Source organism: Mustelus asterias, chromosome 14, assembly GCF_964213995.1.
Source record: "Mustelus asterias chromosome 14, sMusAst1.hap1.1, whole genome shotgun sequence".
Lineage (NCBI taxonomy): Eukaryota > Metazoa > Chordata > Chondrichthyes > Carcharhiniformes > Triakidae > Mustelus > Mustelus asterias.
Genome location: NC_135814.1, coordinates 107522277 through 107594365, shown reverse-complemented (window position 1 = coordinate 107594365; position 72089 = coordinate 107522277). Strand labels below are relative to the sequence as shown.

At 48.4% G+C, this 72089-nt stretch overlaps 1 protein-coding gene across 1 annotated transcript; it reads right to left on the bottom strand.

The window, feature by feature from the left end:
* Positions 1-37003: 37003 nt before the first annotated feature.
* On the bottom strand, positions 37004-69998 carry LOC144504107 (uncharacterized). Its single transcript, XM_078229284.1, has 6 exons — positions 69900-69998; positions 69646-69770; positions 62034-62156; positions 47925-48731; positions 42851-43075; positions 37004-37274 (listed from the first exon to the last, which is right to left on the bottom strand). The coding sequence occupies exons 1-5, from the start codon at positions 69949-69951 to the stop codon at positions 42887-42889; spliced, it is 1296 nt and encodes a 431-aa protein (XP_078085410.1). The 5' UTR covers positions 69952-69998; the 3' UTR covers positions 37004-37274; positions 42851-42886.
* Between the last annotated feature and the right edge of the window lie 2091 nt (positions 69999-72089).

Below are 72089 nucleotides of genomic sequence, written 5' to 3'. Positions count from 1 at the left end.
TGTCTCGGAGGGGAGTGTTGAACCGTTGGAGAAAATCTCCATTACAAAGGAGGAAGTGTTAGGTTTATTAGAGAATTTAAAGACTGACAAATCCCCAGGGCCTGATGGAATCTATCCAAGTCTGCTCAGGGAGACGAGAGATGAAATTGCTGGGCCTCTGACGCAAATCTTTGTCTCGTCACTGGACGCAGGTGAGGTCCCAGAGGATTGGAGGATAGCTAATCTGGTCCCGTTATTTAAGAAGGGTAGGAAGGATAACCCGGGTAATTATAGGCCGGTGAGCTTGACGTCCGTGGTGGGGAAGTTGTTGGAGAAGATTCTTAGAGATAGGATGTATGCGCATTTAGAAAGGAATCAACAAATTAACGATAGTCAGCATGGTTTTGTGAGAGGGAGGTCATGCCTCACTAACCTGGTGGAGTTTTTTGAAGAAGTGACCAGAATGGTTGACGAGGGAAGGGCCGTGGATGTCGTCTATATGGACTTTAGTAAAGCGTTTTACAAAGTCCCTCATGGTAGGCTAGTGAAAAAGGTTGGATCTCATGGGATAAAGGGGGAGGTGGCTAGATGGGTGGAGAACTGGCTTGGTCACAGAAGACAGAGGGTGGTAGTGGAAGGGTCTTTTTCCGGCTGGAGGCCTGTGACTAGTGGTGTTCTGCAGGGCTCTGTATTGGGACCTCTGCTGTTTGTGATTTATATAAATGATCTGGAAGAAGGTGTAACTGGGGTGATCAGTAAGTTTGCGGACGACACAAAATTGGCAGGACTTGCAGATAGTGAGGAGCATTGTCAGAAGCTACAGAAGGATATAGATAGGCTGGAAATTTGGGCAAAGAAATGGCAGATGGAGTTCAATGCTGATAAATGCGAAGTGATGCATTTTGGTAGAAATAATGTCGGGAGGAGCTATATGATAAATGGCAGAACCATAAAGGGTGTAGATACGCAGAGGGACCTGGGTGTGCAAGTCCACAGATCCTTGAAAGTGACGTCACAGGTGGAGAAGGTGGTGAAGAAGGCATATGGCATGCTTGCCTTTATAGGACGGGGCATAGAGTATAAAAGTTGGGGTCTGATGTTGCAGATGTATAGAACGTTGGTTCGGCTGCATCTGGAATACTGCGTCCAGTTCTGGTCGCCACACTACCAGAAGGACGTGGAGGCTTTGGAGAGAGTACAGAGGAGGTTTACCAGGATGTTACCTGGTATGGAGGGGCTTAGTTATGAGGAGAGATTGGGTAAACTGGGGTTGTTCTCCCTGGAAAGACGGAGGATGAGGGGAGACTTAATAGAGGTGTATAAAATTATGAAAGGCATAGATAGGGTGAACGGTGGGAAGCTTTTCCCCAAGTCGGTGGTGACGTTCACGAGGGGTCATAGGTTCAAGGTGAAGGGGGGGAGGTTTAACACAGATATCAGAAGGACATATTTTACACAGAGGGTGGTGGGGGCCTGGAATGCGCTGCCAGGCAAGGTGGTGGAGGCGGACACACTGGGAACGTTTAAGACTTATCTAGACAGCCATATGAACGGAGTGGGAATGGAGGGATACAAAAGAATGGTCTAGTTTGGACCAGGGAGCGGCACGGGCTTGGAGGGCCGAAGGGCCTGTTCCTGTGCTGTATTGTTCTTTGTTCTTGTTCTTCAGACAGGAATTGCAGATCACCTTTGTGCATTTTGAATGTTTGCCACCGTTATTCCTTTAAGTAGTCTTTCCAAATCCAGCATAGTTTCCTTTATTAAGATTGAGGGCCCTCGTCTCTGAAACAACGACATCATTCTCCATCTTGCTGATGAATTCTATCATAATATGGTCACTCATCCCCATTGTGTCTTGTGCATGTGCTGGAAAGTAGGATTTCAACCAGGTAAGTTTTATTTAGCAGAAGGTTCAATAGGCTTTTGTTTACCAAAGAAAATGACCCTTGGGGTGATTTTTTGAGTTAGTTATACAGGGTCATATAGTCATGTGATATTAGGTTGATGGGAGGAGTTCGGCTTGTAACCGAAAAAAAGTTTTTTTTAGAGCAGTTGCTGGAGGGAGTGTTAAAAGAAAAGGTCTGCCCTCTTTCTCTGACAAGTCTCTCTCTGCAGAACCTCCCAGGAGGCTTCAAGTATACCTTGAGTTGCTGACTAGTGCTGGTTAAAGGCAGGAGCCTGGAGACTGCTCTGAAAAATCAAATTCTCTGAAAGCTCAGAGGCTGTTACCCAAGTCAGAGCAAGTCTATCCGTGCTTTTTTTAACTATATTTAAAGTGGGGTTTAAGTCTAAAGAGAAATATTGCTTAATTGGGACTGAAATAGTGATAAGTTAGAAGAGAAGAGTTGTTTCTTTTCATCTTCAAAAATTGGTCAACCGTTAAGAGTTCAACTGTTCTATTTTGTTAGAGTTCTACTTAAACTGTTATGAATAAAGCTTGTTCTGATTAAAAAGATCCCTAATTTGTCAGTGGAATTGCTTCTGAGGCAAAGCATCTTTTCCTCACATTTATGCCAAAATACAAAACAATGTTGGGGTCTAGTCTGGCTTCATAATATACCTTGGAGTTCTGGTCCGGCACCCGAACAGAAACCAGCTTTAACACACCAGTGTAAATAGGTCGTACTAATTCTTGTTTGACTTCGGGATGGATTGCATATAACAATGCTCTTGTTTTGAGCATTTTTCGTTGACTATTAGGCTTTATGTTGAGTTTTACTTGAAATCTCTTCATTGAGCCCAGTGTCTCTTCAGGTATATGCTTGTATTTATCCAGAAGGTGCAAAAGGTCTGTTTTAGCATTGACCAATCTGTTAACAGCACTCCAGTTGAGCTTTATCTTCTCCAACCATAATTTCCCAAATAGAGCTGGAACATTTCCACGGACCACATGAAGAGGCAACTCTGCTGTTTTTCCACTCAACTCAATGTAGACTATGATGTAACCTTTTAATTGACATGATTTCTTCCATGTATGTCCTTACAATCACATCAACTGGTTTTAAAGGAAGATGCTTCAGTTTTTGTTGGTATGTAGTCTCAGGAATTAAAGATACAGCAGCACCAGAATCAATCTCTATTCTAATATATTGCCCACTCAACTTCAGAATCAGCCAGAATCTATATAATTCACCCTGTATGGATCAGTTGGATCACTCCATCACATTCCTTTTCACAGTCATAATTCTTTTCTTTCATCTTGTAAATTCATTTTGTAGAATGCAGCCTGTATTTCTTCTTGAAGGTACCCAGATTCTTCTGAATATTCTTCTCGGGGGAAGCTGGTCTACCCCAACAAGCATTTGCTGTGTGACCCATTTTGCCACAATTCTTGCATTGATTGTCCTTGCTCCAGTATTCATTCATTGGCCCTTTTGGCAGATCTGTGACCTGCTTGTTGCTGCCTTGACTTCTAATGGGCAGTTCCCAACTTGTGGATCTTCTTCCCTGTAGCAAATTAGAAAGCTTTCTTAGCAGCCAATTCCATCAACACTGGAGTTTCTATCGCTGTATTTGAAGTTAAAGTATGCTCAGTAAGCATTTTTGATTGGGTAGCCACAGACCACAAACTAGATGATCTCAAACAGCATCTTCTAAGGACTCACCAAACTCGCAATATTGGGGTCATCTTATGTGATCTGCAGCTGCCGTGATCCATCTTCAGTGCTTTCCATGTCAGGTACTATATCAGCAGTGCTGTATTGCATCATTACACATATCACATGTCACAAACTAACCGATCCCACAGTATGTCATTTAGGGTTGCTCCAAATCACAGTGCTATATTAATTGCTTTTGTTTTGCAATTTAAATGGTGATCAAATTGCCTGGGGCTTTCATCCTCAAATTAAATATGAAACTCTGGCACATGACTAATTGTTTAGGTTGAAGATAGCCCTTCACTAAATCCACAAGCTCACTGAATGGTTTGGAGTTGGGCACCACTGGGACTGTGAAACTGTAAAGAAGGCTGCAGCTCTGAATTCCACAGATTAATTGCTTTACACTTTGCCTCCTCCCCAATTTTGTGTGCCTGGAAACAAAATGCAAGGCGATCAATGTATTGAATCCAGTCCTCTGTGGAGTCAAATGTGTCCATGTACTGGGACCTCTGCTATTTGTGATATATATAAATGATTTGGAAGAAGGTGTAACTGGTGTAATCAGCAAGTTTGCGGATGACACGAAGATGGCTGGACTTGCGGATAGCGAAGAGCATTGTCGGGCAATACAGCAGGATATAGATAGGCTGGAAAATTGGGCGGAGAGGTGGCAGATGGAGTTTAATCCGGATAAATGCGAAGTGATGCATTTTGGAAGAAATAATGTAGGGAGGAGTTATACAATAAATGGCAGAGTCATCAGGAGTATAGAAACACAGAGGGACCTAGGTGTGCAAGTCCACAAATCCTTGAAGGTGGCAACACAGTTGGAGAAGGTGGTGAAGAAGGCATATGGTATGCTTGCCTTTATAGGACGGGGTATAGTGTATAAAAGCTGGAGTCTGATGATGCAGCTGTATAGAACGCTGGTTAGGCCACATTTGGAGTACTGCGTCCAGTTCTGGTCGCCGCACTACCAGAAGGATGTGGAGGCGTTAGAGAGAGTGCAGAGAAGGTTTACCAGGATGTTGCCTGGTATGGAGGGTCTTAGCTATGAGGAGAGATTGGGTAGACTGGGGTTGTTCTCCTTGGAAAGACGGAGAATGAGGGGAGATCTAATAGAGGTGTACAAGATTATGAAGGGTATAGATAGGGTGAACGGTGGGAAGCTTTTTCCCAGGTCGGAGGTGACGATCACGAGAGGTCACGGGCTCAAGGTGAGAGGGGCGAAGTATAACTCAGATATCAGAGGGACGTTTTTTACACAGAGGGTGGTGGGGGCCTGGAATGCACTGCCAAGTAGGGTGGTGGAGGCAGGCACGCTGACATCGTTTAAGACTTACCTGGATAGTCACATGAGCAGCCTGGGAATGGAGGGATACAAACGATTGGTCTAGTTGGACCAAGGAGCGGCACAGGCTTGGAGGGCTGAAGGGCCTGTTTCCTGTGCTGTACTGTTCTTTGTTCTTTATTTGCCAAAAGAAGGGCAAGCTGGTGAGTTTTTTTTCTCCTCAGTCTTTGTTTAAAATGTGATACTGACATTGTAGGACTAGAGACAAAACTGGGATCATATATCCTCATCACCAGATGTGAAAATGTACTCTTGGAGCCTTCTTAAGTTCAGCGAACAAACTTTATTGACAAGGTTCCTTCATGAGCTGCATTAGCTTTGGGTCCATCCATAATCTCTCAAAGTAGGAAAACTCCTTCCATGTGCTTGGTGTTGAAATGGTTGTTTAGACTGTCAGAGACCCTTGGGTATCAGCAACCTCAGGCTCTCTAAGTCGACTCTTAATACAAACAGCGGTAGACACCATGCATCCAATGCAAGGCCTTTAATTACTTGTGCTCAAGGAGAACTCCCCTCTTCCTTCGAAATGACCGGAGTGGTTCTGAGGTTACAGAGAAACAGCTCAGCAGTTATAGTCAGTTACAGCAAATCAGGAACAAGAGATTTTTCACATCTTTCATTGACACATATTTGCCAATTAAATCCTGGCTTTTTGCCCTTTCTCATTCGATGAAAAATTGACTTCTGCTAATCCTTCATTTGCATGGCATATCCCCATATCTCACCTTTGGTATCTGTTATGGAAAAATCTGGCCTTGCTCACCCTCTGGTGAGGTTAAAAAGCAGAATGTTATGGGGCCTACGCAAGTGAAGTTTAGCCTGAAAGCGGACAGACTCCCTTGAAGATCTGCAACTGATACCTTCTCTCTAACAGCTTGTGAGAATGTTATGACATTTTTAATCTGAGCATTTTAACTACCACACTTCCCTCCTTTTTTGCCCTCTCAGGACAAACTTATGGGTCCTCCATGACTCCTACGTCTATGCGCATCAGCTTTCTAAATTCTTCCTTGGTCGATTCGTTAACTAGGAGGACTGGAAGGAGATAGCCGCTGGGCTGTGGACAAAAGATCGAGGGTGGCAGATAGAATGAATACAGCAAGAGACAAGATGAATAACAGGTACAGGACAATGAGCAAGGCCAGGCCTATAATAAGGTATTTGAGAAGGGTCTAAAAATAATCTCCAAACCAAGGTTAGGGAGCCAGCCCCACCAGTCAAAGGGTTTGTCCTGAGCAAGCGAGTGCAAAAGTCACACCTGCTCCTGAATAGTATGTACATCTGTCTCGACCCTACAATCCTCATTGACATAGAAGCAGCATGACTCATTGACTGCCGCGCACACTCCCCCCTGCGCTGCTAATAGGAGATCGAGAGCCATGCGGTTCTGAAGCACCACCTTAGAAAGGGACTGAATCTCCGACTGCAGGGCCCTGAATGGCGTACACGGTGCTGTTTTCAATTATTTCCATAGTAGGGGAAATATTAATAATGGCCTTTTCTAATTCTGAGACCCCAAGACCTGGGAGGAGGGCCCGGACAAACTGGTGGAAGCCGGTGCTACGGGTGGTTCGAACTGACCGTTCCTGACGCCTCATGAATCCTAGGTGGTTGTAGAGGGAGTGGATGGATAGGTGCTTGACTCCAAAGGCCTCGGGGATCATGTGACCTATGGTACAGGTGCCGGCCCAATTGACAGGGAAGGTCTTGTAGGCTCCGTCCCCACAAAGCCAGAACGAGCCATTGCGAACAAGGGTCGGGTCCCAGAATGTGGAGTTTTGGCAAAAGGTGAACCAATACTGTGTATGGGGAGATTTCTCCTTGGCATACCAACGGATATGACAAGTCTGCCTGAGACGTAGAGCCCTCAGGGCTACTTGGTCTGCACGCCTGGACCGATCCCTTAGGATAGATGCCGTCAGAAGGCCAGATGGTAGCTAGACTATTGAGGGTGAGGTTGTGTGACCGCTGACAATCACACTCACCCTTGCTGTAGTGGAGTTTGACCTCGGAAGGGGGAGCCTGAGCGATGCATAAGGGGTTGTTAGTCGTGCAATCCCAAAAGGATGTCATGGGACCAGACAGAGTGTGGAAGCGAAACCAGGCTTCCCGATAGTTATCAGCAAGGTAAGTACAGGAGGTCAATGGAAGGTCACCCACCCGACTGTTCCCACGGGTATAATTCCTCCGACCACACAGCCATGCCGGTGTCTTAATGGCCACGGGTAGGCTGTTGCCACCAGGTTGGCGCCCGTTGGATGAGGATCACCGTGGCTTCCGCAGACCACTCAAGGTTTGAAGGAGGAGCACAAAAATGCATTTCTGATGAGGCAGGGATGGCAGGGAGGTGAGTACAGGTCCAACATTGGGTCTGGTCGCCCTGTGAAGCGACAGCCTGCATTCTTCGAATCGCGGAATTGCTAATCCACGCCTCTGCAAAGGGCAGTACAATCAATGACAATAAAAAATTCACATTTCAAGCAGTATCAAGTCCTTGTTTAAGTTTCTTCTTCTGAGGATGTCTGCTTGACGTGGGTCATGTGTACCCACAAAGGTTTCCCTTCCACCTCCATGGCTGTGTGAGTTGTCAGCAGGACGTGGTAAGGTCCCTCCCACCGAGGTTCCAGGCAATGCTTTCTCCGGGAGGTCTTAACGAAGACCTGGTAGACTTAGTAGGCAGCCCCCAATGGTGATTTGCTTCTGAGCCTTGATGACCTGGGAATGCAAACCTTTAAGAGAGTTGGCTGGAGCGATGCAATAGTCCATCACTCCTTCGTCCATGGAGTGGATATTCATTTGGTTAATAGTGAGGGGTGGTGAGATAGGTAAGCACATGGGACATCACATTACAATCTCATAAGGTGTCAAAGAGGTGGTACAATTGGGATGGGAGCACATGACCATGAGGGCCAGGGGCAGGGCTTCAGGACATTGTCACTAGATAGTGTCTCGGGAATCTCGATCGAGGAACATATTCACGTAACAGCAACTTAGCTACAGTAACAGCGTCATTCTTTCTAGTTGGGCATGCTTCTACCCATCGTGAAAATAAACATACAATAATAAGTACATAGCTATACCCCATACATTTGGGCATTTGTATAAAGTCCATTTGTAGCTGCACAAAAGGGCCTCATGGTTGTGGGCCTACTGCTGCTGCAGCCACCGGCGGTGTCTTTCCAGGGTTATTGCGATGGCAGAGTAGGCATCGAGCAGCAACTTTTCCTGCCAAGGTGGAAAATCCTGGTGCGAACCACAACTGCTGCACTATCCTGATCATCCCCCCCTTTGCCCGCATGGGTAAACTCATGTAACATGTGGACAAGCCAGGGCAGGAGTGCTATAGCAGGATCCCACCCTGTGAGATTGGGTGGGTACGGCCGGGGAGAACCCATTTTACTCATGGACAGAAAAGGTTAAAGGGCTTATTGTAGTTTCATCGCACTAATACAGGTACAGAGGCTACAGCAGCCTCTCTATCAGAGTCTCAGAGGACATTGCCAGGGGCTATTGGGATTAGCTTAGGGGTTTAAAACAAAAGGGCGGCATGGTCAAGTTGGGCTGAAGGGCCTGTTTCCATGCTGTAAACCTCTATGATTCTATGACTCTATGGCCGAGGGGAGGGCGAGGTCCTGGAGGGGACGGCTGCTTTCAGCAGATACCCACATCTGTATTTGAAAGAATCTGTGTAGCAGTGGGAAGCCCATCTGAACTTTTGACACAACCACTGTGCCTGGCCGCACTCACTGCCCCCGCACTCCCCTGACTGGCCACATTCACTGCACCCACACTCCCCTGACTGGCCGGACTCACTGCCCCGCACTCCCCTGACTGGCCGCACTCACTGCACCCGCACTCTCCTGACTGGCCACATTCACTGCACCCGCACTCCCCTGACTGGCCACACGCACTGCACTCGCACTCCCCTGACTGGCCGCACTCACTGCACCCGCACTCCCCTGACTGGCCGCACTCACTGCACCCGCACAGTCATCCTCGTCATCCTCCTCCTCCTCCTCCCCCTCCCCCTCCCCCTCCCGCAGCTGGTCTCCCCGCTGCTGGCTGATGTTGTGCAGAACGCAGCAAATGATGATGATACGTGAAGCCCGCACAGGGTCACACTGGAGGGCCGCCCCAGAGCGGTCCAAGCAGCGGAACCGCATCCTCAGCAGGCCGATGCACCACTCTACGACGGACTGCATGGGCCTCGATGTAGCGGGTATCCACCTCGGTCTGGGGCCTCCGCACAGGCTTCATCAGCCATGACCTTAGCGGGTAACCGTTGTCACCCAGTAGCCATCCCAGGAGCCTGGGCTGGTCTTCAAAGAGCCCAGGGATATCCGACTGCCGGATCACAAAGCTGTCATGGACACTCCCTGGGTGGCGTGCTTCGACCTGCATGATCTTGAGCCGATGGTCGCAGACGATTTAGATGTTCAGGGAGTGGAACCCCTTCCGGTTCACAAATCACTGCGACCCTGCATGGGAGGTCCGCAAGGTGATGTGCGTCCCATCCACTGCTCCCTGCACATTCGGGATCCTGGCGATGGATGTGAAGCCGGCAGCCCGGGCCTCCTGCTGTACACGGCTCACATCGAAATTAATGAACTGCCCTGCCCAGGCACACAGAGCTTCTGTGACCTGTCGCACACATCTGTGCACGGAGGCCTGGGAGATCCCGGCTAGGTCGCCACTGGGAGCCTGGAATGACCCGGAGGCATAGAAATTCAGGGCAGCGTCACCTTCACATCCACAGGGAGCGGGTGGCCTCCCCTCCCCTGAGGTGCCGGGTGTGAGAGCACCTCACAAAGGTGTCGCACAGTGGTCTTGGAGAGCTGCAGCCGGCGACAGCACATCTCCGAGAGGGCCTGGAAGGAATTGTGGGGCCTGTACTTCCTTGGCCTCAGCACCCTCCGCCTTCTGTGCACCCTCTCGGGAGGCTGCTCACCCACCTACTGACCCTCAGTGGAGGCCCCCTGCCCTTCTTCCTGAGGGTCTGGTGGTGGCTGCTCCTGCGGTGGTCTCTCCATGCCCGCCACCTCCTGAGCTGCCTCCCTCCTCCTCCTCCTTCTCCGGCCCTGCTGCCACCAACATGGCCAGCTCCAGATCGAGCAAACCCAGATCCATCTGCACAGTGAGGTTTGGAAAGGGCGTAGAATGATGGATTATTATCATTGACTGCATAGACCCAGCACCACCCCAATCCCTCACTTGGGCCACTAGCTGGCAACACCACACAATCCACGGTGCCATGCATGACCTGATTAGGGTTGTGTGAGATTCCCATCTTGACAAATGCTGGCACAGATTATGCAGGTTGGTGTGCAGTTGTGGGCAGTGCGCACCCTTGAGCCATTGCTGTGTGTGTAACTGCAGCATCCGTTACAGACATGTGTTGCTGGTCCGTGTCACAGGGCAGGGACAGACTGCAAAGCAGCACCAGATGTGTGCCCAGTGACAGCAGATTCCATGCAGTCCATGTCTGCACCCCGGCCTGGAGCAGCAGCTGCTTCATCTGGTTCGGCCTCAGTCAGCACATGGTACGCTCCTCCCCCACCCCGGAACACCAGCACTCAGTCCAGTCCCTGACCACACCCCGCGGCAAGACAATGCCACTGCACAGTGCCCTGGAGGATGAGCGGGAGCCCTCGAGGCGGCCTCTCACAGTGCGCTTCAGCGCTGCTTGGAGGAGGGGTCGGGGGTGGGGGGTGTGGGGGGCGGTGGTGAGTGGGACTTGCTGACGGAACCTCACCCAGGGAGCTGTGCGGAAATGGAAGCCCCCCTCCACCCCCCGCACCAAGATGTTACTCGTCAATGGGCCAGCACCTGAAGGCAGCAGGAGGAAGGCAGCAGGAAGAAAGCCACCAGGCATCTCCAGGGCCTGCCTGCACCATCCCCCGCGCTCCGCTGGCAGCACTTACCTCCTCACGCCAGCTCAAGGCTGCCATGCCAAGTTGAGACTTTTACAAACCTACTCTGATTCGCGCCAAAGTTACATCACGCCAAAGAGGTGGGAGACGCAGACTTGGGCGGAGATTGCCGTGTGGATTCCGATAATGCCGTGTAAAGGTATGTAAATTCATACTAATCAGCGGCCCGCTGGTTTCTGTGGGTTCCCGGCAGCGCCATTTTTCTCCGGCTGGGAGATGTGCGCGGGTTGTAAAAGCTGTCGGGGAACCCGCAAAATGGCCGACATGCGCATCTCCTGGCCGGACCCATCAGAAAAGTGACGGGTCGCGATGGGAGAATCGCGGCCAAAGAGTAGGAATAAACTGGTCTTTTTCTGAATAGGAGGCAGTGACGAATGGGGTTCTGCAGGGATTGGTGCTGGCATTTCATTGTATATTAATGATTTAGCTGAGCGAGCTAAATGTATTATCTCCAGATTTGCAGATGATACAAAGTTGGGCGGGAGGGTGGGCTGTGAGGAGGATGCAGAGATGCAGCAGTGTGATTTGGATAGGCTGAGTGTGTGGGCAGCTGCATGGCAGGTGCAGCATAATGTGGATCAATGTGAGGTTATCCACTTTGGTAACAGTAATAGGAAGGCAGATTACTATCTGAATAGCTATAAATTAGGAGAGGGGAATGTGCAATGAGACCTGGGTGTACTCATGCACCAGCCATTGAAAGGAAGCATGCAGGTGCAGCAGGTGGTAAAAAAGGCAAATCGTATGCTGGCCTTCATAGTGAGAGGATTAGAGTACAGGAACAGCGATTCTTTCTTCTATTATACAGGAACTTGGTGAGGCCACATTGTGGAGCACCTAGATAACAAAGACACCCATCTCAGACTCCTATTTATTGACTACACGATGCACCATCAATCGAGCAAAGACTAGAACATAGAACATAGAACAGTACAGCACAGAACAGGCCCTTCGGCCCACGATGTTGTGCCGAGCTTTATCTGAAACCAAGATCAAGCTGTCCCACTCCCTATCATCCTGGTGTGCTCCATGTGCCTATCCAATAACCGCTTAAATGTTCCTAAAGTGTCTGACTCCACTATCACTGCAGGCAGTCCATTCCACACCCCAACCACTCTCTGCGTAAAGAACCTACTTCTGATATCCTTCCTGTATCTCCCACCACGAACCCTATAGTTATGCCCCCTTGTAATCGCTCCATCCACCCGAGGAAATAGTCTTTGAACGTTCACTCTATCTATCCCCTTCATCATTTTATAAACCTCTATTAAGTCTCCCCTCAGCCTCTTCCGCTCCAGAGAGAACAGCCCTAGCTCCCTCAACCTTTCCTCATAAGACCTACCCTCCAAACCAGGCAGCATCCTGGTAAATCTCCTCTGCACTCTTTCCAGCGCTTCCACATCCTTCTTATAGTGAGGTGACCAGAACTGCACACAATATTCCAAATGTGGTCTCACCAAGGTCCTGTACAGTTGCAGCATAACCCCACAGCTCTTAAACTCCAACCCCCTGCTAATAAAAGCTAACACACTATAGGCCTTCTTCACAGCTCTATCCACTTGAGTGGCAACCTTTAGAGATCTGTGGATATGAACCCCAAGATCTCTCTGTTCCTCCACAGTCTTCAGAACCCTACCTTTGATCCTGTAATCCACATTTAAATTAGTCCTACCAAAATGAATCACCTCACATTTATCAGGGTTAAACTCCATTTGCCATTTTTCAGCTGAGCTTTGCATCCTATCTATGTCTCTTTGCAGCCTACAACAGCCCTCCACCTCATCCACTACTCTACCAATCTTGGTGTCATCAGCAAATTTACTGATCGACCCTTCAGCCCCGTCCTCTAAGTCATTAATAAAAATCACAAAGAGCAGAGGACCAAGCACTAGTTTGGACTAGTTTGTATGCAAGAACAAATAGGCTTTTATTAGCAAAAGACTTGGAGCACACCCATGCCGATGAACTGGTCCAGACTGAGGCAAGGGGGTGAGGAGCAGTCACCTTTATACCTGGACCAGGGGGGGGAGGAGTCTCGGGTAGGGCCGGCAGGGATGTGTCCAGGCATGTCACATATACAGGTAATAAGCTAACAGTAGTTCACCACATTCACCCCCTGTTTAAAAAAGAGTCCGGCGGGGATGGGGTGGGTGGAACAATATTTACAGAATTACAAATTTAGTCTCTCTGGGGGCTTGATCTGCCGCTGCGACCGCCATAGTGCCGGTTGTGGTGTCAGTTCAGGTGGCCGCGGTGTTGGTTCAGGCGCCAGGTCGTAGTCGCTCGAGTCGTCTGTAGTCCCTTCAGATTGTCAGGTGCATGGTGGCGGCTCCTGGGGCTCAGGCGTTCTGTATACGGGGGCTAGGGGAGCGTGCTGTGGCCCTGGTGCGGTATGGACAACGTTGGGGGTTGGTGGTGTGGGGTTGTGGGTCGTAGTGGTCCCTGGGGTACCTGCGGGTGCCAGATCTCGAATAGAGACAATGTCCTCCCGCCCGTCGGGGTACGCCACATAGGCATATTGGGGGTTGGCGTGGAGGAGCTGGACCCTTTCGACCAGGGGGTCCGACTTAAGGGTCCTCACGTGCTTCCGGAGCAGGACAGGGCCTGGGAACGTCAGCCATGACGGTAGTGAGGTCCCCGTGGAGGACTTTCTGGGGAAAACAAACATTCTTTCATGAGGGGTAGCATTGGTAGCTGTGCAAAGGAGTAATCTAATCGAGTGTAGTGCATCAGGGAGGACCTCTTGCCAGCGGGTGACTGGAAGACCTTTAGATCTCAGAGCTAGTAAAACGGCCTTCTAGACTGTCGCGTTCTCCCTCTCTACCTGTCTGTCCCCCCTGGGGTTGTAGCTGGTGGTCCTACTCGAGGCTATGCCTTTGGAGAGCAGGTACTATCACAGCTCATCACTCATAAAGGAGGATCTCCAGTCGCTATGAATATAGCTAGGGAAACCGAACAGGGTGAAGAGGCTGTGCAGGGCCCTGACGCCCTTGATACCGGAGATGAGGGGTTTGGATTATGAGGAGAGGCTGAGGAGATTGGGTTTGTACTCGTTGGAGTTTAGAAGGATGAGGGGGGATCTTATGGAGACTTATAAGATAATGTTGGACCCTTGGAGGACGAGAGGGGGGAGTTAATAGTGGGAAATGAGGATATGGCTGAGTCTTTAAATAAGTTTTTTGTGTTGGTCTTCACGGTGGAGGACACAAATAGTTTGCCAAATATTAACGATAGAGGGTTGGCAGCAGGAGAAATACTTAATACAATTAATGTTACCAGAGAGGCAGTGCTGGGTAGACTAATGGGACTGAAGGTGGACAAGTCCCCGGGTCCGGATGGAATGCATCCCAGGGTATTGAAAGAAATGTCAGAGGTAATAGTGGATGCGTTAGTGATTATTTATCAAAACTCGTTGCATTCTGGGGTTGTGCCGGTTGATTGGAAAACGGCTAATGTTACGCCGCTGTTTAAAAAAGGAAGGAGACAAAAGGCGGGTAACTATAGGCCGGTCAGCTTAACGTCTGTAGTAGGGAAAATGCTGGAATCCATTATTAAAGAGGAGATAGCAGGGCATCTGGATAGAAATGGTTCGATCAATCAGACGCAGCATGGATTCATGAGGGGAAAGTCGTGCTTGACGAACATGTTGGATTTTTATGAAGATGTGACTAGGGCGGTTGATGGAGGAGAACCGGTGGATGCGGTGTTTTTGGATTTCCAAAAGGCGTTTGATAAGGTGCCCCATAAAAGGCTGCTGAAGAAGATTAGGGCACACGGAGTTGGGGGTAGTGTGTTAAAGTGGATTGGGGACTGGCTATCCGACAGGAAGCAAAGAGTCGGAATAAATGGGTGTTTTTCCGGTTGGAGGAAGGTAACTAGTGGCGTGCCGCAGGGATCGGTACTCGGGCCGCAACTATTTACCATTTATATAGATGATCTGGAGGAGGGGACGGAGTGTAGGGTAACGAAGTTTGCAGACGACACAAAGATAAGTGGAAAAGTGAATCGTGTGGAGGACGGAGAAGATCTGCAGAGAGATTTGGACAGGCTGAGTGAGTGGGCGAGGATATGGCAAATGGAGTATAACGTTGATAAATGCGAGGTTATACACTTTGGAGGAAATAATAACAAATGGGATTACTATCTCAATGGTCATAGAAGACAGAGGGTGGTAGTGGAAGGGTCTTTTTCCGGCTGGAGGCCTGTGACTAGTGGTGTACCGCAGGGCTCTGTATTGGGACCTCTGCTGTTTGTGATTTATATAAATGATCTGGAAGAAGGAGTAACTGGGGTGATCAGTAAGTTTGCAGACGACACAAAACTGGCAGGACTTGCAGACAGTGAGGAACATAGTCAGAGGCTACAGAAGGATATAGATAGGCTGGAAATTTGGGCAAGGAAATGGCAGATGGAGTTCAATCCTGATAAATGCGAAGTGATGCATTTTGGTGGGAATAATGTAGGGAGGAGCTACACGATAAATGGAAGAACCATAAAGGGTGTAGAGACGCAGAGGGACCTGGGTGTGCAAGTCCACAGATCTTTGAAGGTGACGTCACAGGTGGAGAAGGTGGTGAAGAAGGCATATGGCATGCTTGCCTTTATAGGACGGGGCATAGAGTATAAAAGTTGGGGTCTGATGTTGCAGATGTATAGAATGTTGGTTCGGCCGCATTTGGAATACTGCGTCCAGTTCTGGTCGCCACACTACCAGAAGGACGTGGAGGCTTTGGAGAGAGTACAGAGGAGGTTTACCAGGATGTTGCCTGGTATGGAGGGGCTTGGTTATGAGGAGAGATTGGGTCAAGGAGCAGCTACTGCGAGTCTGTGATAGGTATGTCCCTGTCAGGCAAGGAGGAATTGGTAGGGCTAGGGAACCGTGGTGCACCAAAAAAGTTTCTTTGTTGGTTAAAAAGAAAAAGGAGGCTTATGTTCGGATGAGACGTGAGCACTCGGGTAGTGCACTAGAAAGCTTTAGATTGGCTAAGAGGGAGTTGAAGAGCGAGCTTAGAAGGGCTAAAAGGGGACATGAGAAGACTTTGGCGGATAGGGTTAAAGAGAATCCTAAGGCGTTCTATAGGTATGTCAAGAACAGAAGGTTGGTTAGGGCAAGTTTAGGGCCAGTTATAGATGGCAGAGGGAAGTTATGTGTGGAACCGGAGGAGATTGGTGAAGCATTGAACCAATATTTCTCTTCGGTGTTCACGCAAGGGGACATGAATATAGCTGAGGAGGACACTGGGTTGCAGGGGAGTAGAATAGACAGTATTACAGTTGATAAGGAGGATGTGCAGGATATTCTGGAGGGTCTGAAAATAGATAAATCCCCTGGTCCGGATGGGATTTATCCAAGGATTCTCTGGGAGGCAAGAGAAGTGATTGCAGAGCCTCTGGCTCTGATCTTCAGGTCGTCGTTGGCCTCTGGTATAGTACCAGAAGATTGGAGGTTAGCGAATGTTGTCCCATTGTTTAAGAAGGGGAACAGAGACTTCCCCGGGAATTATAGACCGGTGAGTCTCACTTCTGTTGTCGGCAAGATGTTGGAAAAAATTATAAGGGATAGGATTTATAGTTATTTGGAGAGTAATGAATTGATAGGTGATAGTCAGCATGGTTTTGTGGCAGGTAGGTCGTGCCTTACTAACCTTATTGAGTTTTTTGAGAAAGTGACCAAGGAGGTGGATGGGGGCAAGGCAGTGGACGTGGTATATATGGATTTTAGTAAGGCGTTTGATAAGGTTCACCATGGTAGGCTTCTGCAGAAAATGCAGATGTATGGGATTGGGGGTGATCTAGGAAATTGGATCAGGAATTGGCTAGCGGATAGGAAACAGAGGGTGGTGGTTGATAGTAAATATTCATCATGGAGTGCGGTTACAAGTGGTGTACCTCAGGGATCTGTTTTGGGGCCACTGCTGTTTGTAATATTTATTAATGATCTGGATGAGGGTATAGTTGGGTGGATTAGCAAATTTGCTGATGACACCAAAGTCGGTGGTGTGGTAGACAGTGAGGAAGGGTGTCGTAGTTTGCAGGAAGACTTAGACAGGTTGCAAAGTTGGGCCGAGAGGTGGCGGATGGAGTTTAATGCGGAGAAGTGTGAGGTAATTCACTTTGGTAGGAATAACAGATGTGTTGAGTATAGGGCTAACGGGAGGACTTTGAATAGTGTGGAGGAGCAGAGGGATCTAGGTGTATGTGTGCATAGATCCCTGAAAGTTGGGAATCAAGTAGATAAGGTTGTTAAGAAGGCATATGGTGTCTTGGCGTTTATTGGTAGGGGGATTGAATTTAGGAGTCGTAGCGTTATGTTGCAACTGTACACAACTCTGGTGCGGCCGCACTTGGAGTACTGTGTGCAGTTCTGGTCCCCACATTACAGGAAGGATGTGGAGGCTTTGGAGAGGGTGCAGAGGAGGTTTACCAGGATGTTGCCTGGTATGGAGGGGAGATCCTATGAGGAGAGGCTGAGGGATTTGGGATTGTTTTCGCTGGAAAGGCGGCGGCTAAGAGGGGATCTTATTGAAACATATAAGATGATTAGAGGTTTAGATAGGGTGGATAGTGATAGCCTTTTTCCTCTGATGGAGAAATCCAGCACGAGGGGGCATGGCTTTAAATTGAGGGGGGGTAGTTATAGAACCGATGTCAGGGGTAGGTTCTTTACCCAGAGGGTGGTGAGGGATTGGAATGCCCTGCCAGCATCAGTAGTAAATGCGCCTAGTTTGGGGGCGTTTAAGAGATCCGTAGATAGGTTCATGGACGAAAAGAAATTGGTTTAGGTTGGAGGGTCACAGTTTTTTTTTTAAACTGGTCGGTGCAACATCGTGGGCCGAAGGGCCTGTTCTGCGCTGTAATGTTCTATGTTCTATGTTCTATGAAACTGGGGTTGTTCTCCTTGGAAAGACGGAGGATGAGGGGAGACTTAATAGAGGTGTATAAAATTATGAAAGGCATGGATAGGGTGAACGGTGGGAAGCTTTTCCCCGGGTCGGTGGTGACGTTCACGAGGGGTCATAGGTTCAAGGTGAAGGGGGGGAGGTTTAACACAGATATCAGAAGGACATAGGGGGCCTGGAATGTGTTGTCGGGCAAGGTGGTGGAGGCGGACACACTGGGAACGTTTAAGACTTATCTAGACAGCTATATGAACGGAGTGGGAATGGAGGGATACAAAAGAGTGGTCTAGTTTGGACCAGGGAGCGGCGCGGGCTAATTGTTCCTTGTTTCTCGTTTCAAGGCTTCATTCTATGATCATCTTGCTGGTGCCAGTACAGAGCGAGACTGCGGATAGTTGGGAACCTGTCTCGGGGGCAGGGAATTCATATGGTGTTCGTGGAAGTGGAAATGACTAGGGTTGGGAAGCATTTTCCGATCAGGGCCATTGTGATCTCCTGGACTCGTTTCGATCGCCTCAGGGGGTCGGAGAGGAATTTCCCAGATTTTTTTTTTCCCCATATTGGCCCTGGGGTTTTTCACTCTGGGTTTTCGCCTCTCCCTGGAGATCACATGGTCTGGAATGGGGGGGTGGGGGTGAGTTAATAGGTTGTAATGAACAAAGCATCGTAGCTGTGAGGGACAGCTCGGTGGATAGGATATTGGTATGTAGATAGGCTGGAAAATTGGGCGGGGATCCTGGATTCAGGATTCAATCCTTGACCGGGGAGCGGCGCGGGCTTGGAGGGCCGAAGGGCCTGTTCCTGTGCTGTATTGTTCTTTGTTCTTTGTTCTTTGTTTGAAACAAATTAAAACATGCTACCGTGCAAAGGGACCTGGGGGTCCTTGTGCATGAGACGCAAAAGCCCAGTCTGCAGGTACAACAGGTGCTCAAGAAGGCAAATGGGATGTTGGCCTATATCGCGAGGGGGATAGAATATAAAAGCAGGGATGTCTTGATGCACCTGTACAGGGCATTGGTGAGGCCGCAGCTGGAATACTGTGTGCAGTATTGGTCCCCTTATATGAGGAAGGATATATTGGCATTGGAGGGAGTGCAGAGAAGGTTCACCAGGTTGATACCGGAGATGAGGGGTTTGGATTATGAGGAGAGGCTGAGGAGATTGGGTTTGTACTCGTTGGAGTTTAGAAGGATGAGGGGGGGTCTTATGGAGACTTGTAAGATAATGCGGGGGCTGGATAGGGTGGAGGCGGAGAGATTCTTTCCACTTAGTAAGGAAGTTAAAACTAGAGGACACAGCCTCAAAATAAAGGGGGGTCGGTTTAAGACAGAGTTGAGGAGGAACTTCTTCTCCCAGAGGGTGGTGAATCTCTGGAATTCTCTGCCCACTGAGGTTGTGGAGGCTACCTCGCTGAATATGTTTAAAGCGCGGATGGATGGATTCCTGATCGGTAAGGGAATTAAGGGTTATGGGGATCAGGCGGGTAAGTGGTACTGATCCACGTCAGATCAGCCATGATCTTATTGAATGGCGGGGCAGGCTCGAGGGGCTAGATGGCCTACTCCTGCTCCTATTTCTTATGTTCTTATGACCGTGGCCGAGGTCATATCCGGGCAGGGAATAGCGAAGGGGAAACGTGAATATTCGTCAATGACATTGAGGAAGTATATGTTGCGGTCAGAAGAGGGGAGGGAGCCTTTGAAGTCAACGCTTAGGCGTTCGAAAGGGCGGGTGGCTTTTATGAGGTGTGCTCTGTCTGGCCGATAGAAGTACGGCTTACACTCTGCGCAGACCTGGCAGTATCTGGTTATCGACCTGACTTCCTCAATGGAGTAGGGCAGGTTACGGGCTTTAATGAAGTGAAAATGTGTTCAACTGCAGCATCCGTTACAGACATGTGCTGCTGGTCCGTGTCACAGGGCAGGGACAGACTGCAAAGCAGCACCAGGTGTGTGCCCAGTGACAGCAGATTCCATGCAGTCCATGTCTGCACCCCGGCCTGGAGCAGCAGCTGCTTCATCTGGTTCGGCCTCAGTCAGCACATGGTACGCTCCTCCCCCACCCCGGAACACCAGCACTCAGTCCAGTCCCTGACCACACCCCGCGGCAAGACAATGCCACTGCACAGTGCCCTGGAGGGTGAGCGGGAGCCCTCGAGGCGGCCTCTCACAGTGCGCTTCAGCACTGCTTGGAGGAGGGGTCGGGGGTCGTTGTGGAGAGTCTGCAATTGGTCTATTTGTGCGCTGGCGCATATTCCCCGGGACAGGGCGTCTGGGGGCTCACTGAGCTTCCCGGGCCGGTATAAGATGTCATAATTGTAGGTGGAGAGCTCGATTCTCCACCTCAATATTTTATTGTTTTTGATCTTGCCCCGCTGCATGTTATTAAACATGAATGCAACTTTAAAGTGAAAACTGGAAGTGGGCTGCTAAGGAGTCTGGGAAGGGTTTGTTAAGCGCGTGAAGTATAAAAGGTAGGCTGCAGGATACAGCGGGCAGCGTCGGGAGGGGGCAGTGGAGTGAGTGGGAAGCAGAGTGTGAGCTATCAGGCTTTGGCTCACAGGGCTTAGGCAGAAAGGGCGAGCAGGGGTGAGTTTAATTCATTTTTGCTGTTTCTACCTGGTACTGGCAAGGTATCTAGAGGGGATGGGTGTGCAGGCAGTGCTATGTTCCTCTTGCACTATGTTTGAGGTGAGGGACGACGACAGTGTCCCTGCTGATTACACCTGTGGGAAGTGCACCCATCTGCAGCTCCTCCAAAACCGTGTTAGGGAACTGGAGCTGGAGTTGGATGAACTTAGGATCATTAGGGACGCAGAGGTGGCCATAGACACAAGCTTTAGGAATACAGTTACTCCGAGGAATGAAAACAGATGGGTGACGGTGAGAGGGGCTGGGGGGAAGCAGTCCGTGCAGGGATCCCCGGTGGTCGTTCCCCTCAGCAACAAGTATTCCGCTTTGGATACGGTTGAGGGGGATGACATACCAGTGGGGAGCCGCAGTGAGAGGATCTCCAGCACTGTATCCGTCTCAGTGGCTCGGGAGGGTACGGGGCAGAGCGGGAGGGCAATTGTTATTGGGGACTCGTTAGTTAGAGGGATAGATAGGAGGTTCTGTGGCAGCAAAAGAGACTCACGGATGGTATGTTGCCTACCGGATGCCAAGGTCCGTGACGTCTCAGACCGTGTTTTCCGGATTCTGAAGGGGGAGGGGAAACAGTCACAAGTCGTGGTACACATTGGTACCAATGACATAGGTAAGAGAAGGGACGGGGATTTAAAGCAGGAATTTCTGGAGCTGGGCTGGAAGCTGAGAGCCAAGACAAAACATGTGGTCATCTCTGGTACGTTGCCGGTGCCACAAGATAGCGAGTTGAGGAACAGGGAGAGAGTGCAGTTAAACATGTGGTTGCAGGGATGGTGTAGGAGGGAGGGTTTCAGATACGTGGAACACATTCTGGGGAAGGTGGGACCTGTACAAACAGGACAGGGTGCACCTGAACCAGAGGGGCACCAATATCCTAGGAGGGAAATTTGTTAGGGCTCTTCAGGGGGGTTTAAACTAATTTGTCAGAGGAGTGGGAAAAGGAGTTGTAGTCCAGAAGTCAGTGTTGAGGGTGGTGAGGTATTGGGGAAGGTATCAGGGTCAAGGGTGGGTACCGGTAGACAGGAAGGTGGGTTGAAGTGTGTCTACTTCATTGCAAGGAGCAGCCGGAACAAGGTAGATGAACTTGGGGCGTGGATTGGTACTTGGGACTACGATGTTATGGCCATTACGGAGACGTGGGAAGAACAAGGACAGGAATGGTTGTTGGACGTTCCGGGGTATAGATGTTTCACTAAGTGTAGGGAAGCTGGTAAAAGAGGTGGAGGAGTGGCATTGTTAATCAAGGATAGTTTAACGGCTGCGGAAAGGCACTTCGAAGGGGATCTGCACACTGAGGTAATATGGGCTGAGGTTAGAAATAGGAAAGGAGCGGTCACGTTGTTAGGAGTTTACTATAGGCCCCCAAATAGTAATAGAGATGTGGAGGAAGAAATTGCTAAGCAGATTATGGATATGTGTGGGGGTCACAGGGTAGTTGTCATGGGGGACTTTAACTTTCCAAATATTGATTGGAACCTTTGTAGGTCAAATAGTTCGGATGGGGCAGTTTTTGTGCAGTGTGTGCAGGAGGGTTTCCTGACACAATATGTGGATAGGCCGACAAGAGGTGAGGCCACATTGGATTTGGTACTGGAAAATGAACCGGGCCAAGTGTTAGATTTGGTTGTGGGAGAGCACTTTGGAGATAGTGACCACAATTCAGTGTCTTTTGTTATTGCAATGGAGAGGGATAGGGCCGTACGGCAGGGCAAGGTTTACAATTGGGGGAGAGGTAATTATGATGCGATTAGGCAAGAATTAAGGGGCATAAGTTAGGAACAGAAACTGTCAGAGAAAGGAACTAATGAAAAGTGGAACTTTTTCAAGGAACAAATACTGGATGTCCTTGATAGGTATGTCCCTGTCAGGCAGGGAGGAAATGGCTGAGTGAGGGAACCATGGTTCACGAAAGAGGTGGAATGTCTTGTGAAAAGGAAAAGGGAAGCTGATGTAGGGATGAGGAAACAAGGTTCAGATGGCTCGATTGAGGGTTACAAGTTAGCAAGGAATGAGCTGAAAAAGGGGCTTAGGAGAGCTAGGAGGGGACACGAGAAGTCCTTGGCGGGTCGGATCAAGGAAAACCCCAAGGCTTTTTACTTTTATGTGAAGAAAAAAGAATGACCAGGGTGAGGTTTGGGCCGGTCAAGGACAGTAGTGGGAACTTGTGTATGGAGTCAGTAGAGATAGGCGAGGTGATGAATGAATACTTTTCTTCAGTGTTCACCAAGGAGAGGGGCCATGTTTTTGAGGAAGAGAAGGTGTTACAGGCTAATAGGCTGGAGGAAATAGATGTTCGGAGGGAGGATGTATTGGCAGTTTTGAATAAACTGAAGGTCGATAAGTCCCCTGGGCCTGATGAAATGTATCCTAGGATTCTTTGGGAGGCAAGGGATGAGATTGCAGAGCCTTTGGCTTTGAGCTTTGGGTCCTCGCTGTCCACGGGGATGGTGCCAGAGGACTGGAGAATGGCGAATGTTGTTCCTCTGTTTAAGAAAGGGAATAGAAATGACTCTGGTAATTATAGACTGGTTAGTCTTACTTTGGTGGTTGGTAATTGTTGGAAAAGGTCCTTAGAGATGGGATTTACGACCATTTAGAAAGATGCGGATTAATCTGGGATAGTCAGCACGGATTCGTGAAGGGCAAGTCGTGCCTCACAAATTTGATAGAATTTTTTGAGGAGGTAACTAAGTGTGTTGATGAAGGTAGGGCAGTTGATGTCATATACATGGATTTTAGTAAGGCGTTTGATAAGGTCCCCCATGGTCGGCTTATGATGAAAGTGAGGAGGTGTGGGATAGAGGGAAAGTTGGCCGATTGGATAGGTAACTGGCTGACTGATCGAAGACAGAGGGTGGTGGTGGATGGAAAATTTTCGGATTGGAGGCAGGTTGCTAGCGGAGTGCCGCAGGGATCAGTGCTTGGTCCTCTGCTCTTGTGATGTTTATTAATGGCTTAGAGGAGGGGGCTGAAGGGTGGATCAGTAAATTTGCTGATGACACCAAGATTGGTGGAGTAGTGGATGAGGTGGAGGGCTGTTGTAGGCTGCAAAGAGACATAGATAGGATGCAAAGCTCGGCTGAAAAATGGCAAATGGAGTTTAACCCTGATAAATGTGAGGTGATTCATTTTGGTAGGACTAATTTAAATGTGGATTACAGGGTCAAAGGTAGGGTTCTGAAGACTGTGGAGGAACAGAGAGATCTTGGGGTTCATATCCACAGATCTCTAAAGGTTGCCACTCAAGTGGATAGAGCTGTGAAGAAGGCCTATAGTGTGTTAGCTTTTATTAACAGGGGGTTGGAGTTTAAGAGCCGTGGGGTTATGCTGCAACTGTACAGGACCTTGGTGAGACCACATTTGGAATATTGTGTGCAGTTCTGGTCACCTCACTATAAGAAGGATGTGGAAGCGCTGGAAAGAGTGCAGAGGAGATTTACCAGGATGCTGCCTGGTTTGGAGGGTAGGTCTTATGAGGAAAGGTTGAGGGAGCTAGGGCTGTTCTCTCTGGAGCGGAGGAGGCTGAGGGGAGACTTAATAGAGGTTTATAAAATGATGAAGGGGATAGATAGAGTGAACGTTCAAAGACTATTTCCTCGGGTGGATGGAGCTATTACAAGGGGGCATAACTATAGGGTTCGTGGTGGGGGATACAGGAAGAGTATCAGAGGTAGGTTCTTTACGCAGAGAGTGGTTGGGGTGTGGAATGGACTGCCTGCAGTGATAGTGGAGTCAGACACTTTAGGAACATTTAAGCGGTTATTGGATAGGCACATGGAGCACACCAGGATGATAGGGAGTGGGATAGCTTGATCTTGGTTTCAGATAAAGCTCGGCACAACATCGTGGACTGAAGGGCCTGTTCTGTGCTGCACTGTTCTATGTTCTATGTTCTATGACCGTTGGTCCGTGAGTAGGGTGAATCGTTTACCAGCTAAGTAGTGGTGCCAGTGCTGTACAGCTTCTACTATGGCTTGGGCCTCCTTTTCGACAGCTGAGTGTTGAATTTCAGGGCCTTGGAGGGTTCGTGAGAAGAAGGCCACGGGTCTGCCCGCCTGGTTAAGGGTGGTGGCCAGGGCGAAGTCAGACGCATCGCTCTCCACCTGGAACGGGATGGATTCGTCTACAGCGTGCATCGTAGTCTTCGCGATGTCTGCTTTGATGCGGTCGAAGGCCAGGTGGGCCTCTGCCGTCAGGGGAAAAGAGGTGGATTTTATGAGCGGACGGGCTTTATTCGCATAATTGGGGACCCACTGGGCGTAATATGAGAAGAAGCCAAGCATCTCCTCAGTGCTTTGAGGCTGGTGGGGAGGGGAAGTTCCAGGAGGGGACGCATGCGGTCGGGATTGGGACCGATGACCCCGTTTTCCACAACACAACCAAGGATGGCGAGGTGGTGTGTGCGGAATATGCACATCTCCTTATTATAGGTCAGATTTAGGAGTGTGGCGGTGTGGAGGAATTTGTGGAGATTGGCGTCGTGGTCCTGCTGATCGTGGCCGCAGATGGTGACGTTATCCAGGTACGGGAAGGTGACCTGCAGCCCGTTCTGGTCTCCCATTCGGTCCATCTCACGCTGGAAAACCGAGACCCCATTGGTGACGCCGAAGGGGACCCTAAGGAAGTGATAGAGGCGGCCATCCGCCTCGAAGGCAGTATATTGGCGGTCCTCCGGGCGGATAGGGAGCTGGTGGTATGCAGATTTTAAGTCGATGGTGGAGAACATCCGATATTGCGCAATCTGATTAACCATGTCAGATATGCGGGGAAGGGGCTACGCATCCAGCTGCGTGTATCGGTTAATGGTCTGACTGTAGTCAATGACCATGCGATGTTTCTCCCCAGTTTTAACAACTACTACTTGGGCTCTCCAGGGGTTGGTACTGGCCTCAATGATCCCCTCCCCTAGGAGCCGTTGCACTTCGGACCTGATAAAAGCTCTGTCTCCAGCACTGTACCATCTGCTCTTGGTGGCGATGGGCTTGCAGTCGGGGGTGAGATTTTCAAACAGTGAGGGAGGGGCGACTTGAAGGGTCGAGAGGCTGCAGGTGGTGCGCGGTGGACGATCTAAGAACTGGTGATTGCAAACAGAGAGCAGGGGAAAAGGCCCATTATACTCCATGGTGACGCTCTTAAGGTGACTCAGGAAATCTAGCCCCAGGAGTATGGCAGCGCAGAGTTGCGGCAGCACGAGGAGCCTGAAGTTTTTGTACACTGTGCCCCGTACAGTCAGGGTCGCCACGCAGTACCCGAGGACATCCACCGAGTGGGACTTTGAAGCCATGGAGATCGTTTGCTTCACTGGCAGTACTGAAAGGGCGTAGTGACTCACTGTGTTCGGGTGAATAAAGCTCTCCATACTCCCACAGTCAAACAAACAGCTTGTAATGCGACCGTTTACCTCGATGTCCATCATGGACCTGGCGAGTTGGTGAGGCCTGGATTAGTCCAGCGTAATCGAAGCCACCGTTGGATTTTGCGAGTAGTCGCACGCGGCTGACGGCGTCCAAGATGGTGGCCCGCATGGCCCACACGCAGCTACCGGCACCCAAGATGGCGGCCCCTGTGGGTCGCAAGCGGCGCTACTGGGCTTGGAGGTCAATTTCGCCCTGCATACCTTCGCGTAATGGCCCTTCTTTCCACACCCGGAGCAGATCGCATCCTTCGCCAGGCAGTGTTGTCGGGGGTGCTTCCCCAGGCCGCAGAAGTAGCACTTCGGGCCTCCAGAGACTGCCGCAGCAGTCGGGTCATTGGTGGGACGTGGCGTGGCGTAGGCCTGTGGCCCTCTCGAGTACAGAGGTGGCGGCGGCCGCGGTGTCCACGATGCACCCCTGTGGTCGGGGGTGTAGGCCTCGAGATTACGGAAGGCCACCTCGAATGAGTTGGCAAGCCCCACAGTCTTTTGTAGGTCCAGCCCACTCTGTTCCAGCAGTCGTTGTCGGATATAGTTTGACCTGATACCCGTGACATAGGCATCTCTGATTCAGTCCTCAGTGTTTTGGGTGGCTGTTACGGCCTTGCAGTTGCAGGCCCTGCCAGGTGCTCGCAACGCACACAGGAATTGATCACCCGATTCTCCTGGCTGTTGTCTGCGAGTAGCCAGAAGATGTCTGGTGTAGATTTCATTAGACTGTTTGTTGTACTGGCCTTTTAAAAGTTCGATCGCATCCTTGTAAGTTTCAGCATCTCTAATCATCGAGAATACTTGATCGCTTACCCGGGCGTGGAGCACGTGTAGCTTGTCGGTTTCGGTCCGGACGACGGAGGAGGAGGTGAGGAAAGTTTTGAAACAGCGCAGCCAGTGATCGAAGCTGTTAGAGGCTCCTACAGCTTGAGGGTCCAGTTTGAGTTTGTCGGGTTTCAGTATCTGCTCCATCCCAAAACTTTTGCGAATAAAATTGATGCACCACCAATCGAGCAAAGGCTAGTTTGTGTGCAAGAACAAATAGGCTTTTATTCGCAGAAGACTTGGAGCACACCCATGCCGATGAACTGGTCCAGAGACTGAGGCAGGGGGGTGGGGAGCAGTCACCTTTATACCTGGACCGGGGAGGGGAGGAGTCTCGGGTAGGGCCGGCAGGGATGTGTCCAGGTATGTCACATATGCAGGCAATAAGCTAACAATGGTTTACCACACTACAGCTCAGCCTTCAACACCATTATTCTCACGGAACTCGTGTCCAAACACCATGGCCGAGTGCTCGGGCTCCTTCCTCTGTGACTGGAGCGGGTTTAGGGAATGGGACAATATGGAGTGGGTATAGGAGATGGAAAGTATGGAGTGGGTATAGGGAATAGACAGTCTGGAGTGGGAATAGGGAATGCGACAGTATGGAGTGGGTATAGGGAATGGGACAGTATGGAATGGATATAGGGGATGGGACAGTTTGGAGTGGGTATAGGGAATGGGACAGTTGGAGTGGGTATAGGGAATGGACAGGATGGAGTGGGTATAGGGAATGGGACAGTATGGAGTGGGTCTAGGGAATGGGACAGTATGGAGTGGGTATAGGGATTGGGACAGTATGGAGAGGGTATAGGGATTGGGAAAGTATAGAGTGGGTATAGGGATTGGGACAGTCTGGAGTGGGTATAGGGATTGGGACAGTATGGAGTGGGTATAGGGAATGGGACAGTATGGAATGGGTATAGGGAATGGGTCGGTATGGAGTGGGTATAAGGAATGAGACGGTATGGAATGGGTATAGGGAATGGGACAGAATGGAGTGGGTATAGGGAATGGACAATATGGAATGGGTATAGGGAATGGGACAGAATGGAGTGGGTATAGGGAATGGGACAGAATGGAGTGGGTATAGGGAATGGACAGTATGGAATGGGTATAGGGAATGGGACAGAATGGAGTGGGTATAGGGAATGGGACAGTATGGAGTGGGTACAGGGAATGGGACAGTATGGAGTGGGTAGAGGGAATGGACAGTATGGAATGGGTATAGGGAATGGGACAGTACGGAGTGGGTATAGGTGTTATGACAGTATGGAGTGGGTATAGGAATGGGACAGTATGGAGTGGGTATAGGAAATGGGACAGTATGGAGTGAGTATAGAGGATGGGACAGTATGGAGTGGGTATAGGGAATGGGATAGTATGGAATGGGTATGGGGAATGGGACAGTATGGAATGGGTATAGGGAATGGGACAGTATGGAATGGGTGTGGGGATTGGGACAGTATGGAGTGTGTAAAGGGAATGGACATTGTGGAGTGGGTCTCGGGGATGGGACAGTATGGAGTGGGTATAGGGAATGGGACAGTATGGAGTGGGTAGAGGGAATGGACAGTATGGAATGGGTATAGGGAATGGGACAGTATGGAGTGGGTATAGGGATTGGGACAGTCTGGAGTGGGTATAGGGATTGGGACAGTATGGAGTGGGTATAGGGAATGGGACAGTATGGAATGGGTATAGGGAATGGGTCGGTATGGAGTGGGTATAAGGAATGAGACGGTATGGAATGGGTATAGGGGATGGGACAGAATGGAGTGGGTATAGGGAATGGGACAGTATGGAGTGGGTAGAGGGAATGGACAGTATGGAATGGGTATAGGGAATGGGACAGAATCAAGTGGGTATAGGGAATGGGACAGTATGGAGTGGGTATAGGGGATGGGACAGTATGGAGTGTGTAAAGGGAATGGACATTGTGGAGTGGGTATAGGGGATGGGACAGTATGGAGTGGGTATAGGGAATGGGACTATAGAGTGGGTATAGAGGATGGGACAGTATGGAATGGGTATAGGGAATGGGACAGTATGGAATGGGTATAGGGAATGGGTCGGTATGGAGTGGGTATAAGGAATGAGACGGTATGGAATGGGTATAGGGAATGGGACAGAATGGAGTGGGTATAGGGAATGGACAATATGGAATGGGTATAGGGAATGGGACAGAATGGAGTGTGTAAAGGGAATGGACATTGTGGAGTGGGTATAGGGGATGGGACAGTATGGAGTGGGTATAGGGAATGGGACTATAGAGTGGGTATAGAGGATGGGACAGTATGGAGTGGGTACAGGGAATGGGACAGTATGGAGCGGGTATAGGGGATGGGACAGTATGGAGTGGGTATAGGGAATGGGATAGTATGGAATGGGTATGGGGAATGGGACAGTATGGAATGGGTATAGGGAATGGGACAGTATGGAATGGGTATGGGGATTGGGACAGTATGGAGTGTGTAAAGGGAATGGACATTGTGGAGTGGGTATAGGGGATGGGACAGTATGGAGTGGGTATAGGGAATGAGACAGCATGGAGTGGGTATAGAGGATGGGACAGTATGGAATGGGTATAGGGAATGGGACAGTATGGAGTGGGTAGAGGGAATGGACAGTATGGAATGGGTATAGAGAATGGGACAGTATGGAGTGGGTATAGGGAATGGGACAGTATGGAGTGGGTATAGGGAATGGGACAGTATGGAGTGGGTATTGGGAATTGGGCAGTATGGCGTGGGTATCGGGAATGGTACAGAATGGAGTGGGTATCAGGGATGGGATGGTATGGAGTGGGTATCAGGGATGGGATGGTATGGAGTGGGTATAGGGAATGGACAGTATGGAGTGGGTATAGGGGGTGGGACAGTATGCAGTGGGTATAGGGAATGGACATTATGGAGTGGGTATAGTGGTTGGGACAGTATGGAGTGGGTATAGCGAATGGGACAGAATGGAGTGGGTATCGGGAATGGGACAGTATGGAATGGGTATATGTGTTGGGACAGAATGGAGTGGGTATAGGGAATGGGACAGTATGGAGTGGGTATAGGGGGTGGGACAGTATGGAGTGGGTATAGGAGGTGGGACAATATGGAGTGGGTATAGGGGGTGGGACAGTATAGAGTGGGGATAGGGAATGGGTCAGAATGGAGTGGGTATCGGGAATGGGTCAGTATGGAGTGGGTATAGGGAATGGACAGTATGGAGTGGGTATTGGGGGTGGGACAGTATAGAGTGGGGATAGGGAATGGGTCAGAATGGAGTGGGTATTGGGAATGGGACAGTATGGAGTGGGTATAGGGGGTGGGACAGTATGGAGTGGGGATAGGGAATGGGACAGTATGGAGTGGGTATAGGGGGTGGGACAGTATGGAGTGGGGATAGGGAATGGGTCAGAATGGAGTGGGTATCGGGAATGGGACAGTATGGAGTGGGTATAGGGAATGGACAGTATGGAGTGGGTATTGGGGGTGGGACAGTATAGAGTGGGGATAGGGAATGGGTCAGAATGGAGTGGGTATCGGGAATGGGACAGTATGGAGTGGGTATAGGGAATGGACAGTATGGAGTCGGTATTGGGGGTGGGACAGTATGCAGTGGGTATAGGGGGTGGACAGTGTGCAGTGGGTATTGGAATTGGGGCAGGATGGAGTGGGTATCGGGAATGGGACAGTATGGCATGGGTATAAGGAATGGACCGTATGGAGTGTGTATAGGGAATGGGACAGTATGGAGTGTGTATAGGGAATGGGACAGTATGGAGTGGGTATCGGGAATGGGGCAGAATGGAGTGAGTATAGAGGATGGGACAGTATGGAGTGGGTCTCGGGAATGGGACAGAATGGAGTGAGTATACAGGATGGGACAGTATGGAGTGGGTCTCGGGAATGGGACACAATGGAGTGAGTATAGAGGATGGGACAGTATGGAGTGGGTATCGGGAAGGGACATTCTGGAGTGAGTATCGGGAATGGGACAGTATGGAGTAAGTATTGGGAATTGACAGTAAGTAGTGGGTATCGGGAATGGACAGGCACATCCTGTGACATTTGGTTTACCCTATTGAAGAACTGGGGCGATTTGAATTGAAGCCCCATGCTTTATTTGTTGGGGATCTGATGCCTGTGGGAACACACCTGGTTAGCCTACTTGTGAACTCTGGGGAATGCGGCTGGGATGTTGGGAACCTTTTGACAGGTAAGTTTTTAAAATCTTGCCAATACCCCCCAATATGCTTCCTCCATATCGCCTCTCCCCCCCCATAATTCTCCATGCTGTATTTCTGCCATTCCCCATGCCCCGCCCAACTCCTGGCCTCTTCCATAACCCCATGTATACAACAGAAATAATCTTCCAGTATCCACTCTGGCAGCATCAATTAACCATATAATAACTGTCATGGTTGAGACATGAGATAGATGTATATATATATGTGTATTCTACATAAATATATATTTATATATACATCTTATATATTCATCAACTGGACTACTTTATAAAGTCATTTTTCTGTGCTTTTCGAATTGGAGAATTGTTGAGCTGACAAGATGTCTCCAGTCAGTCACCTGATAACTTGTAGCAGTTTTAAAGTAACAATGACCATGTGGACCCTGAGTCTGCTCCATCACTGGTCTTAACCTCCCACAATGGTGCGAATGGCTGAAGAATTAGCAATCCCAGCACAACGGTTTTGACATGAGCGCTTCAATTTACCAACTCAAAGCCAATGTCTCCTGGAACAAAGGAATCCTAACTTTAGGACAAAGGAATCCTGAGCAGTTTGGCAACAGTGACCACAATTCAGTAAGCTTTAAGGTACTGATGGGTAAAGTGAAGATACTAAATTGGGGGAAGGCTAATTACAACAATATTAGGCAGGAACTGAATAATGTAGATTGGGAGCAGATGTTTGAGGGCAAATCAACATCTGGCATGTGGGAGGCTTTCAAGTGTAAGTAGATAGAGATTGAAGTCCGGCACATTCCTGTAAGGATGAAGGATAAGTGTGACAAGTTTTGGGAACCTTGAATAACAAGAGTTATTAAAAGCCTAGTCAAAGAGAAAAAAGAAGCATTTGTCAAGGCTGGGAGGCTGGGAACACACGAAGCAAGTGTGGAACACAAGGAAAGTAGAAAGAAACTTAAGCAAGGAGTAAGGAGGACTAAAAGGGGTCACGAAAAATCATTGGCCAATAGGATTAAGGAAAATCCCAAGGTTTTTTATACGTATATAAAGAGCAAGAGGATAGCCAGGGAGAGGGTTGGCCCACTCAAGGACAGGGGAGGGAATCTGTGCGTGGAGCCAGAGGAAATGGCTGAGGTATTAAATGAATATTTTGCGTCAGTCTTCACCAAAGAGAAGGACTTGGTGGATGATGAGTCTGGGGAAGGGTGTGAGATAGTTTGAGTCATGTTGAGATCAAAAAGGAGGAGGTATTGGGGTTCTGGAGAAACATTAAGGTAGACAAGTCCCCAGGGCCTGATGAGATATACCCCAGAATACTGAGAGAGGCAAGGGAGGAAATTGCTGGGGCCTTGAGAGAAATCTATGTATCCCCACTGGCTACAGGGGAGGTCATGATGTGGAGATGCCGGCGTTGGACTGGGATAAGCACAGTAAGAAGTCTCACAGCACCAGGTTAAAGTCCAACAGGTTTATTTGGTAGCACAAGCCACAAGCTTTCAGAGCACTGCTCCTTCATCAGATAAGTGGGAGTTCTGTTCACAAACAGGGCATATAAAGACACAAACTCAATTTACAAAATAATAGTTGGAATGCGAGTCTTTACAAGTAATTAAGTCTTAAAAGTACATACAATGTGAGTGGAGAGAGGGTTAAGCACAGGTTAAAGAGATGTGTATTGTCTCCAGACAGGACAGTTAGTGAGATTTTGCAAGCCCAGGCAAGTCGTGGGGGTTACAGATAGTGTGACATGAACCCAAGATCCCGGTTGAGGCCGTCCTCATGTGTGCGGAACTTGGCTATCAGTTTCTGCTCAGCGATTCTGCATTGTTGTGAGTCGTGAAGGCCGCCTTGGAGAACGCTTACGCGAAGATCAGAGGCTGAATGCCCGTGACTGCTGAAGAGTTCCCCCACAGGAAGAGAACACTCCTGCCTGGTGATTGTCGAGCGGTGTTCATTCATCCGTTGTCGTAGCGTGCATGGTCTCCCCAATGTACCATGCCTCGGGACATCCTTTCCTGCAGCGTATCAGGTAGACAACGTTGGCCGAGTTGCAAGAGTATGTACCGTGTACCTGGTGGATGGTGTTCTCACGTGAGATGATGGCATCCGTGTCGATGATCCGGCACGTTTTGCAGAGGTTGCTGTGGCAGGTTTGTGTGGTGTCGTGGTTACTGTTCTCCTGAAGGCTGGGTAGTTTGTTGTGGACAATAGTCTGTTTGAGGTTGTGCGGTTGTTTGAAGGCAAGAAGTGGGGGTGTGGGGATGGCCTTGGCAAGATGTTCGTCTTCATCAATGACATGTTGAAGGCTCCGGAGAAGATGTCGTAGCTTCTCCGCTCCGGGCAAGTACAGGACGACGAAGGGTACTCTGTCCGCCGTGTCCCGTGTTTGTCTCCTGAGGAGGTCGGTGCGGTTTTTCACTGTGGCGCGTTGGAACTGTTGATCGATGAGTCGAGCGCCATATCCTGTTCTTATGAGGGCATCTTTCAGCATCTGGAGGTGTCTGTTGCGATCCTCCTCATCCGAGCAGATCCTGTGTATTCGGAGGGCTTGTCCGTAGGGGATGGCTTCTTTAACGTGTTTAGGGTGGAAGCTGGAGAAGTGGAGCATCGTGAGGTTATCCGTGGGCTTGCGGTATAGTGAGGTGCTGAGGTGACCGTCCTTGATGGAGATGCGTGTGTTCAAGAATGCAACTGATTCCGGAGATTATTCCATGATGAGTTTGATGGTGGGATGGAACTTGTTGATGTCATCATAGAGTTGTTTCAGTGATTGTTCACCATGAACAATGCTCCGAAAGCTTGTGGCTTGTGCTACCAAATAAACCTGTTGGACTTTAACCTGGTGTTGTGAGACTTCTTACTGTGCAGGGGAGGTCCCAGAGGATTGGAGAAAAGCCAATGTTGTTCCTTGTTTAAGAAGGGTAGCAAGAATAATCCAGGTAATTACAGGCTGGTGAGCCTTACATCAGTGGTAGGGAAATTATTGGAGAGGATTCTTCGAAATAGGATTTACTCCCACTTGGAAATAAGTGGACGTATTTGCGAGAGACAACATGGTTTTTTGAAGAGGAGGTCGTGTCTCACTAACTTGATTGAGTTTTTAGAGGAAGTGACGAAGATGATTGAGGGTAGGGCAGTGGATGTTGTCTACATGGACTTCAGTAAGGCCTTTGACAAAGTCCCTCATGGCAACTGGTGCAGAAGGTGAAGTCGCATGGGATCAGAGGTGAGCTGACAAGCTTGATACAAAACTGGCTCGGTCAAAGAAGACAGAGGGTCACAGTGGAAGGGTGCGTTTCTGAATGGAGGGCTATGACAGGTGGCATTCCTCAGGGATCAATGCTGGGACCTCTGCTGTTTGTAATATATATAAGTGAACTGGAGGAAAATGTAACTGGTTTGATTAGTAAGTTTGTGGATGACACAAAGGCTGATGGATTTGCAGATAGCGATGAGGACCATCAGAGGATACAGCAGGATATAGATCGGTTGGAGACTTGGGCGGAGAGATGGCAGATGGAGTTTAATCCGGACAAATGTGAGGCAATGCATTTTGGAAGGTTTATTATAGATAGGAAATATACAGTCAATGGCAGAGCCCTTAAGAGTATTGATGAGCAGAGGGATCTGGGTGTACGGGTACACAGGTCACTGAAACTGGCAACGCAGATGGAGAAGGTAGTCAAGAAGGCATACGGCATGCTTGCCTTCATCAGCTGGGGCATCGAGTTTAAAAATTGGCAAGTCATGTTGCAGCTTTATAGAACCTTAGTTAGGCCGCACTTGGAATATAGTGTTCAATTCTGGTCGCCACACTACCAGAAGGATGTGGAGGCTTTGGAGAGGGTACAGAAAAGATTTAAGAATCATAGAAACCCTACAGTGCAGAAAGAGGCCATTCGGCCCATCGAGTCTGCACCAACCACAATCCCACCCAGGCCCTACCCCCTTATCCCTACACATTTACCCACTAACCCATGCATCCCGGGACACTAAGGGGCAATTTTAGCATGGCCAATCAACCTAACCCACACATCTTTGGACTGTGGGAGGGAACCGGAGCACCCGGAGGAAACCCACGCAGACACGAGGAGAATGTGCAAACTCCACACAGACAGTGACCCGAGCCGGGATTCGAACCCGGGACCCTGGAGCTGTGAAGCAGCAGTGCTAACCACTGTGCTACCGTGCCGCCCAGGAGGTTGCCTGGTATGGAGGGCATCAGCTATGAGGAGAGGTTGGAGAAACTTGGATTGTTCTCACTGGAACGACAGAGGTTGAGGGGCGACCTGATAGATGTCTATAAGATTGTGAGGGGCATGGACAGAGTGGATAGTCAGAAGCTTTTTCCCAGGGTGGAAGAGTCAATTACTAGGGGGCACAGGTTTAAGGTGCGGGAGGGCAAGGTTTAAAGGAGATGTACAAGCAAGTTTTTTACACAGAGAGTGGTGGGTACCTGGAACTCGTTGCCGGGGGAGATAGTGGAAGCGGATGCGATAGTGACTTTTAAGGGTCGTCTTGACAAATACATGAATAGGATGGGAATAGAGGGATATGGTTCCTGGAAGGGGAGGGGGTTTTAGTTCAGTTGGGCAGCAAGGCTGGTGCAGGCTTGGAGGGCTGAAGGGCCTGTTCCTGTGCTGTAATTTTCTTTGTTTTTTGTTAATTAAACTCTTCATGACTTCAGCCTTGGGAATTTTCATCCTGCGTCCAACATTGAAGAAGTGCATTACATGACCTTCCCCAAAATGTACTGTCATGTCATCCCATAGAACTGAATTCCAGCCGTTTCTGTTTGACCTCCAATGTGAACAGGACTCCAGACAACAGCCTGTGCTGTCTACCATCAAGCTGGTGGCAGTAGAAAGCACTCTGGCCCTCATCAAACCTGCCAACTGCCTATACTCAAGCTTCCAGACTAAACTCACTCTATGTGCCTTCTTCCATTGTGGAAGTCTCATTCTGGGAAGACAGATCACCCTAACCCTAACCCTCATCTCGGAACAAATATTCCAATTGATTCATCGTCCTGGGCGCATGTAAACGCTAACTTGTATTTTTATTGTGGTCATGGCCTGAACACTCTTCCTTTTTCCTGACCTCCATTTATTTTTGAGTGTAAATGGAGTGGACATTGACAAACCCCTCTCGTGTTTGTGTAAAAATAAACCATCCAACCTCGGGTTTGCTGTGCTACTTATTCATAGAGGATTAGAAATTTCCAAATTTAAGGGTCAGGGAAAATATGCCACCATTTATAAAGTGGAAAATCAGAATAAAAACCATCTTTCTGTTTACAGATGGGTAGAGAATGGGGCAGTTTAATATGACCCCCTTCCTCTTTGTAACATATCAGTGACAAGCCTGAAATAGAGAAAAGAATCTTTGAATGTCTCCTTGGAAAAAATCTGTTCATTTTAAAGCCTCATAAAAGGGGAATCAACCATGGCCACTAATGGTATGTATGAATAAATCCTTATAACTTTTCAAGTTGTAACATTATATTGAAAAGCCACACAAAAGAAAGAGTAACTCATCACATCAAAAAGTGTTAATATAACAAAGGTAGCATTCCCCTTTCAGCTGTGTCAACAATTCCTGTAGGATTGAGTTCATTAATCAGTCTTGGAGTTCAGCCACACATTCACAATGAGACCACCTGGCAACTTTATCAACAGAAGCAGGCTGAACAGAAGGCCTCTGAACAGAAGATCTCTTATTAAGAGATCTAAAATCTATATACAGAACTGCAATCATGTCCCAGCGAACTGAGGTGGGTCTTCCAGCCTTGCCACTAACATGTCAGCTCTGATGACGGGTCATCCAGACTTGAAACATTGGCTCTATTCTCTCCCGCAGATGCTTTCAGACCTGGTGAGATTTTATACCATTTTTTGTTTTCGTTTCAGATTCCAGCATCTGCGGTATTTTGCTTTTATACCACCATTGCTGCCTTGGAAATACTCATTCCTGACTCCAACCTGTCCCAACTCCCAGACATCAAAATCTTGTGGGACGTCTCTGAATTTTCAAACGTGGGAAGGTGATGTCAGGAAATGATCCAACTCCTGGTTTAATCTGGTGCCAACCCTCAGGGGAAAATCCAGTTCCAATATCAGTTGTTTTTTCATGTTGTGTTACAGAATTGAAAGAACCCAGTGACACAGAAATAACAAGATTCAGTTTATGATTCAACTTCACATCGACATGGAATATATCAGTGATTTAATGAATTGTCACATTACTGAGCAGCGAGAATATCATCAACAGCAGAATAATAAACTGCAGAATCAAACATTAACAATTAAACAGTAAATTAATTACAATTAAAAGTGAAACATTGTTGTAAAGTTAAACAGTTCAATCCATGTGAAACTTTCTTCTTGTTTGTCCTTCCCTTTGCTCTGATGTCTCCATTGAAGCTTCAGCTTTCTTATAAAATCTGTAATTCAATAAGCAAAATTCATTCAGTGAGAATCTCCAATCGTTTAACTTGAGTTAATCATTTTCAGAAAAGTTATTGGTGAATGTTTTCAGTTAATGAATGCACTGAAAAACTCTTCTCTATAATAAAAAAATGATTTTGTTTTGGATACATGTGGAAAAAGGGCTTGATTTTGGAAGGGATGTGTGGTTCCCTCAGGATAGCTACGGTGACAGAATTGATTTAAGAACATAAGAACATAAGAAATAGGAGCAGGAGTAGGCCATCTAGCCCCTCGAGCCTGCCCCGCCATTCAATAAGATCATGGCTGATCTGACGTGGATCAGTACCACTTACCCGCCTGATCCCCATAACCCTTAATTCCCTTACCGATCAGGAATCCATCCATCCGCGCCTTAAACATATTCAGCGAGGTAGCCTCCACCACCTCAGTGGGCAGAGAATTCCAGAGATTCACCACCCTCTGGGAGAAGAAGTTCCTCCTCAACTCTGTCTTAAACCGACCCCCCTTTATTTTGAGGCTGTGTCCTCTAGTTTTAACTTCCTTACTAAGTGGAAAGAATCTCTCCGCCTCCACTCTATCCAGCCCCCGCATTATCTTATAAGTCTCCATAAGATCCCCCCTCATCCTTCTAAACTCCAACGAGTACAAACCCAATCTCCTCAGCCTCTCCTCATAATCCAAACCCCTCATCTCCGGTATCAACCTGGTGAACCTTCTTTAATTGTTTAATTATGGGATTATGAAGCAGAGAGACATGGGATATTTTTGTATGTTTGTTCACAGACAGAAATTGAGAGAATTCATTTAACTTTCAGACACAAATATTTACCAAATCCTCCAACATAACCAAAGGTTGATAACACTTTATCAGACTCATTGGCTAGGATCTTCTACTCCCTCCAAAATCAATGGACTTTTGGCTGCCTCACTGCACCCCCCACAGTGCACCCCCACAGTGCACCCCTCACAGTGCACCCCCCATAGTGCACCCCCCACAGTGCACCCCACAGTGCAACCCCCACAGTGCAACCCCCACAGTGCACCCCTCACAGTGAACCCACCACAGTGCAACCCCCACAGTGCAACCCCCATAGTGCAACCCCCACAGTGCACCCCCCACAGTGCATCCCCCACAGAGCACCCCCCCACAGTGCACCCCCCACAGTGCATCCCCAACAGAGCACCCCCACAGTGCACCTCCCCACACTGCAACCCCCACAGCGCACCCCCCACAGTGCACCCCCCACAGTGCACCCCCACAGTGCAACCCCCATAGTGCACCCCCCACAGTGCAACCCCCATAGTGCACCCCCCACAGTGCAACCCCCACAGTGCACCCCCACAGTGCAACCCCCACAGTGCACCCCTCACAGTGAACCCCCCACAGTGCACCCCCACAGTGCAACCCCCATAGTGCAACCCCCACACTGTAACCCCCACAGTGCACCCCCCACAGTGCACCCCCCACAGTGCACCCCCACAGTGCAACCCCCATAGTGCACCCCCCACAGTGCACCCTCACAGTGCACCCCCACAGTGCAACCCCCATAGTGCAACCCCCACACTGTAACCCCCACAGTGCACCCCCCACAGTGCACCCCCCACAGTGCACCCCCACAGTGCAACCCCCATAGTGCACACCCCACAGTGCACCCTCACAGTGCACCCCCACAGTGCAACCCCCATAGTGCAACCCCCACAGTGCACCCCCCACAGTGCAACCCCACACTGCACCCCCCACAGTGCATCCCCCCACAGTGCACGCCCCACAGTGCAACCCCCACAGTGCACCCCCCATAGTTCAACCTCCACAGAGCACCCCCGACAGTGCACCTCCCCACACTGCAACACCCACAGCGCACCCCCCACAGTGAACCCCCCACAGTGCACCCCCACAGTGCAACCCCCCAGAGCACCCCCCACAGCGCACTCCCCACAGAGCACTCCCCACAGCGCAACCCCCACAGCGCACCCCCACAGTGCAATCCCCACAGCGCACCCCCCATAGCACACCCTCAACAGTGCACCCCCCACAGTGCACCCCTCACAGTGCACCCCCACAGTGCACCCCCCATAGCACACCCTCAACAGTACACCCCCCATTGTGCACCCCCCACAGTGCAACCCCCACAGTGCACCCCCCACAGCGCACCCCTCACAGTGCACCCCCACAGTGCACCCCCCATAGCACACCCTCAACAGTGCACCCCCCATAGTGCAACCCCCACAGTGCACCCCCCTTAGCACACCCTCAACAGTGCACCCCCCACAGTGCACCCCTCACAGTGCACCCCCACAGTGCACCCCCCACAGCGCAACCCCCACAGAGCACCCCCCACAGTGCACCCCCCACAGTGCAACCCCCATAGTGCAACCCCCATAGTGCACCCCCCACAGTGCAACCCCCACAGAGCACCCCCCACAGTGCAACCCCCACAGTCCACCCCCCACAGCGCACCCCCCACAGTCCACCCCCCACAGCGCACCCCCCACAGTGCAACCCCCACAGTCCACCCCCCACAGCGCACCCCCCACAGTGCAACCCTCACAGTGCTTCCCCCACAGCGCAACCCCCACAGAGCACCCCCCACAGTGCACCCCCCACAGTGCAACCCCCATAGTGCAACCCCCATAGTGCACCCCCCACAGTGCAACCCCCACAGAGCACCCCCCACAGTGCAACCCCCACAGTCCACCCCCCACAGCGCACCCCCCACAGTCCACCCCCCACAGCGCACCCCCCACAGTGCAACCCCCACAGTCCACCCCCCACAGCGCACCCCCCACAGTGCAACCCTCACAGTGCTTCCCCCACAGTGCAACCCCCATAGTGCAACCCCCACAGTGCACCCCCCACAGTGCACCTCCCCACACTGCAACCCCCACAGAGCACCCCCCACAGTGCTTCCCCCACAGTGCAAACCTCACATCGCATTCCGCACGGCGCATTCCGCATGGCGCTCCTCCCATGGGGTGGGGAAATCCTGGCCAATGATTCTGAAAGTTTAAACACTCGATGATATAAAGTCCCTATAAACTGAAATCATTCTCTGGGGTTTATTGACTCATGGATTCCACAGATTTTGTTCTTTGCTGTTATTATAAATTATGCAAAATGTTGCAAAATCTGTTGATACAAAACATGAAGGAAAGATTTGCACTGAAGTAACTCCTTTCATAAGGACAGGACATCCTGGAGCTCTTTACAGTAAATAAAGTTCTTTTGGAAAATAGTCACTGTTGTAAAGTAAGGAACACATTTGTGCAGAGGAAGATCCCACAAAGAACAATACGATAATAATCAGAGAATCTGGCTTCCTGATGTTGATCGAGGGATATAGATTGGCCAGCACACTGGGGAGAACCGCCCAGGAATATCGGTCCAGATTTTAATATTCAAGTCCTGGAGGCAATTTAACCCACAACCTTTTACTTAAAGCTGAAAGTGCCACCAACCAAGGCAGAGCTATGTCCACAGCTTCCTGCAGGGTAACATGTTGAATATGTTTAATTGTTGCAGGACAATGATCAAAAAACAAATGGAATACTGAATTATATAACCAAAACAGCAAACATTCTGGCTTTGTTCCTGGACCAGTAATCGCAATGCCTAGACTAATGATCTAGATTCATGAGTTCAAATCCCACCAGGACAGCTAGGGAAACAAAAACAATTTAATGAAATAAATCAGGGATTGAAAAGCTGAACTCAGTTATGGTAACCACTCAGCGATCAGATTTTTCACTGATGATTGTAATGTGTGTTTCCATTTGCAACACCGTTGTTAATAAGCAGTCCATGCACTGAGTACTGAGGCATTTCAGGAAACTATTCACTCTCAGGCTGATAAATGGAAAGTAATTTTCACCAAGAGTCAGACTAGAAACCATCTGCAGCAAGAGAGAACGTACCCATCTCCTCTTTATAATGCGATGATATTATCATTGTTAAAGCACTCATTGATGGTTACCATTAACTAAAATCATAACTGAACAAGCCATATAAATATTGTAGCTACAGGGGGTGTTCAGATGCATGAAATTCTGCGACGAGTGACTCACCTCCTGACTCCCCAAAAGCCTGCCCACCATCTACAAGGCAGGAGTGTGATGGAATACTCCACACTTGCCTGGGTGGGTGCAGCTCCAACACTTTAAGAAGCTTGACACCATCCAGGACTGCCTTCCTATCCACCACCTTAAACATTCACTCCCTCCACCACCAGTGCACAGTGGCATCTATGTGTACCATCCACAAGATGCACTGCTGCAAATCAGCAAGGCTCCTTTGACAGCACCTTCTAAACTTGCAAATACCATCATCCAGAATGCAAGGGCAGCAGACACATGGGAACATCACCACCTGCTGATTCCCCCCCCCCCCCCCCCCCACCACTCCCACCACCCCCCTCCCCCCACCTCCCCAAGCACTCGCCATCCTGACTTGGAAATATATCAGCCGTTCCTTCACTATCACTGGGTCAAAATCCTGGAACTCCCTCCCTGACAGCACTGTGGGTGTACCAACACCACATGGACTATAGTGGTTCAAGAAAGTAGCTCCCACCACCTTCTCAAGGGTAATTACAAATGGACATTTACTGATAACCTTATGAACAATTGCCTCATCCCATGAATGAACCTAAAAAAAGCAGTCACAGACAGAGGAGGTGATGATTAAATCACATCAATCTCTGGATGATCTACAGTTTGAGGACAGTGTCCAGTTCTGTTCACTGAGACACAAGGGAGACATACAAATCCTGGAGACAGTTCAGAAAGAGAGTCTGATCCCAAGTCTCAGACAATTAGGTTTTTCGCTTTGAAAGGCAACATTTAGGAGGTGACCATATAGAAATAGAAAGAAAATCAAAATAATATCGAAAAATCAAACCCCGTATCATTACTGTAAAGGAAACTGCTGTAACCATGGGCGGGATTTCCCGACCACACTCGTCCCAAAACCAGAAAATGCTGCCAAGGTCAACGGACCATTGCATGGTTCCCCCCCCCCCCCCACCCCCCCAACCCACACCCTCCAGCCCCTCCCCCTACCCCCCACCCCCCCAACCCACACCCTCCAGCCCCTCCCCCCACCCCTCACCCTCCAGCCCCTCCCCCTACCCCCCCACCCCCCCAACCCACACCCTCCAGCCCCTCCCCCACCCCTCACCCTCCAGCCCCTCCCCCCACCCCTCACCCTCCAGCCCCTCCCCCCACCCCTCACCCTCCAGCCCCTCCCCCCAACCCACACCCTCCAGCCCCTCCCCCCACTCCTCACCCTCCAGCCCTTCCCCCTACCCCCCCCCCCCCCCCCCACCCCCCACACGCTACCATTCCTGTGGCAGGCAGGGCAGAAAAATTACCCCCAATATCAACATTGAAAAATAGGTTATTGGCGAAATAGGAGGCTGAATGAAAGGGAGATAAAGGGATATAGGAACTGGGCAGTCGTGTTGGATTGGGATATTGTTCACCTAACACAGATCAGTTGTAAGTTTCCGTGATCCAGCAATCACAGCGATGAAACAGAAAGAGCAAGTGAAAAATAATTCCTGGTGATACTTACTACATTTGTATTTTACCCTCTCCAGCTCCTCCTGCCTTAGGGATTGGTTCTTTCTGCATATTGATAGCTATTTACTCTTCTGTTGTATCTCTTGCGATTCCATCGGCGTCTGTTATATCTTCCTCTGCCCCAGTGACGTCTCTGCCAACGCTTCCACCAACCCCATCTTCTTCTTGAACCAGGTTTCTTTCTGCAACGCCAATGTCTTCCTCTTCTGTCATGACCCTAAAGTTAAAATATATCATTTAATGATGTAATCTTCCAAAATTCCTTAGCTTTTAGAATTTCCTTATTTGTTCAAGAGATGTATCTTCAGTCCAGAGAACACAAAGTTCTTAATATTGATATGTCTATAATCTGAATATCTGAAGAATCTGCCTTGACTAACCAACCAGTCTTACCTGCATGAAATCTGTCAGTCACCCAGTTTTAGGCTTCAGTGTCCTGCCTCACAGGGAGGTGTTGTGGCATGGTGGGTTAGAGATCCTGCCTCTGAACTAGAAGTCCAGAAGTCCCACCCCAAGACTTGATGGCCAAGGAAGGTGCAGTCATAACACAGTCAAACAGATTGAGTGTCAACCTGCAAAACTTTCCCAGCACGCCAATGGCTGGCAGTAAGAGCGGGAGAGACTCCTGGTCAGACTCACTTGATGTGGAGTGGTGACTTTCAAGCTCTAAACCCCCTGGCAACAGATAAGTGACCTGTTCCAGGAATAACTAGCTATGGAAACAGTTGAAAGTCTGCCTTAGTGCACCACTAGTGTACCCGATCAGGCGCTGGAGTGTGGCAACTGGAGGATTTTTACAGTAACTTCATTGCAGTGTTAATGTAAGCCTACTTGTGACACTAATAAATAAACTTTTTTAAACACTAGGGCTGGAAATCTACCACCTCGCCTGCCACAGAATCGGAGCGGGCAAGAGTCCAACAATGGAAACCTCCATTGACCTCGGGTGGGAATTTCCGGTCTCGCTCGAGCAAGGCTGTAAAATCTGGCCCTAGGTATGGGAAAAGGATTGGAATCCTGTGTCACATGGGCAGGTTCAAATCTGTCTCACATAGCGGTGTAGCTGTCTAGCTCAGCATTTATAGGACAACCCCCACTGCAGGACCAGTTATCCCGTTTCAGTGCAGTACTGAGGAGCGTTGCATTGCGACAGGCCACTCATACAGGTGAATAATGTTATCAGAATAGGAGCCGGGCACTCTGCTGGCCAACAGCTGCTCCCTACATCAGCAACACTAAAACCAGATTAATCACTCACTTATCTCATGTGCTATTTGTGGGACCTCGCTAGAAGCAAACTGCTTTTATAGAGTTGTGTGCATTATGGCTTTAACCAGCCACAGTCATTGGTTTGGGAACAGGTCAAATGCTATCGTCTGTAATTTGCTGATTTTGTTACTCTGTGTCAGTTTGCTATACAAATCCTCTCTCTGAGAAATGGATCGGAGGTCTCTGAAGTCTCTGGTTGCTGCTGTGTGGACTATGTGGCTGTGTAAACGGACTGCCGACCGTAAACTGTCCATTGGCATTACCAACAGGAATTCTATAGGCTTGTTCACCAATAATTGTCTGACCAGCCATACTGGTAACCAGGGCATTACAGCACCCCCAGGTATACATTAACCAGGGCATTACAGCACCCCCAGCTGTACATTAACCAGGGCATTACAGCACCCCCAGGTATACATTAACCAGAGCCCTGAGTCGCTTTGCCTAGGGAAGGAAATGTTACCTAAGGGAGTGCACCAAATGTTCATTCATGAGATTGGTTCCTGCGGTGGGAAAGAGAGATTGAGTAGTCTGGGCTAATAATCTCTGGAGTTTAGAAGTACTAGAAGTATATCACTGAGTAATATAAAATTCTTTAAGGGCTGAATGATAGCTTCACCTGGCCAGAGAAGCTAAAACTCGGGGTCATAACCTTCGGATAGGGGTTGCCATTTAGTACTGGGAAGAAAAGAACTCCTCAAAGGAGTGAGAATGTTTGGAATTCTCTACCACACACAGAATTGTCTGTTGATGAGTATATTCAAGGCAAAGTTTGAGAGATTTTTGGCTCTTCGGGAATCCAGAGATTCGAGGAATAGTTGAGAAAGTGGAGTTGAGTAGAAGATCAGCCATGATCTTGTTGAATAGGGGGATGTATGACCTACCCCTGTTCCTAAGTCTTCTGTTCTTAAGTTGTGATGTGGAGATGCCGGTGTTGGACTGGGGTGGGCACAGTAAGAAGTCTCACAACATCAGGTTAAAGTCCAACAGGTTTATTTGGAATCACGAGCTTTCGGAGCACTACTCCTTCATCAGGTGACTCACCTGATGAAGGGGCAGCGCTCCGAAAGCTTTTGCTACCAAATAAACCTGTTGGACTTTAACCTGGTGTTGTGAGGCTTCTTACTGTCCTTATGTTGGATGGTTTCAGCAGAGTATCCACAAAATCAGCATGAAATCTTCTTCTTTAAATGTATAAAAAAGAGAGAGGCCAAAGTGAACAGAGGCTGCTCAGAGAACGAGACTGGAAAAATAATAATGGGGAACCAAAAGTTAACGTTTATTTATTAGTGTCACAAGTGGGCTTACATTAACACTGCAATGAAGTTGCTGTGAAAATCCCCTAGTGGCCACACTCCAGCGCCTTTTCGGGTACACTGAGGGAGAATTTAGCACGGCCAATGCACCTAACCAGCACGTCTTTCAGACTGTGGGAGGAAACCGGAGCACCCGGAGGAAACCCACGCAGACACGAGGAGAACATGCAAACTCCGCACAAACAGTGACCCAAGTTGGGAATTGAACCTGGGTCCCTGGCGCTGTGAGGCAGCAGTGCTAACCACTGTGCCAACATGCCGCCCGAGATAAAATGGCAGAGGAATTAAATGGGTACTTTGCACCCGTCTTCACAGTGGACTTCATTAATAATACATTCCAAAAATACTAAGTTATCAAGGGGGAGAAGTGGGGAGGAATTACATACAGTGGGTGGAATTTTCCCACCTTTCTGTGCTAATCGAGTCACGTAGCGGGACGGGAAATATGAGCAAGAGGCGAAAAATTGGGCTCATGCCTGATTTTTTGCCTGTTCCAATATTGCCAGTCCCGTTCTGCCGTCGTAATCAACCTTTCACCCAGGAGGGGCACAAGGCTGATTTAAATATGAATAAGATAATTTTAATATCATTAGTCGGCCTGGGACATAATGGTCTGGGCTACTTAGCTTTCCAATCTTGTCAGCAGAGGTCCTCACCAGCCAGAATCACAGATGGTCCACACCCACCAGATACCCGGCAGTGTGAAAGGCAGCAGGACCTGATAGGGCGGAGCCTGGCAAAGGGATGCAGGTGGGCAGATAGGTAGTAGGGGATGGAAGATAGGGCCTCTGCATTCGGTGGGTGGGGCTGATTGGTGGGAGTGCAGATCGAGGGTTGACGCTGCCGTTCAGGAGGCTGGTGATTGGGGGGGTCCATGTGGGCGGTGATAATCGGGAGGGGTATATTGCAGGGGTGGGGGTTTGATAGATTTCCCAGTTCACTGTGTAGACTGGGAGGACAGGTCACATGCGCCATAGCACCCCAAGCAGTCTGCAGCCAGTTTCCTGGTGTGAATAGGCTCTGCACCCCCACCATCTCCCCCCACCCCTCCCCTCGTATTTCACAGAGTGCCATAAGCTCATGAAACTTGCTCGCTGGGAAGATTTTCTGAGAAAATTCTGCCCAGTAATTATCATTAGAGAAAAATTATTAGAGAAACTAATGGGGCTGAAAACTGAGAAATCCCTAGAGATGATGGGCTGCATCCTAGGATATGAAAGGAAGGAGATAGTGGATGCATTGGCAGCAATCTTCCAAGAATCCCCCAATTCTGGAAATTCTGGAAAAGTCTAGAGGCCTACCTTGATCTCCCGCACCCCTCCACCCCGGATTCCACCGCCCCCCCCCCCCACCCGCCACCCCCCCGCCCCCCCCGACCGCCCCGACTGGCAGTCCCAATTCCTCCACACCCGCATTGACGACTGTCCCCTGTAGTCCCGACCCCGCCCCGATGGCCAGCCCCAATCACTGGCCTCCCCCACTGATCCTGAATGCAGAGTGGCAGCCAGACCCCTCACCCCCACCGATTGCCCAGAAGCCCTGCCCCCAACAGGCCCCATCCCCAATAGGCTTTGCCCCCCTTGCCACTGCCATGTGCAGTGCCAAGATGCCCCTGGACACTGGCACTTTGCCCCTTGGGCAGTTCCGGGGGCCCAGACTGACACTGTCAAGGTGGCAATGCCCAGGGGGCACCCCACCTGGCGCCCGACCCTCTGGAGTGCCATGATTACCCCCCTTCACTCCAGCTGGGTTGGGCCACAAGCTCCACACAAATAGGGAGCTATAGTAACTCCCGCTGGAGTGAAATACTCCTGGTGGGGGAAGAGGCAAGCAGGCCAGGAGACTCCAGTCCCGGGCCTGCTAATTATATTTAAATCACATTAAAATTACCCACATTAAAATTATCCAGCTCTGTGCCAACGTCTGAGGCGAAGCTGATGGCGCCAGAAATCTAACGCTGAGAGATGTGCTCAGGGCCGGATGCCTAGCGCAGACCGCACTAATCGGGCACCGCTTAAATCTCCCAGCCCACGGCACTAGAAAACCAGCAGAGCAGGATGAGAGAATCACCTCCTTTTTCTCTCAGAGGGGAGGGAATCTGTGGAATTCTTTACTGCAGAGGGCCGTAGAGGTTGAGTCATTAAGTATGTTCAAGGCTGAGATAGACAGATTTTTAATCAGTAAGGGAATCGAGAGATTGTGGGGAAAAGGAAAGTGGGAGTTGTGGATTATCACACCAGCTCAGTCATGACCTCATTGAATGGCAGAGTAGACTCAATGGGCCGAATGGCCTACTTCTGCTTCTATGTCTTCTGGTCCCGTGAAAAGATCATTGCAATTTAGTAACATAAAGCAAGAGATAATCCATTTGCACAATCCTCTGTGCTGGAAATCTGCTGTACTTACACTGCTAGTTCCACACAGGTTTCCAGACCATCACTTCCTTTAACAATAATGTATTTTTAAAAATCTGTGGTTTACCCTTCTACTGCATTCCTCTGATGATTCGCTGCTTTCTGATGATGACAATGGTGGTGATTTGGTTGTTGATGTTGTTGTTGTTGTTGATGTTGACGTTGGGATTGAGGTTGAGGTTGGGAGTGAGCTTGGGGTTGAGGTTGGGGTTGAGGTTGGGATTGAGGTTGGGATTGAGGTTGGGGTTGGGATTGAGGTTGGGATTGAGGTTGGGATTGAGGTTGGGATTGAGGTTGGGGTTGGGATTGAGGTTGGGGTTGGGATTGAGGTTGGGGTTGGAATTGAGGTTGGGATTGAGGTTGGGATTGAGGTTGGGGTTGAGATTGAGGTTGAGGTTGAAATTGCGGTTGGGGTTGGGATTGAGGTTGAGGTTGGGATTGAGGTTGGGGTTGGCATTGAGGTTGGGGTTGGAATTGAGGTTGGGATGGAGGTTGGGATTGAGGTTGGGGTTGGGATTGAGGTTGGGGTTGGAATTGAGGTTGGGGTTGGAATTGATGTTGGGATTGAGGTTGGGGTTAAGGTTGGGATTGAGGTTGGTATTGAGGTTGGGATTGAGGTTGGGATTGAGGTTAAGGTTGGGATTGAGGTTGGGGTTAAGGTTGGGGTTGAGTTTGGGATTGAGGTTGGGATTGAGGTTGGGATTGAGGTTGGGGTTGGGATTGAGGTTGGGCTTGAGGTTGGGATTGAGCTTGGTGTTGAGTTTGGTGTTGAGTTTGGTGTTGGGGTTGTCAAGTTTGTGCTTATGCATTGTACCACAGCACTTGGAGATCCCAAACGTGGAATTGTGACCCAGCTGATGCAAGTAGCAGTTTTCTACAGATAGAGTGAGAGTGTAACTCAGTTATAATCTCCAAAAGCACAGTAAATTTTGTAATAATGAGTGAGCTTCAACAGTAGAATATTGAACAAATGGTTACATACTTGAGTGCCAGAATATTGTAACATCAAAGCGTTTTATTAACACAGGATATTGGTTAATCATCAGGGTAAATTTTCATTGCACATTAATGTGATATTGTGATAGTTTTACAGAGAGGGAGAACTTTCTAACTGTTCAGTGTGGGAGATTGAATCATGTTATTCTTTCAGTTTCCTGAACTGCACTGTCACAGGTGGGATTTTCCATTGGGAGCGATGGTTGGACTGCTCAAAGACAGATTGTGGATTCAGGATAGGACTCTGTCACCTGTTATTTTCCCATCATTAACACTTCAACAACACTGGGCGTCAGGAATGCTGCTGCATTCTGATATCCAGCATTTGCTAAAACACTAGAAGGCAGAGTGTGAGAAATGAAGGAACTGCGTCCTTCATGAAACTGAGCACTGAACTGACCCGACTGGATCAGAAAAGCGAGGTCACTGAGAGAGCAATGGAGGCAAATCCTGAAACTCTTTACCAAAATGATAGAATTTACATTTTCTGAAATGTGCCTTTGTTGTATTTTAACCTCCTCCTCATCAACTGCACCCCACCCCAACTATCACACCATAGTCTGCGTACACCTCCCTGACTGTCACACCCAGGGGTCTGTATCCTCGCCTTTAAATGTTTGTTACTTTTTGAACCTTTTGTCTGAGGGAATGCTTTGATGTTTGACTCTGTGCCACAGAATTGATGGAACAGTTATATTCACAGCAATCATTCTGTTCAAAAACCTTTGATGGTGGTGTGACAATGAGTGACTCAGACCCATTTAATATTCACTGAACAGTTTGAGGTTTCTCTGTAGTGGTGTTTCAGGATTTATAACCAGTGGATAGAAAATAGAAACTTATTTCAAATGAGTCATTCATTGACAATGTGCAGGAATGATTAATGAGAAAAGCTCTCGCTGTTCTTATGGCACTGTTTTACCTGAATTCACAGGTAGAATTACAGAATCCTTTTACAAAGTGAAATTGTTTTCTGATGGCTGGATTCACTGTAATTTATTACGTTTTGAGCAATAATTTCATTAAGCAAATTAAAAATTAAACAACCCTCTTTTTAGATCACTTCCCACAAAACCCGTGACAAGCAGCGAAGCTTCTGAATGTTGAAGAAGGTTAAAGGTTAATGCTGAAAGCAGCAGATAACTTCACAGAATCACAGAATACTGCAGTACAGAAGAGACCCTTCAGCCCATTGACTCTGCACCGACGCATGAAAAGCCCTGACCTGTCCACCTAATCCCACTGGCCAGCACTTAGCCCATAGCCCTGAATGTTATGATGTGCCAAGTACTCATCCAGGTACTTTTTAAAGGATGTGAGGCATCCCGCCTCCACCACCCTCCCAGGCAGTGCATTCCAAACTGTTAGCACCCTTTGAGCAAAAAAGGTTTTCTTCAAATCCCCCCCAAACCTGCTTCCCCTCACCTTGTACCGATGTCCCCTCATGACTGACCCTTCAATTAAGGGGAACAGCTGCTCCCTATCCACCCTGTCCATGTCCCTCATAATCTTGCACACCTCAATCAGGTCGCCCCTCAGTCTTCTCTGCTCCAGAGAAAACAACTCAAGCCTATCCAACCTCTCTTTATAACTTAAATATTCCGTCCCAGGCAGCATCCTGATGAATCTCCTCTGCACCCCCTCCAGTGCATTCACGTCCTTCCTATAATGTGGCGACCAGAACTGCACACAGTGCTCCAGCTGTGGCCTCACCAAAGTTCTATACAACTCCATCATGACCTCTCTGCTTTTGTAATCTATACCCCGGTTGGTAAAGGCGAGTGTGCCATATGCCTTTTTCACCATCCTATTAACCTGCCTTTCCGCCTTCAGAGATCTATGGACAAACACGCCAAGGTCCCTTTGTTTTTCGGAACTTCCCAGTGTCAGACCTTTCACAGTATACTTCCTTGTCAAATTACTCCTTCTAAAGTGCATCACCTCACACTTTTCAGGGTTAAATTCCATCTGCCACTTATCCGCCCATTTGACCATCTCATCGATTATCTTCCTGTAACCCAAGGCACTCAACCTCACTGTTAACCACTTGGCCAATCTTTGTGTCATCAGCAAACTTACTGATCCTACCCCCCACATAGTCGTCTATGTCATTTATATAAATGACGAACAATAGGAGGCCCAGCACGGATCCCCGTGGTACATAGAACATAGAACAGTACAGCACAGAACAGGTCCTTCGGCCCTCGATCTTGTGCCGAGCTTTGTCCGAAACCAAGATCAAGCTATCCCACTCCCTATCATTCTGGTGTGCTCCATGTGTCTATCCAATAACCGCTTGAAAGTTCCTAAAGTGTCCGACTCCACTATCACAGCAGGCAGTCCATTCCACACCCCAAACACTCTCTGAGTAAAGAACCTACCTCGGACATCCCTCCTATATCTCCCACCATGAACCTTATAGTTATGCCCCCTAGTAACAGCCACATTCATTGAGGAAATAGCCTCTGAACGCCCACTCTATCTATCCCCCTTATCATCTTATAAACCTCTATAAAGTCGCCTCTCATCCTCCTCCGCTCTAAAGAGAAAAGCTCTAGTTCCCTCAACCTTTCCTCATAAGACCTACCCTCCAAACCAGGCAGCATCCTGGTAAATCTCCTCTGCACTCTCTTCAATGCTTCCACATCCTTCTTATAGTGAGGTGACCAGAACTGCACACAATATTCCAAATGTGATCTCACCAAGGTCCTGGACAGTTGCAGCATAACCCCACGGCTCTTAAACTCAAACCCCCTGTTAATAAACGCTAACGCATTTTCGGCCTTCTTCACGGCTCTATCCACTTGAGTGGCAACCTTCAGAGATCTGTGGATATGAACGCCAAGATCTCTCTGTTCCTCCACATTCCTCAGAACCCTGCCGTTGACCCTGTAATCCGCATTCAAATTTGTCCTACCAAAATGAATCACCTCGCACTTATCAGTGTTAAACTCCATCTGCCATTTTTCGGCCCAGCTCTGCATCCTATCAATGTCTCTTTGCAGCCTACAACAGCCCTCCACCTCATCCACTACTTCACCAATCTTGGTGTCATCAGCAAATTTACTGCCCACCGTTTAGCCCCCTCCTCCAAGTCATTGATAAAAATCACAATAGCAGAGGACCCAGCACTGATCCCTGTGGTACACCGCTGGTAACTGGTCTCCAGTCCAAAAATTTTCCATCCACCACCACCCTCTGTCTTCGATGAGATAGCCAGTTACTTATCCAATCAGCCAAATTTCCCTCTATCCCACACCTCCTTACTTTCTTCATGAGCCTACCATGGGGAACCTTATCAAACGCCTTACTAAAATCCATGTATACGACATCAACTGCTCTACCTTCATCTACACACTTAGTTACCTCCTCAAAGAATTCAATCAAATTTGTGAGGCAAGATTTACCCTTAACGAATCCGTGCTGACTATCACGGATTAAGCGGCATCTTTCCAAATGGTCATAAATCCTATCCCTCAGGCCTTTTCCATTAACTTACCGACCACCAAAGTAAGACTAACTGGCCTATAATTACCAGGGCCATTCCTATTTCCTTTCTTGAACAGAGGAGCAACATTCGCCACTCTCCAGTCCTCTGGCACTATCCCCGTGGACAGTGAGGACCCAAAGGTCAAAGCCAAAGGCTCTGCAATCTCATCCCGTGCCTACCAAAGAATCCTAGGATATATCCCATCTGGCCCAGGGGACTTATCGACCCTCAGGTTTTTCAAAATTGCTAATACACCTTCCCTCAGAACATCTACCTCCTCCAGCCTATCAGCCTGTATCCCATTCTCATCCTCAAAAACATGGTCCCTCTCCTTGGTGAACACTGAAGAAAAGTATTCATTCATCGCCTCTTCTATCTCTTCTGACTCCATGCACAAGTTCCCACTACTATCCTTGACCGGCCCTAACCTCACCCTAGTCATTCTTTTATTTCTCACATAAGAGTAAAAAGCCTTGGGGTTTTCCTTGATCCGACCCACCAAGGACTTCTCATGCCCCCTCCTAGCTCTCCTAAGCCCTTTTTTTAGCTCATCCCTTGCTACCTTGTAACCCTCAAGCGACCCAACTGAACCTTGTTTTCTCATCCTTACATACGCTTCCTTTTTCCTCTTGACAAGACATTCAACCTCTTTTGTGAACCATGGTTCCCTCACTCGGCCATTTCCTCCCTGCCTGACAGGGACATGCCTATCAAGGACACGCAGTATTTGTTCCTTGAACAAGCTCCACTTTTTATTTGTGCCTTTCCCTGACAGTTTCTGTTCCCATCTTATGCTCCCTAATTCTTGCCTAATCGCATCATAATTACCCCTCCCCCAATTATAAACCTTGCCCTGCCGTACGGCCCTATCCCTCTCCATTGCAATGATGAAAGACACCGAATTATGGTCACTATCTCCAAAGTGCTCTCCCACAACCTAACACTTGGCCCGGTTCATTACCCAGTACCAAGTCCAATGTGGCCCCACCTCTTGTCGGGCTATCCACATATTGTGTCGGGAAACCCTCCTGCACACACTGTACAAAAACTGCCCCATCCGAACTATTCGACCTATAAAGGTTCCAATCAATGTTTGGGAAGTTAAAATCATCCATGACAACTACCCTGTGACCTCCACACCTATCCATAATCTGCTTTGCAATTTCTTCCTCTACATCTCTATTACTATTTGGGGGCCTATAGAAAACCTCCAACAACGTGACCGCTCCTTTCCTATTTCTAACTTCAGCTCATAATACCTCAGCAGGCAGATCCCCCTCGAACTGCCTTTCAGCAGCCGTTAAACTATCCTTGATTAACAATGCCACTCCTCCACCTCTTTTACCACCTTCCCTACTCTTACTGAAACATCTATACCCCGGAACTTCCAACAACCATTCCTGTCCCTGTTCTAACCATGTCTCCATAATGGCCACAACATCGTAGTCCCAAGTACCAATCCACGCTCCAAGTTCACCTACCTTATTCCGGATGCTCCTTGCATTGAAGTAGACACACTTCAACCCACCTTCCTGTCTGCCGGTACACTCCTACGACCTTGATACCCTCCTCAGTACCTCACTAAACTCAACACTGGCTTCTGGACTACAGCTCGTTTTCCCATCCCCCTGACAAATTAGTTTAAACCCCCCCGAAGAGCCGTCGCAAATTTCCCTCCCAGGATATTGGTGCCCCTCTGGTTCAGGTGCAAACTGTCCTGTTTGTACAGGTCCCACCTTCCCCCAGAATGTGCTCCAATTATCCATGAAACTGAAACCCTCCCTCCTACACCATTCCTGCAGCCACGTGTTTAACTGCACTCTCTCCCTGTTCCTCAACTCACTAGCACGTGGCACCGGCAACAAACCAGAGGTGACAACATGGTTTATCCTGGCTCTCAGCTTCCACCCTAGCTCCCTAAATTCTTGTTTTAAATTCCCGTCCCTTCTCTTACCTATGTCGTTGGTACCGATGTGTGCCACGACTTGTGACTGTTCCCCCTCCCCCTTAAGGATCCTGAAAACACGGTCCAAGACGTCACGGACCCTGGCACCCGGGAGGCAACATACCATCCGTGAGTCTCTTTCGCTGCCACAGAACCTCCTATCTGTCCCTCTAACTGTCGAGTCCCCAATAACTATTGCTCTCCTGTTCTCCCCCCTTCCCTTCTGAGCCACAGGGACAGACTCAGTGCTGGAGATCCGGTCACTGTGGCTTACCACTGGTAGGTCGTCCCCCCCAACAGTATCCAAAGCGGTATATTTGTTGCTGAGGGGAACGTCCACAGGGGATCCCTGCACGGACTGCTTCCTCCCAGCCCCTCGCACCGTCACCCATCTATCTTCATTCTTCGGAGTAACTACATCCCTGAAGCTTCTATCTATGGTCACTGGCATCCAGTCACTAAAACAGCCGTCTGTCACCACCCTATGTCCCCTATCACTAAGCCAATTATGAATCCACCTTTGAGCGGCACGGTAGCACAGTGGTTAGCACTGCTGCTTCACAGCTCCAGGGACCTGGGTTCGATTCCCGGCTTGGGTGACTGTCTGTGTGGAGTTTGCACATTCTCCTCGTGTCTGCGTGGGTTTCCTCCGGGTGCTCCGGTTTCCTCCCACAGTCCAAAGATGTGCAGGTTAGGTTGATTGGCCATGCTAAAATTGCCCCTTAGTGTCCTGGGACGCGTAGATTAGAGGGATTAGCGGGTAAAATATGTAGGGTTATAGGGGTAGGGCCTGGGTGGGATTGTGGTCGGTGCAGACTCGATGGGCCGAATGGCCTCTTTCTGTACTGTAGGGTTTCTATGTTTCTATCACCGTGTATCCAATGTGCAGTTGCCTTCTTAATAAATCTCCCATGTGGGACTTTGAGTTGCTTGGTGCTTGTTAGAAACCCAGGTGTGATTTGATGGTCGATCATCTTAATAGTGCCACTCACTCCCACTCCAGTCTCCCTGTACCCAGCCTCCTGTAGCAATATTAACACTGCGTTCACTCCCACTCCAGTCTCTCTGTACCCAGCCTCCTGTAGCAATATTAACACTGCGTTCACTCCCACTCCAGTCTCTCTGTACCCAGCCTCCTGTAGCAATGTTAACACTGCGTTCACCCCCACTCCCGTCTCTCTGTACCCAGCCTCCTGTAGCAATGTTAACACTGCGTTCACTCCTACTGCTTCAAAAGGCTAGTCATGGCATGAATCAATTCCAGCCTCCCAGACTATCTGGATCCACTACACTTTGCCAACTGCCGCAACAGTCCACAGCAGACGCCATTTCCCTGGCCCTGCACTCAACCTTGGAACACCTAGATAATAAGGATACCTATGTCAGATTCCTATTTATTGACTACAGCTCAACCTTCAACACTATAATTCCCAGGAAACCCATCTCCAAACTCCGTGGCCTGGGCCTCGGCACCTCCCTCTGTGACTAGATCCTGAACTTCCTAACTCACAGACCACAATCAGTAAGGATAGACAACAACACCTCCTCCACAATCATCCTCAACAGCGGTGCCCCACTAGGCTGTGTTCTCAGCCCCCTACTATACTCCTTGTACACCTATGACTGTGCGGCCAAATTCCCCTCCAACTCGATTTTCAAGATTGCTGACGACACCACCGTAGTGAGTCAGATCTCAAACAATGACGAGACAGAGAACAGGAATGAGATAGAGAATCTGGTGAACTGGTGCAGCAACAATAATCTCTCCCTCAATGTCAACAAAACAAAGGAGATTGTCACTGACTTCAGGAAGCGTAAAGAAAAACATGCGCCTGTCTACATCAATGGGGACAAAGTAGAAAGGGTCGAGAGCTTCATGTTTTTAGGTGTCAGATCACCAATGACCTGTCCTGGTCCCTCCATGCCAACACGATAGTTTAAGAAAGCCCACCAATGCCTCTACTTTCTCAGAAGACTGAGGAAATTTGACATGTCCGCTACGACTCTCACCAACGTTTACAGATGCACCATAGAAAGCGTTATTTCTGGTTGTATCACAGCTTGGTATGGCTCCTGCTCTGCCCAAGACCGCAAGGAACTACAAAAGGTCGTGAATGTAGCCCAATCCATCACGCAAACCAGCCTCCCATCCATTGACTCTGTCTACACTTCCCGCTGCCTCGACAAAGCAGCCAGCATAATTAAGGACACCACGCACCCCGGACATTCTCTCTTCCACCTTCTCCCTTCGGGAAAAAGATACAAAAGTCTGAGGTCACGTACCAACCGACTCAAGAACAGCTTCTTCCCTGCTGCTGTCAGACTTTTGAATGGAGCTACCTTGAACTAAGGTGATCTTTCTCTACACCCTGTCATGACTGTAACACTACATTCTGCACTCTCTCCTTTCCTTCTCTATGAACGGTATGTTTTGTCTGTATAGCGCGCAAGAAAAAATATTTTTCACTGTATGACAATAATAAATCAAATCAAATCAAAACTCCAGTCTCTCTGTACCCGGCCTCCTGTAGCAATGTTAACATTGCGTTCACTCCCACTCCAGTCTCTCTGTACCTGGACCCCTGGAGCAATGTTAACACTGCGTTCACTCCCTCTCCAGTCTCGCTGTACCCGGGCTCCTGGAGCAATGCTAACACTGCGTTCACTACCACTCCAGTTTCCCTGTACCCGGCTTCCCGTAGCAAGGTTAACACTGCGTTCACTCCCTCTCCAGTTTCCCTGTACCCGGCCTCCAGTAGCAATGCTAACACTGCGTTCACTACCACTCCAGTCTCGCTGTACCCGGGCTCCTGGAGCAATGTTAACACTGTGTTCACTCCCACTCCAGTCTCTCTGTACCCGGGTTCCTGTAGCAATGTTAATACTGCACTCACTCCCACTCCAGTCTCGCTGTACCCGGCCTCCTGTACCATTCCAGTGAAGCTCAACCGATCTCGAGGAGTAGCACCTGATCTTTTGAGTAGTGCTTTTCCAGTTTCTTTTCCTCTTGATTCCTTTAAAGCAGGATTTGACTCCTTCTCAATTTTCCAAAAACAACCCTACTCGATCCAGTACTTTAAATCTACATTGTTCATTGTCTTTCTCCAAAACCAATTTGTACTCCCTGATACTATGATCACTATTGCTGAGATGCTCCCTGACTCTTTTACTCTCCATTTGAGCCATTTCATTCTCAAGGATTCATCAATGCCCCTTCCTCATTGATCTGGAAAAATATTGATCAAGGATATCCTCCTGAACACACTTCAAAAATGACACCCTCTTTCTACTGGAACACAATTCCCCATTCAATACCGGGGTGTTTAAAGTCTCCCATTGTCATTACTCCAACTCTTACAACTCTCAGTTATTTCCTTCCCACTCTGTGTCTATAAAAGGCACCATCTAGTGGATTTGCTCCTTTTCTTAGTTTCTTAGCTTCACCCAGATAGAATCTGTCTTTGATTCCTCAAGGAGATTCTCTCTTTCCAGCACTGTAAAAAAGATCCAGAGTCAAACCTCTACCCCCACCTCCTATTATGACTTTCCAGAATACTTTGTACCCAGGAATATTAAACATCTAATTCTCCCCTATTTGATCCAGGCCTCAGTTATCGACACTACATCATTGTCTCCCGTGGTTAATCTCGCCTGCAGAATCACACTTTTTGCATTTACACACATTACACTTCAAATTGAAATTAGATTTCATTGTATTTTCTATCATCCCACCTAATTCTTTATTATCTCTAACCCTCCCTCCCACTTCCACCAAGCACCTTATTTCTAATTTTTAATGTTACATCTCGCTGTCCAACCCCCTGGCAAATTAATTTACCCCCCCTCCCCCCACCCCACACCTGACCCCGTGCACTAGTTTAGGATCCCAGCTCCATATAGCTGTAACCGGACCATCTAGAACAGTTCCCACTTGCTGCAGAGCTGGATTAATGTCACAGGAATCCGAAACTCTCCCTCCGACAGGATATTTCCTGTGATACCCTCCTTTTTCTTCTCTCACTCACACGTGGCACTGGAGGTGATCCAGAAATTCAGGCTTTGCTTTTTCTTTCTTCCAAGCTTTGGAAACTGTGACTACAGGGCCTCCATTGCCTCACTATGCTGCTGGCATTGACCGGACCATGGCTCCTTGTACCTCCCCATCTCCAGCACAGAATGTGCTGCACACTCACGTGTTGTCCCTGACACTAGAGAGACAATTATCAAATAGGTCCCATCCACATCAACAGTATCTGACTGTATCCCCACACTATTCAATTTCCAATTACTAATGTATTCCTACACTTCCCTGTAACTTTCCCGTGTAGTCCTTCAGTTCCCATTGCTAGACCCAGAACAACGGTTCAAGATTCCGTCACCCTCATTTGTTCACTGCTGAATATTAGTTTGAGTGAGCCACACTCTGAAACAATTCTTGGACTGTCTGCCTCTTTTTATCCTTCTGGGAAGTCACCCACTTGTTATTCTGAATTCTATTCAGCTGTGGAGTAATGATCTTGCAGAACCTATGATCCAGGAAACAGGGATCCACTGTTTGCCCTGCACTGAATCTCATTATCCCAGAGCACAGGAACCACCCCCTCCGCACCCCCCCCCCCCCCCCCCCCCCCCCCCCCCCCCGCCCGGCCCCTCTCTTATAGGAGTCCAGCAGCTGGAAACACTCCCTTCAGCCTCCAGGGCACAAGAGGCAGTCAAAAGTTCCCACGTGGTGCAGGAATAGCAGGTTGTAGTTCACAGAAAAGGAAATGTAGAAAGACCACAATTAGAAAAGGAGAGACAGCCATTAGCGAAACATAGAATTCACAACATGGAGACCCCACCCTGACCAAGTCCCACTAAGTGTTCAATTCTGGTCAGAAGGATGTGGAGGTTTTGGAGAGGGTACAGAAAAGATTTACCAGGATGTTGCCTGGTATGGAGGGCATTAGCTACAAGGAGAGGTTGGAGAAACTTAGTTTGTTCTGGAACGATGGAGGTTGAGGGGCGACCTGATCGAAGTGTACAAGGTTATGAGGGGCATGGACAGAGTGGATAGTCAGAAGCTTTTTCCCAGGGTGGAAGAGTCAATTACTAGGGGGCATAGGTTTAAGGTGTGAAGGGCAAGGGTTAAAGGAGATGTATGAGACAAGTTTTTTACACGGAGGATGGTGGGTGCCGCGGGAGGTAGTGGAAGCAGATATGATAGTGACTTTTAAGGGGCACCTGGACAAAAACATGAATAGGATGGGAATAGAGGGATATGGTCCCCGGAAGGGTAGGGGGTTTTAGTTCAGTCGGGCAGCATGGTTGGTGCAGACCTGGAGGGCCGAAGGGCCTGTTCCTGTGCTGTAATTTTCTTTGTTCACTGTCTATAGATAATTTATACAATAACGCATCACAAATGTCTACTTTAGTCCATTCCTGAGGAGTAGTTTGTGCAGCAGTGGCAAGGCATTGAAAACACTGAGTTCTCAGGGGGTAAAGAACATAGGAATATGGGAGGAAAAGCAGACCTTTGCTGCAAGTCAGCCTTTATTGCAATAGGATCTAAAAGGAGGAAAATCTTGCTACAATTCCACAAGGCACTGATTGGACTGCAGCTGGAGAGCTGTGTACAGTTTTGCTCACCTTACCTCGGAGGGATAGATTTCAGTTAGAAGCAGTTTTGAGAAGATGCACTTGTTTGATTCCTGGGGTGATGGGATTGTTTTATGAGGAATGGTTGAGCAGGTTGGGCCTATACTCATTGGTGTTTAGAAAAAGAAGAGGTGATCTTATTGAAACATACATGACTCTGAGGGGGCTTGACAGGGTGGATGCTGGGAGGATGTTTCCCCTTGTGGGAGAATCTGGAACTTGGGGACACAGGGAATTCGTGCAAAAGAGCTTAAAGGCTCTTTTAATAAAGAGTTTTAAATGAGTTGAATTTTAACTTGGAGTCTCTGAGACAATGAGCTATCTCGTACAGTTTCAGTGGATGGGAAGAGGGATGGAACCATTGACACAGCGTCAGGGTGAGCATGTGGTGGCGAAGACAACAGTTTCAGATTTGACAGGGCCTGGTTTTACCATTTTGATTCCAAGTGCTGAATCTGGGTGTAATTCAGATCCGACTTGGAAACCTGTTTCCAGGCGCCCCCCATACACACTCAGCCTGAAAAAAAATCACGGGTCTGAATCGCGCAGTGGGCGGGGCTTATCGTGCCTGAGACGCTGCAGCTCCAATCGGAGCCTTCAACTGCGCATGCACAGTAAGAAAAAAATGGAAAACCGCTCCCCTGTCACATCACTCCCGGGCCGCAAAAAGTGGATAAAGCGGCCTGGGAGTGAAAAGTGGAAGGGATGGCCTCCACAGACATCATCCCACGCCCACAACATAACTGTCCCCCTTATCCACCCACCTCACCCCGCTACCCAGACCGATCGCAACCCTCTGACCCCTTTCCCCCCACTGACCGCCTGCAGAGTGCAAACGGACCGCCCCGCCCCCTCACCCTCCCCCACCAGAGAATGATCGGGCCTCCCCCTCCCGCCCCCCAACCAGAGAATGATTGGGCCTCCCTCCTCCCCCCATCTCCCACCAGAGATACATCTGACCCACCTCCTCCTCCCCTCTCCCCTAACACCAGAGAGCAATCTGGCCCTCCTCACCACCCCCCCCTCCGTTCCCCCCCGCCCCCCCCCCCACACGAGAATGATCTGACCCACCTCCCCCCCGCACCCCCGCCCCCACACCCCACCACCACTGATCTGAGAGAGCTGTTGGAAGCTCTGAACTTACCTCTTCAGAAGCTGGAGCGCCCGAAACAGACCTTTACCAAGCATTTCTGCCTCGTGCCGAATCTGGACGGGCGAACGCGATGGTAAAGGGGGAAGTGCAGGTCAGCCCATTAATTCAATTTAGATGCATGCAAATGCATTTAAATCGCCGTTGATCCCATTTCGGGTGCGATTCAGATCGCGGTCATTTTCGGGCCTTGGCAAAGTGGGCATCTGCACGGGTGTGGATCACACTAATTGCCTCATGCCCGACTTTACCCGAAAACGGGTGCGACGCAATGATAAAATCGGGCCCACTGTGTTCATCTGAAGGAAGTTGTAGCTCACCCAGGACTGAATGATGAACTAGCAGGCTGACAGTACTGTAATGGATGGATTATGATGGTGGGGCAGAGATTGAACTGGGCGTCATCAGCGGACATGTTTGAACCTGACCCCAGGTTTTCGGAGGGTGTTGCCAAGGGACAGCATGTAGATGTGGAAATATTGGCAGCAAAGGATACATTCCACAGATAACTGAGGGAGGTAGGAAGCAGAGTCGTTCCTCAAGGCGGCCTGCTTACTATTGGATAAATAAGAAAGGGCTGTGCCGCTCAGCCGGACAACGGAGGAGATTCATTGATGAGGCGACTGCATCAGAATCAATGTTTTTGTCTAATTGCTCTTGCACTGATCCCAGCTTGTTCCAAGTTGACAGCAGAACCTTCCAAAACTATCCCCACACTGCTGAGACACAGGGGGGTAATTTATTGGTTTCTGCTGCATGGGGGGGTTGGGGGGGTTTGGGGGGGGGGGGTGGGGGTTTGGGTTTGGGTTTGGGTGAGGGGGGGGCAATGAGAAATATTACCCAACCGCAGAGTAAATGTCAAATGTTCCATGGTCGGTCATTGTGCCATGCTACTGTCACAGGAAAGCTCCCAGTGTTAGGATCAATTATAATAAGTGACTAACAGTGTAATACTCACAGCTTCCGGGACGGGGATCAGTGTACAATTTGTCGGATCTGCTCCAGAGCTTTTGTTGCACACAGTTTCCTGGATCTCAATCGTTACATTGATCCGGGATTCACCTTCTGTGAAAACAGGAGACTAACCAAAGGGTTAGAGTTATCGTTAGAATCATAGAATCCTATAGTGCAGAAAGAGGCCATTCAGCCCATCGAGCCTGCATCGACAACAATCCCACTCAGGCCCTATCCCCATAATCCCACATACTTACCCTGCTGATTTCCCCAACGCCAAGGGTCAACCGGGCATGGCCCAACAACCCAATCCACGCATCCCCAACTGTGGGAGGAAACTGGAGCACCTGGAGGAAACCCACGCAGATACGGGGGGAATGTGCAAACTCCACACAGACAGTGACCCAAGCCGGGAATCGAACCCGTGTCCCTGGCGCTGTGAGGCAGCAGTGCTAACCACTGTGCCACCGTGCTGAGTCTTTCCTACGTCACTGAGTGTTTTTTATATCAGAACTCCAATTAAATCCCATTGCAGTGGGAGTCCCAGCACTTCAGCAACAAATGTGCTCCAACAATCTGTAAGTATGAACTGACACACAATGTTTCATGGGAAAAAACACAACTTGGTTTCCCCGCATTGTGTAAATGAAACAAAAGCTGCAGCTGTTATTAAATGAATTGCACAGTCTCTGGGAACAGGCTGGAAACACAGACTTGTGATTGGTTTTTGTTGAAGGCAGTGTCCCTTTAAGGGGCTGCCCCTTTTATTTTGTCCCTCAGTTTGTTTGATTTTGTTTAATTGTTTTATACAAAGAGGCTGTGAATGGAGTTGGCCTGTTAGAAACATATAGATTTACAAAATATAAATCAAATACTTAAATTTTGCAAAATTATCAAACCAGTGAATCAGGAAGATGCCGCGATTCTCCAGCCATTGGGATTCTAATCGAGGCTCGCGCACCTGGAGAATCTGTCCTCAGCCTGAAACATTGGCCGGAATTACAACGGCTTTCTCCATGGGCCTCGGGCGGGATCGTACGATCGTAGACCGTCACTGCACACGCTACCGCCCCCACCTCCCACACAGCACCGACCATCACCGCACATGCCACCGCCATCCCCCACACAGCACAGACCATCACCGCACACGCTACTGCCCCCTACACAGCACAGACCATCACTGCACACGCTACCCCCACACACACAGCACAGACCATCACTGCACACGCTACCCCCACACACACAGCACAGACCATCACTGCACACGCTACCCCCACACACACAGCACAGACCATCACTGCACACGCTACCCCCACACACACAGCACAGACCATCACTGCACACGCTACTGCCTTTCCAGAACAGACCGTCACCGCACATGCTACCACCCCCACACACAGCACCGCCGTCACTGCACACGCTACCGCCCCCCCACACAGCACCGACCGTTGCCGCACACGCTACCCCCCCACACAGCACAGGCCGTCACTGTATACGCTATCCCCACACACACAACACCGACAGTCGCTGCAACACGCTACCCCCCCCAACACACAGCACCAACCATCACTGCACATGCTACCGCCCTCACCCACACAACACTGGCCTTCACCGCAACACGCTACCGCCCCCCACACAGCACCGACAGTCACCGCACACGCTACCTCCCCCACACAACACAGACTGTCACCGCACACGCTACCTCCCCCACACAACACAGACTGTCACCGCACACGCTACCTCCCCCACACAACACAGACTGTCACCGCACACGCTACCTCCCCCACACAACACAGACTGTCACCGCACACGCTACCTCCCCCACACAACACAGACTGTCACCGCACACGCTACCTCCCCCACACAACACAGACTGTCACCGCACATGCAACCCCCCCCTACCCCCCCCCCCCCCACCCCCACAGCACAGACTGTCACCATGCATGTACTTTCCTGCTATCATTTTACATTTGCCAGAAATCAATCTTTGAGCTCCTCGCAAACTACCCCCCCAAACCCCACCATCCCCCCTCCCACTCCTCACCCCCCACCCCCACCCCCCTTCCAGCCATTCAACCCAACCCCACTGCGGGGGGGTTGGAAAATCCTCCCCATTCACTCTGTTCCTGCCAAGTAATTGAGCAACTTGGGTTTTTATTTCAGATTTCCAGCATCTGCAGTAATTTACTTTTGTGTATAGTTTTATATTCCTCACTCTTGCGTCAATTTAACAACACTCTGTCTCGTTCATTGAGAGCCTATGCAGCCCATAAGATGCTCATTGAGTGATAGACAGTTACCTGGAGCATGTGGCTGGAGGTCCCATTGAATTTTTCATGTCTTTTGTGGAGATGACCATCTTTTACTTCGGTTATGTTGATGATCTGACACAAAGCCCACTGAGTCACACCTCTATGGTGACACCTATTTACTGTGTATTCTTCACTACCACCGTCTTAATTTGCTCTGTTATCCTTTTCAAAGAATGGAACAATGTGGCAATTAAGGATGTCATTGGGATTATCAGTGGATTCTGTCCCATCATCCTAGGCATCTTTTTACTTCATGCTTTTAAGGATGTTCAATTCACCTGGGAACAATTAACATCTCTCATTAAGAAAAATGAGACCGCAGGAAGAAATAGATTTGGCCATGATGACCATCATACGTTGCTAGACAACATGGACAGTCCTTCTGCTATTTATGATGATGACATACGTTTATTCTTTAATGGAAGAAATGTTGGTTTTAAGGAGTGTTCTAATCTGAGGTAACTAGAAAAACTTGCATGACTTTCCAATCAATGACTATCTCTCAGAACATTTTGAGGTCAGCAGAAACATTGTATACCATCAATGCATTTAAAGGGTTCCAACATCCTCAGTCTGCTATCGAAAGGACATAATTCTTAGATGTATTGTATTCAGTTATAGATTTTGCAGTTTGTTACTCATTATTCAAAATTGTTTTTTACACTAAAATGGGTTAGCCAGTAATCCCAATTAAGCAGAACAATGCAATGAAGAAAAACGTGTTACATGATCATGTAACTTGAAAGCATTTTGACTTCTAAGTAGTAGACTCATTTCAATTTGAGGATTCACATGATGAGAGCTAATGTGAATATTCTGTCTTTGGATAATGGAATTCTTGTGCTTGGTGTTATGCACAATCAAAATGATTCATGCCAGTGTAAAGGTTAAAATCTGGGCTGCAAATTATACTGTAATGTATAGTGCATAAGGCTTTTAAAAATATTGTGACTACTTTTTTTTAAACTAAATTATTGCATGCCATGGATAAAATTATTTGGCATTTGATATTAATGCTTATATGTAATTGAAGCTTTACAGAGAGCATCATACTCCCTGAGTAATTGACCTTTCGACCCTGGGACAAAGATTCTGACTGTCGACTCTATCTAAACCTGTCATCATCTTGTAAACCTCTATCAGGTCCCCCCCTCATCCTCCGACTCTCCAATGAGAACAATCCAAGTTTGTTCAACCTTCCTTCATAGTCCATATCCTCCAAACCAGGCAACATCCTGGTAAATCTCTTCTGCACCCTTTCCAATGCATCAACATCCTTCCGGTCGTGTGGCGACCAGAATTGTACACACTGTTCCAAATGCGGCCTAACCAGTCTTATACAGCTGCAACATGATTTTCCAATTCCTATACTCAACGCCCCGACCGATGAAGGCCAGCATGCCATACACCTTCTTGACCACCTTGTCCACCTGAGTTGCCACCTTCAGGGAACTATTGGATCTGTACGCCTAGATCCCTCTGTATGTTAATATTTCTAAGGGCTCTACCATTTGCTGTATACTTGCCTTCTGCAGTAGACATTCCAAATCACATCACCTCACATTTGTCCAGATTAAATTCTATTCTGCCATCTTTCGGCCCAGGTCTCCAGCTGATTTATATCCTGCTTTATCCTCTGACAATCCTCCTCACTATCCGCTACTCCCCAATGTTTGTATCATCTGCAAATTTACTAATCAGACCATGTACATTTTCCTCCCAATCATTTATATATGTTACAAACAACAGAGGCCCCAGCACTGATCCTTGTGGAACACCGCTTGTCACAGGCCTCCAGTTAGGAAAGTATCCTTCCACTGCTACTCTCTGCTTTCTATATCCAAGCCAGTTTGTATCCATCTTACCAGCTCACCTCAGATCCCATATGGCTTCACCTTCTGTATCAGCCTGCCATGAGGAACCTTATCGAAGGCTTTACTAAAGTCCATATATACAACATCTACTGACCTGCCCTGGTCAATCTTTCTTGTCACTTCCTCAAAGAACTCAATCAAGTCAATCAAGTTTGCGAGACACGACCCCCCCCCTTCACAAAACCATGCTGCCTATCCCCAATAACCCTAATCTCTTCCAGATGTGAGTATATCCTGTCCCTAAGAATCTCCTCCAATCATTTCCCCACCACTGATGTAAGGCTCACGGGCCTGTAATTTCTCAGATTTTCTCTTCTGCTCTTCTAAAACAGAGGAACAATGTTAGCTACTCTCCAATCTTCTGGTACCCCACACATAGCTAAAGAAGATACAAAGCCTCAGCAATCTCGTCCATCGGCTCTCTCAGTATTCTGGAATAGACCCTGTCTGGCCATGGGGACTTGCCACCTTAATGTTTTTCAAAACCTCCAATGGCTCTTCCCTTTTTATCTCAACATGTCCTAGAATCTCAACATCCTCCTTTCTACACTCAGTTAACTCTTGTTCTTGATCTGAGGTATTGGCCTGAATTTTTGGCCCATCAAATGCCTGTACTCAGTGGGTTCGGAAATGGGCACAAAATGCACTTCCAACCGTGATTGGCCCCTGACTGCAATTTAACACTGGCTGGCCAATCAATGAGCAGCCTGCAGGAAACACTGGGAGCTGCCAGGGGGAGTGGGAAGGGGGCAGGGCATCAAGGAAAGGGAGGGTTTGAACTGGTGCTTCGACTGTGCTCTCTCAGAGTATCAGCCGCTGCCCAGCCATGAAAAATTAAATAGCGATGAAAATCTACGCAAAGAATGTGTCAGTCCCTGGACAACTTTGACAATTTTATTTCAGCCCTGACATTTCAGTCCACCCTGAATCAAGGTACTCTATTGGGGTAGAATATTCCAATGATTCACTACCCTTTGAGTGAAGAATTTTCTCCTCATCTCAGTCCTAAACGATCAGCCTTTTATCCAGGAAATGTACCCCCAGGTTGTAGGCTCCCCAAGCAGCAGAATCAATCTCTGAGGCTCCACCCGACTGGTCAAATTCCCTTGTTTTGTGTATGGGAAGACAATTGCTTCATAAATTGTTCTTTTTGACATGGACTGGGCTGTGGATCCACCCTAGCTGAGACAGAATCAGCGTTTTCCAGTGGTGAAGGTGGCTTGCCATTGGCCACTGGCAGGATCTTCCAATCCCACCGATGTCAATGGTCATTGTCATTATTCGCCAGTCATGGCACTGGGCAACCCGTCGCGGGAGGTGACCTTCAGCAGTGAACCTTAGGTTCTTAAAACAATAACATTCAGTAAGAAGCAGAGCTGCTGGGTGGAAAATCCCACCCAATCATTTTGCTCAGGAGTAATTTTCTTAAAAATATCTTCCAAAGCTTCACTTTATGCGGAAGAAATAAAACCTTTTCTCCTCAGCCATCCGTGATTGCAAAACGTTCCATTGTGCCTTCAAACATCTGGGTCACTTTAGCTGATGTGGGAAAATAGATAATGGCCGTGAATGCATTTCAAAAGGTGATGGATTGGATATGGACAACACTATCTAACTCAGCGACAGAGTGAGAGTGCATGATCCAGGATCTTTCCAAAAAGAATTTTCTCTGTAAAAATCTGAGTTTATTTTTGATTCGATGGTTATTTTTGTAAGATCAATGGCTGCGTGCACCTTCCTGAGCTGGAGTGTCCCACAATGTGCGTCTGACAACAGGCTACAGCTCAATGTCTTCTCTAAATCTCAAACTTCAAATGTTCTATAAAAATATAGGCCAAAACCTTCTAAAAGTTTCAAAGCTGAAGAAAGTATTTCATATTTCCACCCTCTTTATCAGCACTGTGAACTTCTTGAGGACTGAGTAGACTGGGGCTATACTCATTGGAATTCAGAAGAATGAGGGGAGATCTTATAGAAACATATAAGATTATGAAGGGAATAGATAAGATAGAAGCAGGGAAGCTGTTTCCACTGGCGGGTGAAACTAGAACTAGGGGGCATAGCCTCAAAATAAGGGGGAGCAGATTTAGGACAGAGTTGAGGAGAAACTTCTTCACAAAAAGGGTTGTGAATCTGTGGAATTCCCTGCCCAGTGAAGCAATTGAGGCTACCTCATTGAATGTTTTTAAGGCAAGGATAGATAAATTTTTGAACAGTAAAGGAATTAAGGGTGATGGTGAGTGGGCGGGTAAGTGGAGCTGAGTCTACGAAAAGATCAGCCATGATCTTATTGAATGGCGGAGCAGGCTCGAGGGGCCAGATGGCCTACTCCTGCTCCTAGTTCTTATGTTCTTAAGACAATAACATTCAGTAAGAAGCAGAGCAGCTTTATGTGCTGATTGTTAAGACCAGGATTTCACAGTCCCTCCCACCCAGAGGGGTATTACTGCCCTGCCAAAGTAAATGGCAATTTAAATGGGTGGCCAGACCCACCGGGCCAGGGCCGGGGATACACACCGTGACGGAGCTGTAAAATCCTGGCCATAGATTCCTTTTCCCATCTAGATTCCCTCTGTTGTTATAATAAAAGCAAAATACTGCGGATGCTGGAATCTGAAAAAAAATGAAAATACTGGAAAATCTCAAGGGGTCTGACAGCATTTGAGGAAAAAGAACAGAGCCAACGTTTCGATTCCGGATATCCTGGTTCTGCTACTGTATGCTGCTACTTAAGTTTACAGCCTTAAGTGGACAAAGGCACAATATCATTTTCTGTACAAGGCAAGAATTTTTCACTGAAGCGTCCCGAGACAGCATGCAGCAAGGGCTGGGACACAAAGTGCCAAATCACCTTAACACGACACAAGTGCCAGACAATGGGGAGTCGCAGCATGAGTGAATCTAATCATTTCCCCATGTCACTCAATGGCTTTACCATTCCTGCAATGAATGAATCAGTCAATCATGAGCAACATCCCAGGGGTTGACCAGAATATGAACTGGACCGGCCAAATAAAATACTGTGGATACAGAGCAGTGGCCAGAGCCTGTTACTACCTCCTTCTGTGGTCAATCTGCAGCCTCACAGCAACTCAGCAGGAATTTGCATAGGGAGATCCCATTATAATGTTTACAAAGGGAATTTCAGGGTTGGTAGTTCACATTGAAGTCATTAGTGAAAAAATGGTAACAGCAGAGAATATTTCAGTGAGACAGGAAATAAAGTCATACATTTTTTAACACAGTATAAACACCAATTTTTTTATAACAGACGACATTGAAATGCTGCACATCATTATTTTTTTCTAGCTCTCAACACTAGAATGATATTTTACAGAAAGATCCTTAAAGTAAAGAAAAGAAATTCATGTTAATGAATTATTACTGTGCAAAAGTCAAAAAGCAGTAAATTGGATTTGGTGCAACTTACACTTGTTACTTCACATTTCACAATGACGAAGAGGTTGCTTGTTGCAAATTCTTCATTCACCTTTCCAATAGCAGCAGCTATTACTGTATCAATCTGTGAAAAGGTAGAACTTCCACATGGAATTCCTGAATCGGGAAGCAAAGGGTTTTAAGGGTGAATATATTTTTGACTATTATCTATTTGGGTTAACACCCCAATGATCAGAACAACAAACAGTGTAACAAAGCCATTCCTTAGCACATTTCAATACTTACCAGAAGTGTAGATGATCTGGGCTGCAGCAAAGATGAAGAGAATGGTTTTCATTTTGCCTGTATGGAGAAGGTGGTGGACACTGGATTGTGTTCCTGTCTCTGTCTGCTCTCTGCTCCTCTTCAATGTTTATATACATCACAGAGCAATAGCAGACATTATAGAACAATGATGTAATTTAACCACAATCACTACACTGACTTCACTCCCTTCCTTCCCTAATAACTCTTACCAGTTGTTAACTTTGTATCCTAAAGTACCATTGGATGTTGTAATTTGGTTTGTAAGAAATGATGTGTGTCAATTTCCAGTTTCATAATCAATATAAACCTCAATTATTTTTGTAAATTTATAAAATATTTATGATGAAATGCAATGGAATAAAGAAGTGGTCAATTTTCAAATTACACCAATGAACTCAGAGATGTGGAACTTCCTTGTCACTGTTGGGTCACTGGGTGTTTGAGTGTGTAGCAACGGTACCTTACAGCTCAGATTCCCTTCTGTGTATCACGCTTAACAATTGTCCCGAATCCTGTTAGCTGTTTACCAGCTGTAGCCTTCAGCCACCTTTGGACCTTTCCCTTCACCTCACTATTCCCAACGCGTCCTTCAAATGTTGAGAGTTGGGTAGAGGCTGGAGATGGGGCTGCTCCATCCTGAGGCAAGCCAAGGTGATGGCTGAGGTGGGCAGATGCCAAGACTTGCCATTCCCTGGAATATCAGCCCAATTCTATTCCTGTTCTCTCGCTCTCACTCCTCACCCCTCTCACCAGCCATTGCTCAAAATGCCTCTCCTTGTTCCAATGTCCCCTCCATGTCTCCTTACCCCTCCCCAGCCCCCTCCATGTGCCCCATACATCCTCCATGCTGTGATAAACCCTAGAGAAAGTGTCCAGTCTTACCAAGCATTGGAGATTATGCCATTGGAGATCAGGAGAATTCCCAGTGGATCTCAGAGTTTTTGCACATGCCCAGTTTGTACAGGTTCATGTTTTCAGGCCAGTAAACAGCCCTGTGCACAGATTGAGTTTGCTTCTTTTATATCTCCAGGTGGAAATTCTTCCTGTGCACCTGAGCAGAAGGGAAAGGCAAAACAAATGTGCAATGGCAGACAGAGGCTCATGTGATTTAGAAGAGAATGACATTCAGAAGAAAGTTCCAGAAGAAACTGTTCACGGGAGAAGGAGCGGGGGGCAGTTGCAAATCGACGATGGAAGTCCCAAAGCAGGAAGTGGGACAGAAAAAGGGCCCAAGAAGACAATCTATTTAGGAGACAAGACGAGAATCTGAAACAGATCCCGTTAAATGAAACTTAAAGCAAGGAGCAGAGAAAAGAATTGAAACTAGAGACAGAGCTCCAGGGAGCAGAACTGAAGCAAAGTTGGCTTGAGGGAAGTCAGAAATCTGAGAAGCCAGCCAGAGGTTGATGATTACTTAGTGCGAGCCTTCTGAACAGTGGCATTCTGTTCAAAGAACTGAGTGTGTGTGAAAGGCGAAGTCTGAGTGACGTAGAAATCCAGGGGAAAGAAACTTTGGGAGGAGAGGTCTTTGAGCATGGAGATTAGAAGCCCTCGTGAGAAAGACTGTTTTGGTGAGATTGGTCAGTGTGACAAACATCTGGGGAGTTGATGAGAAATCCTTAAACACAGTTTAGATGGCATCTGTCACTTGGTTTCAGAAAGCGATGCATCTGACCACAGTTCACCTACTTGTTTACACTTACTGTGAATATTAGAGTGTAAGATAGATAATAGCAAGACTTCTTTATTCTCGTATTTCAATCGCCTTCCAATAAAAGCCAGCATGTCATTTTCTTTCCGAATGCTTTGCTGCACTTGCATGCTAACTTTCTGCATTCCTTATAGCAGCATTAACCCTAACCCTAATCCTAACCCAATTCACTTGAACATTACCACTTTCTTACCTTTGAAACCATCTTCTGCATTTGAATTTTTATGACCAAAGTGAATAAGTTCACTTTTCTCGATATTATAATCCAACTGCTAACCTGTCCCTCACTCACCTAACCTGTCCCTCACTCACCTAACCTGTCCCTCGCTCACCTAACCTGTCCCTCACTCACCTAACCTGTCCATACATCTCTGTGGCCCTGGGATCATTATGGAGAGAACTGGATCAGTATGATTACATCGCTTGACCCAGCCCTGCTTTCAATGGACCTCTGACCA

Coding starts and splice junctions, on each gene's coding strand:
- LOC144504107 (XM_078229284.1), bottom strand. CDS start 69,951: ATGAAAACCATTCTCTTCATCTTTGCTGCAGCCCAGATCATCTACACT. Junction 62,157..69,645: donor TGAAATGTGAAGTAACAAGT/GTAAGTTGCACC, acceptor CCCTTTGGTTAG/TCTCCTGTTTTCACAGAAGG. Junction 48,732..62,033: donor TGATCCCCGTCCCGGAAGCT/GTGAGTATTACA, acceptor CTCTATCTGTAG/AAAACTGCTACTTGCATCAG.